The sequence below is a fragment of the Lethenteron reissneri genome, chromosome 69 (genome assembly GCF_015708825.2).
Source record: "Lethenteron reissneri isolate LAM-NWPU_2019-01 chromosome 69, ASM1570882v1, whole genome shotgun sequence".
Classification (NCBI taxonomy): domain Eukaryota; kingdom Metazoa; phylum Chordata; class Hyperoartia; order Petromyzontiformes; family Petromyzontidae; genus Lethenteron; species Lethenteron reissneri.
Genome location: NC_083847.1, coordinates 5488541 through 5559819, shown reverse-complemented (window position 1 = coordinate 5559819; position 71279 = coordinate 5488541). Strand labels below are relative to the sequence as shown.

Genomic DNA, 71279 nt, shown 5'->3' with positions numbered 1-71279 from the left:
TATTTTTCTGGGTTGGGACCCCCAGACACCCTGGAAGGTTTAGTCCCCGTTGACTCCATAGCTACGGCCTTGCATTGGAGGAGGAGGCAAGAACAGACAAAGATCAAACAAACACCGCACACGCAAAGGGTGTGCTTGGTGGTGGTGGTAGTCGATAAGATGCAGCAGGTTGACACAGTAGGGGGGTGGGCACAGCCGGTGGTGCATCTGCCGGTCATCTGAGTTCGGTCAACTCATGGCACCTGCCGGGTCTGTCCTGAGGCCGCCTGCCAGCGGGCGTTCGACGCTTCACGTGGCCTAAACGTGCACGTAGCCTGGCACAGGCGCAGTGGTGACAGATACACACACACACAGATGCACACACAGATGCACACACACAACAACAACCGCCATTCGCCACTAAGTGGCGGTGACGTCACCACGACGCTTGTGCCAGGCCACGTGCACCTTGAGGCCACGTGAAGTGTCGAACGCCCGCTGGCAGGAGGTCACGGGGCAGACCCAGCAGGTGCCACGGGTCGACTGAAATGACCGAGATGACTGGCTGATGCACCACCTGTGCCCCCTACTGTGCCAACTTGCTGCGCTTTAGCCACCCGGCGCTCCGCTCGTTGTTGTGAGCGTCGCTCCTCCGCCCTCCGTTGTTGCTGGAGGGCGACTGCCTCCAACTGCCCAGTAGCGTCCTTCACGAGCCTCCTCCACAGAGGCCGATCTTTATACCGCTGGTACCAGTCATCGGCACACACACGCACACAGAGACACATGTGCAGCAATATCTCCTGTCGGTCGCGAGCACTTCAACACTTCACGTGACAGCCTCAAAGTGCACCTGGCCTGGCACGGGCATTGACAAGTCGACAATGATGATAATACCATAATTTATAATAAACTCATTATTTTCCGATGTAAAGCTTTCGTGACTGCAGGGATTCATTTCTTGGTTCTTTCGGTAAAGTCACGTAGAAGGGAAATAATAAAATAAATAAAAATAAAACAATAAAATTCTCACGACGTTTCGGCCACAACGCAAGCAGCCGTCCTCAGGTGAAGTAACAGAACTGTCGGATAGACAGGACAGGACGCTGTCTTTCCGACAGTTATGTTACTTCACCTGAGGACGGCTGCTTGCGTTGTGGCCGAAACGTCGTGAGAATTGTATTATATTTTGATTTAAAACTTTCGTGACTGCAGGGATTCATATTCTTGGTTCTTGAATTATAGTTGTTTAATTATTTCCCTTCTACGAAATTCATTCTTCTTTGTTTTACTGCGTCAGCTTCAATACGGCGCAATTCTCACGGTGGGTGTCCCGGAACAACACGAATCGTGTTTGAAGGGCTACACGAGGAAGCGGCCATGCTCACCAGGTGAGTTGTAAAGCCGCGATTATTCGAAAATAAATTAAAAGAAATTGCCAACGGGACTCGAGATTTCTCCTTTTCTGCCGCCCTCTCCCATATAATGGACCCGGGGGAAGGATGAGGAGGTAGGAGCGATTGGGAAAATGTCACGATCGCAGAGGCCTGGGGCTTGGCTGCTGCAAGAAACACGTTCCTTCGGAGTGGGCAGGTAGGAGCTTGGTTGGACAGCGCATTCGTGCGCGACAGACAGACAAATAATCCCTGGTGGGCAGCAGTGTGGAACCTGTTGTTCCTACCTGTGTACAAGATAACTTGACTTGAGGTAGCCAGGCAGTCAGCCAGGTAGCCAGCCCCCTTCACTATCCCCTCCCTTAGGCCCCTCCCCTGACCCCCCCTCCCTTAGGAGGATATGGGACAGGCGCTGAGAACCTGCGCTGGTTTTAGATAGAAAGGTCAATAGGTCAGTGTCGGATTCTAGATTTGAAGCTTTCGTGACTGCAAGGATTCATATTCTTAGGTTCCACCTGAAGACGGAAGCTTGTGTTGCCTCCGAAACGTCGTGATTTTTATTTTCTATTTTATTTTACTTTTATTAATTTTAATGTTTTACCTGCGTGACTTTATCGAAAAAACCTAAGAATATGAATCAGTGTCGGATTATATTATCCTCGTAGCAACAGTAGCTGCAAATGCTATGGGGCCAACGCACTTTCAAGGGCTCCGCGCTAAACGCTTTCAAGCTTTCAATTCCGGTTTCAGCGATTCTGCACTTGCTCTATTAATACAGTACTATAACACCTTCAACGTTTATGAACGAGCGGGATGTTCGAGGTTAGCGATTTGTCGTATTATCCGGCCGTATAGCAAATGAAATAAGTATAACCCGTAAAAACAAAGTTTTTCACTCTAAATCCTTTATATGCGTGGCGGCTAGAGTCCTCTCGTCCTCTGGCTTGAGATGGCTGCCACCTATGGGTCAGATGATTGTCTGCCACCATTAAGCACTTGGTAATTAAATATTTAAAACATTTTCCCTAAACAGTGTAAAAATTTTTGAAAAAAATTTCACGAACATTAATTGTCTCGCACAACGAGTCTGTGTGCAAAATGTCAGCTCGATTGGATCACGGGAAGTGGGTTAAAAAACGACCGAAGGATTTGCACGGTCGTAAGCAAGCAAGCAAGCGAACCTAATATAAAGGATTTAAAAAGACAATACATTTACTACGCAAGTTAAAAATTTGTGTTTTAATATTTACGTCCTTTTACTTTTTAAATCCTTTATATTAAGTTCGCTTGCTTGCTTGCTTGCTTACGACCGTGCAAATCTTTCGGTCGTTTTTTAACCCACTTCCCGTGATCCAATCGAGCTGACATTTTCCACACAGACTCGTTGTGCGAGACAATTAATGTTCGTGAAAAAAAATTCCCAAAATTTTACACTTTTTAGGCAAAAAAAATATTTTACATATATTCAAATAGAACTCATTCTTGGCTTTGGCTGAACGTCACAGTATAAGAGCCCAGAGCGTAACCCCTCCACAGGCCGTGGCGGAGTAGCGCAGTTGGTAGCGCCCTCGCTTCCCATGCCAAAGGTCGCGGAGATCGATCCCCGCGTCCTCCACAGGCGAATATATTTTTAAATCCTTTATATTAAGTTCGCTTCCACGCATATAAAGGATTTAGAGTGAAAAACTTTGTTTTTACGGGTTATACTTTTTTTAGGGCCCCTTTAGAACAGCATCTGCTACAGGCCCCGCACTTAGCTTCATCCGGTACTTCTATAGGTGCCCAGAGTGGGCGTGGGCACACGCAGAAGTCACGTGGTTTACGGGAGGCTTGAGCTGGCGTGGAGAGAGAAGACACTCGATTTGAAAACAATGGAACGATGGGGCGACCGGTTTGTCTTGGGACAGAACCAAGGCCCTTGCACCTCACCCTCCCCCTCCCCTCCCCTACCTGCCCCGCCCCTTCCCTACTCCACCCACCTCTCACCTACCCCACCCACCCCACCCCTACACCACTCACCCCTCCCCTAAGCCACCCACCCCTCCCCTACCCGCCCCTCCCCTACCTGCCCCACCCCTCCCCTACCCACCCCTCCCCTACCCCACCCACCCCGCCCCTACCCCACCCACCTCTCACCTACCCCACCCACCCCGCCCCTACCCCACCCACCCCTCCCCTACCCACCCCGCCCCTACCCCACCCACCCTCCCCTACTCCACCCACCTCTCACCTACCCCACCCACCCCTCCCCTACCCCACCCCTCCCCTACCCCACCCACCCCTCCCCTACCCCACCCACCTCTCACCTGCCCCACCCACCCCGCCCCTACCCCACCCACCCACCCCTCCCCTACCTGCCCCACCCCTCCCCTAAGCCACCCACCCCTCCCCTACCCCACCCACCCCGCCCCTACCCCACCCACCTCTCACCTACCCCACCCACCCCTCCCCTACCCCACCCACCCTCACCTACCCTACCCACCCCTCCCCTACCCCACCCACCCACCCCACCCCTACCCCACCCCTCCCCTACCCCACCCACCCCTCCCCTACCCCACCCACCCCACCCCTACCCCACCCCTCCCCTACCCCACCCACCCCTCCCCTACCCCACCCACCTCTCACCTGCCCCACCCACCCCGCCCCTACCCTACTCCACCCACCTCTCCCCTCCCCTACTCCACCCACCCTCACCTACCCCACCCACCCCTCCCCTCCCCCACCCACCCCTCCCCTACCCCACCCACCCCTCCCCTCCCCTACTCCACCCACCTCTCACCTACCCCACCCACCCCACCCCTACCCCACCCACCCCTCACCTGCCCCACCCACCCCACCCCTACCCCACCCACCCCACCCCTACACCACTCACCCCGCCCCTATCCCACCCACCCTCACCTACCCCGCCGCAGAGGCGAGAGGTCGTGGGTTCGATCCCAACCCTGACGATGCCTGCTGCTGTAGATTTGGAGTCTGCGTCTCCCTCTCTCTCTCTCATCATCATCACGGTGGCTAGGAGATGTTAACTACCTCGCCTGGTATACAGGAGGTTGTGGGTTCGATCCCGACCCTGACGATGCCTGTTGCTGTAGATTTGGAGTCTGCGTCTCTCTCTCATCATCATCAGGGTCGCTAGGAGATGTTGACTACCTCGCCTGGTCTACAGGAGGTCGTGGGTTCGATCCCGACGCTGACGATGCCTGCTGCTGTAGATTTGGAGTCTGCGTCTCTCTCTCTCTCTCACCCCATGGTCGCGTGGATTTTCCCTCCACGTTTAGACTCGATGTCACCACGCGTTCAAAGTATTTGGTTGCTGCTATAAATGTCCACGTGATGATGACGACGATCCCACGTGATTGAGCTGCGATCATTTGTGATCGCGAGGGCCGCTTCTGCAAAACGAGCTGCTACACCAGGAAACAATTAAAATAGTTCAATCTTGATTTAAAGCTTTCGTGACTGCAGGAATCTTTACTCTCTGGCTTTTGCGGTGACTTTACCGGATGACCCAAAAATAGTTCAACTTCAGTTCCTTGTTTTCTGTTCATAATTGCAGGACCACACCCTTGCCCAACAAAGTTCAAACGATTTGTGCTTATTTCGGTAAAGTCACGTAGGTGTAAAAATAAAATGCATTAAAATCACGACAACCACAGCAATTGCTTTCTTGCTGTGGCTGTCCCACCTGATGACGGACGCTTGTGTTGCGCCCGAAACGTCGTGATTTAATTTTATTTTTCTACCCACGTGACTTTACCGAAAGAACCAAAGAGCATTATGGATCCAGGCAGTCAGGAAAACTTCAAATGTAGAAAGTCAAAAATTGATGTCTCAAAAATCCGCGCCCCGACGAGGCTTTCGAGACCACCGGCAGAACGGGGCTATTTATTAAAGAGTCGAAACGGAAGGAAAGAAACAAGTAAACCCGTAAAAACAAAGTTTTTCACTATAAATCCTTTATATGCGTGGCATCGGGGCGGCTAGAAGTCCTCTCGTCCTCTGGCTTGAGATGGCTGCCACCTATGGGTCAAATGATTGTCTGGCAGCATTAAACAATTGGTAATTAAATATTTAAAACATTTTCCCTAAACAGTGTAAAATTTTGGAAAAAAATGTTCACGAAAATAAATTGTCACGCACAAACGAGTCTGTGTGCAAAATGTCAGCTCGATTGGATCACGGGAAGTGGGTTAAAAAACGACCGAAAGATTTGCACGGTCGTAAGCACGCAAGCAAGCAAGCAAGTGAACTTAATATAAAGGATTTAAAAATAAAACGGGAGGCACGCTCGACTGAAATAGTTTGATCTGCCGCACGATTCAACTAAACATTCTTAATTTTAGAACTTTCGTGACTGCAGGAATTATTATTTGGTTCTTTCGGTTAAGTCACGTCTAAAGATAAAATAATAAATTAAATAATAGCATATTACTACGTTTCGATTGCAACACAAGCAATCATCATCAGGTATAATGAAATAGCGACATAAAATATAACCAGAAAACTATAGACAGACATATTAGTAGACAGATATCACCAAGATACATAGAGAGAGCAACACAGGTAACAGAGAGGGGTGATCGTCTCTGTGGGGTGGCCTTAAATAGACAGAGGGGGGCGGAGGCAGCGAAAGGGAGGGGTTAGAGAAAAAATTAGCATATCAATGAGTGGACAACAAACGTAATGCTGCAAGTGCGATGACACGGCAAGCAAGCCTGAAAAGCAGGAGAAGGACACACTACAATTAAATAACCTAGTAAAATATCGAAATGTAATGTAATACAACACAGAGCGTCGGTCAACACACAATTAACTAAACATATTTTTATTTGAAGCTTTCGTGACTGCTGGAATTACTCTTCGGTTATTTCGGTAAAGTGACGTGGAAAGAAAATAAACTTAATAATAGAGGACGACATTTCGATTGCAACACAAGCAGACGTCATCAGTTAGAACTACTTTTGAGAGAGAGACTCACACACAGACAGACACACAACAGAGAGAGACAACACAGAGACACACAGACAGAGACACACAGAGACACACAGAGAGAGACACACAGAGAGACTCACACAGAGACACACAGACAGAGACACACACAAAGAGAGACACACAGACAGACACACAAGCAGAGAGAGACAACACAGACACACAGAGAGAGACACAGAGAAAGACACACAACATAGACACACAGAGAGAGACACACAGCATAGACACACAGAGACACACAGACAGAGAGAAACATCACAGAGAGACACAGAGAGAGACACACAACATAGACACACAGAGAGAGACACACACAACATAGATACACAGAGAGAGACACAGACAGACACACAAGCAGAGAGACAACACAGAGACACACAGAGAGAGACAACACAGAGACACACAGAGAGAGACACAGAGAGACACATACGACACAGAGACACACCGAGAGAACACACACAGAGACACACAGAGAGAGAGAGACCCACAACATAGACACACAGACAGACACACAAGCAGAGAGAGACACACAGAGAGAGACACACAACAGAGACACACAGAGACCCAATGCCTCTGTGTCGAGGACTTAAATAGAGAGAGAGGGGGAGAGGTTGGGCAGAGAGAGAGGTGGGTCTGCTGGGTCAACTGCTGGAGCAGAGGAAACACATTGTCCTGCGGAGGGAGCTGGTAGGAACGTTGGGTTGCTCGGTCAATGGCCTGCAGGGTCAACGCGGCGTGGTGTATTCCGCAAATATGCCCGACTGTGAGGGCGGGCACAAGCCGGCGTGAGTAGGTGAAACGTTGAGTTTTATAAGGGCACCACGGGGTGACCAGCCCCTCCCCACCCAGCCCCACCCCTCCCACCCAGTCCCACCTTCCCCACCCAGCCCCTCCCCACCCAGCCCCTCCCCACCCTCCCCACCCAGCCCCTCCCCACCCTCCCCTCCCCACCCAGCCCCTCCCTCCCCACCCAGCCCCTCCCCACCCTCCCTCCCACCCAGTCCCTCCCCACCCAGCCCCTCCCCACCCAGCCCCTCCCTCCCCACCCTCCCCTCCCCACCCCCCCACCCAGCCCCTCCCCACCCTGCCCCACCCAGCCCCTCCCTCCCCACCCAGCCCCTCCCCACCCAGCCCCTCCCCACCCTCCCCTCCCCACCCAGCCCCTCCCTCCCCACCCAGCCCCTCCCCACCCTCCCCTCCCCACCCAGCCCCTCCCTCTCCACCCAGCCCCTCCCCACCCTCCCCTCCCCACCCAGTCCCTCCCCACCCAGCCCCTCCCCACCCAGCCCCACCCCCCCCCACCCAGCCCCTCCCCACCCTGCCCCTCCCCACCCTCCCCTCTCCACCCAGTCCCTCCCCACCCTCCCCCCCCACCCAGCCCCTCCCCACCCTCCCCACCCAGCCCCTCCCCACTCTCCCCTCCCCACCCTCCCCTCCCCACCCAGCCCCTCCCCACCCAGCCGCTCCCTCCCCACCCAGCCCCTCCCCACCCAACCCCTCCCCACCCTCCCTCCCCACCCAGCCCCTCCCCACTCTCCCCTCCCCACCCAGCCCCACCCTCCCACCCAGCCCCTCCCCACCCAGCCCCTCCCCACTCTCCCCTCCCCACCCAGCCCCTCCCCACCCTCCCCTCCCCACCGAGCCCCTCCCTCCCCACCCAGCCCCTCCCTGCACGACGGACGGACGGACACAATAATCCCCTGTGGGCTGGTGTAACCAGGAGGTTCCTACCAGTATAACCTTTGGTTGCAGTGGCTCTCTCGCTACATTTCCTCCTGCCTCAGCAGCCCGCCTGCCGCATTGTTTCGCAGTAAAAACGTTTCAGTTTGGTGTTTTAACAACTTAACACGACTGTGTCGTTGCCAGGAAAAAACGGGGAAAACCCCTATTATCATCTCCCTTCTGAATGATTGCTTTTCTTTGCCATATAGATCAATAAGCGGGCAGGGGGGAAGGGGGGGGGCTGCCTTACCTGGTAAAATAAAAGTGTTTTTGTTCAGTAGAATTTGTTTTGAGTTTTCTCAGCGGGCTGTGTGAGTCTCCTACGGAATGCCACCACCACCACACCCACTCTGACTCACGCAGCGAGACATTTTTTTTTCGCTTTTTTCATAAACCCGTTCCGTGTCATTCCCCCCCCTCTCTCCCCTCCCCCCATCTCCCCCCATCTCCCCCCCCCTCTCTCTCCCCATCTCTCTCTCTCCCCCCCTCTCTTCTTCCTCCCCATCTCCCCCCCCCTCTCTCTCTCCCCCCATCTCTCCCCCATCTCCCCCCCCTCTCTCTCTCCCCATCTCTCTCTCTCCCCCCATCTCCCCCCCATCTCCCCCCCCCTCTCTCTCTCTCTCCCCATCTCTCTCTCTCCCCCCATCTCTCTCTCTCCCCCCATCTCCCCCCATCTCTCTCTCCCCTCTCTCTCTCTCTCTCCCCCCATCTCCCCCCCCCTCTCTCTCTCCCCCCATCTCCCCCCCATCTCCCCCCCTCTCTCTCTCCCCATCTCTCTCTCTCCCCCCATCTCCCCCCCATCTCCCACTCCCCCCCCCCCTCTCTCTCTCTCTCCCCCATCTCTCTCTCTCCCCCCATCTCCCCCCCATCTCTCTCTCCCCTCTCTCTCTCTCTCCCCCCATCTCCCCCCCATCTCGCCTCCCCCCCTCTCCCCCCATCTCTCTCTTCCCTCCCCCCCTATCTCTCTCTTTTTTCCCCTTTTTTAATTATTTTTCTATTTATCAATTTTTTTCGTTAGTTAATTTTTCTCTTCTTTTTTTATTTTGCTTTTTTTATTTTGTCTTCTACATTTTTTCAGTTTTTTATTCTTTTTTTTCGTTCTTTTTTGTATCTTTCTTAATTTCTCACTTTTATTTATTTAATTATTCTTATTTTATAATCCTTCCCCCCATCTCTCTCCCCCTCTCTTCTCCCCCCCATCTCTCTCTCTCTCGATATTCTTGGGTCTATCGGTAAAGTCACGTGGATAGGTTCAAAAAAAGAACAACAAAAAACGACGTTTCGATCGCAACACAAGCGACCGTGTGGGGAGCGGTGGTGCAGTGGTTAGCGCACTGTGTGTGGGGAGTGGTGGTGCAGTGGTTAGCGCACTGTGTGTGTGTGTGCTTGGAGTGGTGGTGCAGTGGTTAGCGCACTGTGTGTGGGGAGCGGTGGTGCAGTGGTTAGCGCACTGTGTGTGTGTGTGGGGAGTGATGGTGCAGTGGTTAGCGCACTGTGTATGTGTGTATGGGGAGCGGTGGTGCAGTGGTTAGCGCACTGTGTGTGTGTGTGGCGAGCGGTGGTGCAGTGGTTAGCGCACTGTGTGTGTGTGTGTGTGGCGAGCGGTGGTGCAGTGGTTAGCGCACTGTGTGTGTGTGTGGGGAGCGGTGGTGCAGTGGTTAGCGCACTGTGTGTGTGTGGGGAGCGGTGGTGCAGTGGTTAGCGCGCTGTGTGTGTGTGGGGAGCGGTGGTGCAGTGGTTAGCGCACTGTGTGTGTGTGGGGAGCGGTGGTGCAGTGGTTAGCGCTACGCTGCGCTATAAACCTGGCGACCAGAGATCGAATCCCGCTCACGGCCACCAAGACCCAGTGACGATTCTCTGAATCGGTCCTGGGCCTCGCCTAGGTCGACTCAGCCTCAAATGAGCAACACGGCGCGGTTTTGTGTTCGAACAGCGCTCGCTGGGGAGACAAAGGCGGCCGGGCGCGGCGTGGCGCTGCGTCCACTCCCCACACCCCCCCAACACCCCCACACCCCCCCCACACCCCCCATACCCACCCTACCCCCCCATACCCACCCCCCACACACCCCCCCACACCCACCCCCCACACACCCCTCACCCTCACCCCCCCACACCCCCCCACACCCCCCCACACCCTCCCCCCACACCCCCCCACACACCCCCCCCGCACACCCCCCCCCACCCCCCCACACCCCCCCACACCCCCCCCCACCCCCCCACACCCCCCACACACCCCCCCCACACCCCCCCCCACACCCCCCCCCACACCCCCCCACACACCCCCAACCCCCCCCACACCCCCCCCCCCAAACCCCCCCACCCCCCCCACACCCCCCCCACCCCCCCCCCACATTCCTCGTGTTCCGCAGGTTCCGGCCTACAGAGGTCGCTGCCGCTGTGCTGCTCGCGAACAGCACTTGCCCCGACCAGCCTGCCCAGGCTACACGGGGGACCTTTGTCTGTGTTGCTATCGAGGAGGTGACGGCGCAGAGGGAGTTGGCTGTGACGAGGTTAGGGAGGAGCTTCATCATCATCGTCGTCATCATCGTCATCGTCGTCATTTGTTTCCGATCCCACACGGACTCACACAATGAATGAGTCAACCACTTTCCCCACTCCGCTGTGTTTGTCTTTCTCTGTGTGTGTCTGTGTGTATGTCTGTGTGTGTGTGTCTTTGTGTCTGTGTGTGTGTCTGTGTGTGTGTGTCTGTGTGTGTCTGTGTGTGTGTGTCTGTGTGTATGTCTGTGTGTGTGTCTGTGTGTGTCTCTGTGTGTGTCTATCTGTGTGTCTGTTTGTGTGTGTCTGTTTGTGTCTCTGTGTCTTTGTGTGTCTGTGTGTGTGTCTGTGTGTCTGTGTGTGTGTCTGTGTGTATGTCTGTGTCTGTGTGTTTCTGTGTGTGTTTCTGTGTGTGTCTCTATGTCTTTGTGTCTCTGTGTATGTCCGTGTGTGTCTGTGTCTTTATGTATCTGTGTGTGTCTGTGTCTGCGTGTGTGTGTCTCTGTGTCTGTGTGTGTGTCTGTGTGTATCTGTCTCTGTGTGTGTGTGTGTCTCTGTGGGTTTTCAGGTGCTGGCCACCCACCCCCTCGTGTGCCACAGCGCCGGTAGCTTTCATAGGTAGCGCTGCTGCTACTCGCTAGGAACAGCACTTGCCCCAAGGGTCTGTTGAAGGCTACACGGGGGATCTTTGTCTTTGTCTCGTTGCGTTCATCTCCCCTCTCACCACCCACCCCACCACTCCCTACCCCCTCCTCTCACCCCTCCCCTCGCCCCTCTCACCACACCCAGCCCACCACTCCCTCCCCCCGTATCCTCCCGTCACCTCCGAGGGTGAATGAATGTCTTTCCCCTCTGACCGAAAGAATGCGGCCACTCCTAGAGACGCCGTCTAAACAATCAGAGACACTGAGATGTTGACTACCTCGCCTGGTGTGCAGGAGGTCGTGGGTTCGATCCTAGACCATGACGCCATGGTGGCTATTAGATGTTGACTACCTCGCCTGGTACGCAGGAGGTCGTGGGTTCGATCATAGACCATGACGCCACGGTGGCTATGAGATGTTGACCACCTCGCCTGGTACGCAGGAGGTCGTCGGTTCGATCATAGACCATGACGCCATGGTGGCTATGAGATGTTGACCACCTCGCCTGGTACGCAGGAATTCGTGGGTTCGATCATAGACCATGACGCCACGGTGGCTATGAGATGTTGACCACCTCGCCTGGTACGTAGGAATTCGTGGGTTCGATCATAGACCATGACGCCATGGTGGCTATGAGATGTTGACCACCTCGCCTGGTACGCAGGAGGTCGTCGGTTCGATCATAGACCATGACGCCATGGTGGCTATGAGATGTTGACCACCTCGCCTGGTACGCAGGAATTCGTGGGTTCGATCATAGACCATGACGCCACGGTGGCTATGAGATGTTGACTACCTCGCCTGGTGTACAGGAGGTCGTGGGTTCGATCCCGACCCTGACGATGCCTGCTACTGTATACTTGGAGTCTGCGTCTCTCTCTCTCATCATCATCATCACGGTGGCTCGGAGATGTTAACTACCTCACCTGGTGTGCAGGAAGTCGTGGGTTCGATCCTAGACCATGACGCCTGCTGCTGTTTATTTGGAGTTTGCGTCTCTCTCTCATCATCATCATCATCACGGTGGCTAGGAGATGTTAACTACCTCACCTGGTGTGCAGGAAGTCGTGGGTTCGATCCTAGACCATGACGCTTGCTGTTGTTTATTTGGAGTTTGCGTCTTTCTTTCTCTCGCTCCCCGTGGTCGCGTGGATTTTTCTACGGGTCCTCCATGTTTTCCCCTCCACATCACGCATTTTTGATTATTCCTAATCTGGGTATCTGTGGATCTCCATGGTTCAATATAAGTCTCTGTATCTCTGCGGCTTTCTATGATAATTGGTGAGTATGGGTCTCTGTGAGCATCTGTGTATCTCTATGCGTCTCTACAAATCTCTACACCTTTCACGTATTTGGGTGCTGCAATCAATGTCCACGTGACGACAGCGATGATGGTGGTGGTGCCATCAGCCACTTTGTTGAGATGCTACCGCTTGTGATGGCCAGCGACGCTTGTGATTTGAGATTCACCGTCTGTTGTGATTGACATTCTTTCATCTTGTTTTTAAGCTTTCGTGACTGCAGGAATTCATACTATTTGGCTCTTTCGGTAAAGTCACGGAGATAAAAAAAACATAACTAATGAATCACGACGTTTCGATAGCAACACAAGCCATCGTCTTCAGGTGAAATAATGTAGCAGGCGGACTGCTGAGGATGAAATGTAGCGAGAGAGCCACTGCAACCAAAGGTTATACTGGTAGGAACCTCCTGGTTACACCAGCCCACAGGGGATTATTGTGTCCGTCCGTCCGTCGTGCATCCAAAAATGGGAGGGGTGGGGCTGGATGGAGAGGGGAGCGTGAGGAGGGGCTGGGTGGGGAGGGTGGGTAGGGGCTGGGTGGGGAGGAGAGGGTGGGGAGGGGCTGGGTGGGGAGGGAGGGTGAGGCTGGGTGGGGAGGATGGGGAGGGGCTGGGTGGGGAGGAGAGGGTGGGGAGGGGCTGGGTGGGGAGGGTGGGGCTGGGCGGGGAGGGGCTGGTCACCCCGTGGTGCCCTTATAAAACTCAACGTTTAACCTACTCACGCCGGCTTGTGCCCGCCCTCACAGTCGGGCATATTTGCGCAATACACCACGCCGCCGTTGACCCTGCAGGCCATTGACCGAGCAACCCAACGTTCCTACCAGCTCCCTCCGCAGGAATGTGTTTTACGTTTAGAACAGGGGTGGGGAACCTTTCTTCTGCCAAGTGTCATTTGGATATTTATAACATCATGTGCAGGCCATACAAAAGTATCAACTTAAACATTTGCCCGTTATATTTGGTCAAACATTTAATTAACTCGCCCCTAATGCGATGGGCTGGAACTGCTTCTCTTTGGAGAGGCGTGTGATGTTAGCTGCTGGTATCGATGATGTTGCTACTCGCAACTGCTTTTCCAGGTTTGCTCCTAGATTTATTAAATTCGAGTCCCGCCTGCGTTTGCTTTGGCAGGGCCAGACCCAAATGATTTCGCGGGCCACCCCTGGTTTAGAGTATGAATTACTGCAGTCACGAAAGCTTTGAATCAAGATTGAACCACATCTACGGGGAGGATTTCCACACAACTCAGGCATGGCTTCAACCGAGAAGATGGATGCAAAATGTAGCAATCTTTGGAAGGACGCTGATCAACCAGGTAGGGTGTTCGCTGTTGCGTTGGCCGACTCTCTGAGTTGCATTACATTTCTAAGTGTGCTAGGTTTCATATTTTTTTTCTTTTTTCTCTCCATCACCTTGTTCCCTCAGTAAATTTCACCCCCACCCTCTCGCCCGTTACGGCAGCCCCTCGCCCTCCCCTCCTCGGATTAGCCGAGGTCAACCACCCCCACCCTTCTAGATTTGAAGCTTTCGTGACTGCAAGGATTCAAATTCTTGGGTTTTTTCGGTAAAGTCACGTAGGTAAAACATTAAAATTAATAAAAGTAAATCAAAATAAAAATCATCTCTTGAGGAAGGCCAGCGTCTCGAGAAGCTGTGACTTCTTGTCTCGTTGTCTGTTAAAAACTCTAACATCTATCTCTCTGTTAAAAACTCTAACACCTATTTGTTAGAGTTTTTAACAGACAACGAGACAAGAAGTCACAGCTTCTCGAGACGCTGGCCTTCCTCAAGAGATGATTTTTATTTTGATTTACTTTTATTAATTTTAATGTTTTACCTACGTGACTTTACCGAAAAAACCCAAGAATATCACCCCCACCCTCTCTGCGATTACATTCACTTGCAAATTCCATCCCTAGCCCCGCCCACTTACCCTTGGGTTGTACCCACCACAAGCGTATAACACATTCCTGCGGAGGGAGCTGGTAGGAACGTTGGGTTGTTCGGTCAATGGCCTGCAGGGTCAACGGCGGCGTGGTGTATTCTGCAAATATGGCCGACTGTGAGGGCGGGCACAAGCCGGCGTGAGTAGGTTTAACGTACGGGGTGACCAGCCCCTCCCCACCTAGCCCCACCCCACCCACCCAGACCCTCCTCACCCAGCCCCTCCCTGCACGACGGACGGACGGACACAATAATCCCATGTGGGCTGGTGTAACCAGGAGGTTCCTACCAGTATAACCTTTGGTTGCAGTGGCTCTCTCGCTACATTTCCTCCTGCCTCAGCAGTCAGTCTGCTGCATTGTTTCACCTGAAGACGATGGCTTGTGTTGCTATCGAAACGTCGTGATCTATTAGTTATGTTTTCTCTCTACGTGACTTTACCAAAAGAACCAAAGAGTATGCCATCCTTTATTTAACCAGTTGAGACCCCATGGTTCTGATAAATAAATGTATGGATGAATGAACATCGATATTTTACCGTTAATTGTCCATTTTGTGAGGTATATCCCTAACTTAGCTGCTAGTAACCGCGAGCGGATAACAAAAAAACAAATCCTATGGACGCCCTGCGATGATATTTATCCACCGCTCGCCGGTAACTCTTTGGTAAACTTGCACCGTTTCACGATCAACGAGTTCAGTAAGGTACCTCATAGCGTTTGACGTTACCGTACAGATTAAAAAAATATATATTCCACCGAAGTTATTTTATATCAGCAGATTCACACAACCCCATTATTCACCAACGACTCTCTCCCGTACGATAATCGCGCACATTTATATAAATCAACTTTCGCGGCGTACCACCCCGCCGTGGGACATTGCCACGTGTACCCCCCCAGGGGTCCGTGTACCAGAGGTCGCAAACGGGTTTTGATTCCTTACCCGTACCCGGCCGCACCAGGGTCGCAAATGGGTACCCGTACCCTGTACCCGGCCGGGTACGGGTAGCCGTTCCCTACCCATACCCTACCCGAAATGAGTGACAAACGGCTACTCACCAGTGACTCACGGCCTACCCGTACCCGTACCCGGCCGCACCAGGGTCGCAAATGGGCTACCCGTACCCTGTCGGGTACGGGTAGCCGTTCCCTACCCGTACCCATACCCTACCCGAAATGAGTGACAAACGGCTACTCACCAGTGACTCACGGCCTACCCGTACCCGTACCCGGCCGCACCAGGGTCGCAAACGGCTACCCGGCTACCCGTATCCGGCCGGGTACGGGTAGCCGGGTATCGGGTAGGGTACGGGTATCAGGTACCCGGTTGTGACCTCTGCCGTGTACCCACCCCCGGTCAAGAACCCACTGCCAAAGAGGACTTGTCCCCGTTGCGTTCAGCGATGGGTTTTCTCCGGGATGGTCCGGGGTTATTCCTCACCGCTGGAGGAATCCGATTAGCCACGAAGCTTTTTTTGACAGATTTCATATTTGTCTAAAAAAAGAGGGTCTCGCCACGTACCCCCGACGTAGCAGACGAGACTTGAGGCTCGCTGAGGATCTGCTGGGTAAGTGAACCGAATACAGTTCCTAAAAAACTACAGCAATTTTTATTTTACCAGGTAAGGCCCCACCCACTGAGCTGATGTATAGCTAATTTTCAGAAGCGACCGGATTCTCACGAATGATAGTTTAACAAAGTGGACTTATCATCATCATCGTCGCGTAAAAATTTATAGCAGCAGCCAAATGCTCTGCACGCGTGAGACGTTGATTTTAAATGTGGAAGGGAAAAAACCCGAGAACCCGGAGAAAAACCCACGCGACCACGGGGAGAAAGACCCGCAAACTCCAAATGCACAGCAGGCATCAGCCACCGCACTCACGACCTCCTGAATACCAGGCGAGGGAGTTGAAATCTCGCCTGTGTCCACATCCACGGCACTAAAGCTGCCACTGCTGCCTGCCTGCTGCTGCACATGTTTGATTTCACGTGTCCATTACCTTCACTGAGCAAAGAAAGTTCAACTCCTGGTAGGACCCTGACCATTGCTCTCAATGCATCCCCACCCCTGACCCCTTCGGCCTGACACCTTTCCTGATCAAACCCCATCTTCTGTTCTTCTTTAGCCCCCCCTTCTTTTTTAGCCCCCGGCCCTTCCTCTCTATGCCCCGCCCCTTCCTCTCTATGCTCCGCCCCTTCCTGTCCAGGCTCCACCCTTTCCTCTTTAGCCCCCGCCCCTTCCTCTCTATGCCCCGCCCCTTCCTGGCCAGGCTCCGCCCATTTTTCTTTAGCCTCCACCTTTTCCGCTCTAGGCCACGCCCCCTTCATGTCCAGGCTCCGCCCATTCCTCTTTAGCCCCCGGCCCTTCCTCTCTATGCCCCACCCTTCCTCTCTATGCCCCGCCCCTTTCTGGATATGCCCCGCCCTTCCTATCTATGCTCCGCCCCTTCCGCTTCATGCCCCGTTCCTTCCTCTCTATGCCCCGCCCCTTCCTCTCTAGGCCCCGCCCTTTCCTGTCCAGGCTCCGCCCATTCCTCTTTAGGTTCCGCCCCTTCCCCCCGCCTGCAAGCGGGGTGTGTGGGGCTTAATGTGGATAGCGGTCAGAGGTCGCAAACGGATTTTGATTCCTTACCCGTACCCGGCTGCACCAGGGTCGAAAACGGGTACCCGTACCCTACCCGATACCCGGCTACCCTGTACCTGGCCGGGTATCGGGTAGGGTACGGGTACCTGATTGCGACCTCTGGGATGAAGCCATGTTGCAGGCGCGGATGGGTTGATTCTAGGAACTTGAATTGTGAGAAGAGACAAGACGTTGGGAAATGAGTGACAAACGGTGACTCACCAGTGACTCACGGCCTACCCGTACCCGTACCCGGCCGCACCAGGGTCGCAAACGGGTACCCGTACCCGGCCGGGTACGGGTAGCCGGGTATCGGGTACTCGGTTGCGACCTCTGGTAGCAGTGGTAGTTGTGGAAGGTGGCGGTGGTGGTGGGGAGTGCACGCACGGCAGTAGAGGTAGTGGTGGGTGGCGTCAGTAGGGGTCGATGTGGCGGTGGCGACTTTCACTACAACGACGAAACATTTCGCTTAGAGCAGCAATACAATAATATTTCGATTTAAAGCTTTCGTGACTGCAGGGATTCATCTTCTTGGTTCTTTCGGTAAAGTCACCACGTAGAAGGGAAGTAATAAAAGAATAAAAATAAAACATTATAAAATAATTATCACGACGTTACGGCCACAACGCAAGCAGCCGTCCTCAGGTGAAGACCAGGTCTGTCCATTCTACATGACTTTACCGAAAGAACCAAGAAGATGAATACAATAGTAGCTGGCAGTTTCTATCATCGACATCACCTCCGATTAGTACAATTGGCTAGGTATGGTGCAAAACAAGTTCAACATACAGACACACATCGAGTAATACAGTGAGAGGCATTCTGTATAGACATCACCCACGGTGACTGCAGTGGGAATCAACGTAACCATTAGCGTTACTTTGTTGCGATGGAGATTGTAAATTACAAAATAGATAAAACAAACCTCCTAAATTCTAGATTTGAAGTTTTCCTGACTGCAAGGGTCCATACTCTTTGATTTTTTCGGTAAAGTCACGTAGGTAAAAAAATAAAATAAAAATAAATTAAATCACGACGTTTCCACCTGAAGACGGAAGCTTGTGTTGCCTCCGAAACGTCGTGATTTAATTTACTTTGATTTTATTTTTTACCTGCGCGACTTTACCGAAAAAAACAACCTCCTGAACACACGCCCATCCCTCCACGTGAACATAAACAACAACATTATTTCCTCGACATCCCATCAGCCATGTGCACGGGCTTCTGGAAGTGCCTCGTTTCAGCAGCACCGATTCAAGACAAGCGACAACTCTGCTGAGCAGACACTCAACGCCGAGACTCTGACGAGACAGCGGATGTCGAAACCGGTTTCCAGCGGTTGCTCGTCTTGTAATCAATGCTGTTGAAATTGCACACTCCCAGTAGAACGTACGCGTGTGGCCGATGGGATTAGTCATAAATCCTTTAATATTTTATGTGTGGAAAGGTGTCTACGTGAAGGAGACACTGACCCGCTTGTCACGTTCAGTGGACGATTGCTCTGTGGCACTAAAACACCCCGCGTCTGGAATTTAGTGACTTGTGCTGGCAAGATCCGTCGCATGAAACGTCACATACTATATATATATTTCCTTTATAAGGTACCACGTGCTACCATCTGCTACGAAGGTCCGTCGCCCGAAACGTTGCCTATGTTATTGCTATGCTTGTGCACCACTGCCAACGCAGCAGCAGCATCACTGGGCGCCGCGGTGGTGAGATGCGTTTCTCTCTCATCATCATCATCATCACGGTGGCTAGGAGATGTTGACTACCTCGCCTGGTGTGCAGGAGGTCGTGGGTTAGATCCCGAACCTGATGATGCCTGCTGCTGTAGATTTGGAGTTTGCGTCTCTCTCTCTCAACATCATCATCATCATCATCACGGTGGCTAGGAGATGTTCACTACCTCGCCTGGTGTGCAGGAGGTCGTGGGTTCGATCCCGACCCTGACGATGCCTGCTGCTGTATATTTGGAGTTTGCGTCTCTCTCTCATCATCATCACGGTGGCTAAGATACGTTAACTACCTCGCATGGTAGAGGTCGTGGGTTCCATCCTGACCCTGACGCCTACTGCTGTACATTTGGAGTTTGCGCCACCCGAGGACAAACAAGCATTCGCCGCCGCACCTGGCTGATCGCCTAGAGTAGTTCTCCAGTGCCATGCAGAGCAAGGGTTAGTGGACCGCACACAGATGGGTTATGAAACTCCCTCTTATACCCGTGGGTGGGTGTGGTGGAGGAGCCGTACCCATCTCACTCCCTGCTAGAGCAGAGTGTGTGGACTAATCCCCATCTGTTCCATCTCACTCCCTCCTACAGCAGAGAGTGTGGAACGAATCCCCATCTGTTCCATCTCACTCCCTCCTACAGCAGAGTGTGTGGACTAATCCCCATCTGTTCCATCTCGCTCGCTCCTATAGCAGAGTGTGTGGACTAATTCCCATCTGTTCCATCTGGAATAGCAAAGTGTTGCCCCCGACCCTCCCACCCCGCGCGCACGTCTGCGGTTTTTGTTTTAGTCCGGGCGCTCCGGATTCCTCCCCAACACGAATATAAACGCTTATTTAATTGTCTGAAAACATCGGAATATAAAGAGGACTGTGAGAGCTTGGGGGGTTGTGGGGGGGACACAACCGTTGGTGTCGCCAGCTCCTCACTACCGCGGCTGCTACCACCGCTGCCTTCCCGCACCTCGTCCGAGCGGGTTCCCCATCGGCAATTGCGAAGAGAGAGAGAGACGCGCAGTTTGCACCGACCGACGACGAACGCCGCCTCTGCGCACGAAAACCGACACGTCGTCGTCATCGTCTCAACGTTGTCGCTCCCTGAGTAGTTCCATGGCTTCGTCTTCGCGCAGGCGGGAGAGAGATGAGCGAGAGCTTGTTACCCGCCAAGGCACGCCGATGCCCCAGTCTGGCACGCACCCGCGTAGATGCGGGCTGAATGATTACTTTTGCCAAACGTCAAGGGAACCAAGTAACAGAAGCAAGAACAAAAACAGAAAAATCCACGGAAACGGAGTTCCTCCTCTTCGTCGCCGCCGCCGCCATCGTCGTCGTCATCATCAGCATCGTCACTTCCCATCTCCCATGCTGCCCGCCCGCCTCTCCTTGCTCAAGGCGCCCTCTTTGCCACGGCCGCCCTTGCCCGCCCCTAGCAGCGCCCGCTCTCCCACTTCCTCCTCTTCCTCCTGCTCCTCCTCGTCGCCACCGTCCTCTGTCACCTCCTCGCCGCACGAGCGGCACTTCCCGTGCGTCGCCAGGTGCGGCGCCCGCGGTGACACCAGCAACGAAGCCGCCGGGGACACTGGGGGAGGAGAGCAACCTCCTCCTCCTCCACCTCCACCATCTCCACCATCGCCATCGCCCATCTCTATTGCCTGCATCCGTGTCACGCCCTTCTTCTTCCTGCCGGCCTTGTCCTGCGCCTCTAAAACCACGACGCACCGCCCCGGAAGCACTCCGTTTGGCCGCCCCGCGCAAGCCGAGCTCCGGCTGCCACCACCGCAGCCACCGCCACCGCCGGGACCGCCGCCGTCACCGTAGCTGCCGCCGCGGGTCAGTTCGGCCCTGCCGCGGGCCGGGTGGCACGAGCAGTCGCAGCGGCAGCTGCAGCAGGCTGCGGCCTTGTCGTCGGGGGCCGAGCGCGTTGAGTCGCTCCGCACCGCCGAGAGGGGCGGCTCGCGGAGGTTGACATTCCTTCGCGTGCTGCAGAATAACGGCCCCAGCCAGTACTTGATGGGGATGTAGAAGAGCTCAATGAGGTTGAGGAAGAGGCAGATCTGGGCAGGGGCGAGAGAGAGAGAGATGGTTACGTCGCGACTTAAGCAATGAGGAGCTCCTGATTGGTTGGTGAGAGAGACGGTGACGTCACGACTTTAGCACGTGGCTTTTACATTGAGACGCTCTGATAGGTTGGTGAGAGAGACGGTGACGTCACGACTTTAGCACGTGGCTTTTACATTGAGACGCTCTGATAGGTTGGTGAGAGAGATGGTGACGTCACGACTTTAGCACGTGGCTTTTAACATTGAGACGCTCTGATTGGTTGGTGAGAGAGACGGTGACGTCACGACTTTAGCACGTGGCTTTTAACATTGAGACGCTCTGATAGGTTGGTGAGAGTGACGGTGACGTCACGACTTTAGCACGTGGCTTTTAACATTGAGACGCTCTGATTGGTTGGTGAGAGAGACGGTGACGTCACGACTTTAGCACGTGGCTTTTAAAATCGAGACGTGGCTGAATACACAGAGTGGCCCAAAAGTCAGGGCAAGTAGGATTATTATACTGGGTGGCCCTAAATGAGGACAAGTAGGATTCTTGTTATACAGGATCGCCTAAAAGTGAGGACAAGATGGGTTATTGTTATACAAAATGGCCTAAAAGTGAGGACAAGATGGGTTCTTGTTATACAAAATGGCCTAAAAGTGAGGACAAGATGGGTTCTTGTTATACAAGATGGCCTAAAAGTGAGGACAAGTTGGGTTATTGTTATACAAGATGGCCTAAAAGTGGGGACAAGATGGGTTCTTGTTATACAAAATGGCCTAAAAGTGAGGACAAGATGGGTTATTGTTATACAAAATGGCCTAAAAGTGAGGACAAGATGGGTTATTGTTATACAAAATGGCCTAAAAGTGGGGACGAGATGGGTTATTGTTATACAAAATGGCCTAAAAGTGAGGACAAGATGGGTTATTGTTATACAAAATGGCCTAAAAGTGAGGACAAGATGGGTTATTGTTATACAAAATGGCCTAAAAGTGAGGACAAGATGGGTTATTGTTATACAAGATGGCCTAAAAGTGAGGACGAGATGGGTTATTGTTATACAGGATGGCCTAAAAGTGAGGACGAGATGGGTTATTGTTATACAGGATGGCCTAAAAGTGAGGACAAGATGGGTTATTATACAGGATGGCCTAAAAGTGAGGACAAGATGGGTTATTGTTATACAAAATGGCCTAAAAGTGAGGACAAGATGGGTTATTGTTATACAGGATGGCCTAAAAGTGAGGACAAGTAGGGTTATTGTTATTATTATACAGGATGGCCCAAATCTCAGAATTTTTTGAGGGCAAGTGCTCTTCACGAGTAGCAACACCTAAAAAGGCTGGCACGGCACACGAGGGGGTGGTTGGCCAGCACCACGCCCCAGCGGTGACGTCTACTACACACCACACCCAGGCACTCATAGGAATCGGGGGCCGAGATGACCTCTGGGGAGGCCCGGCAGCTCTGAGCGAATGCCCGAGTGTCGGCATCTTGTCACCTCTCATGCACTCAGCTACCCTCGCCGTCGTAGCCGTAAGCCGATGCGGCGGGTTACACAACGATCCCCTCCTGACCCTCCTCCCCCACCCCTGTGCCACCCCCCTGGGCGACTGGCACTGACTCTGCACAAATGGCTGCCAAGAAGTCGGAGGCCACCTAAAAGCTCGCTGAACCGGTTAAGGCAGCAGCCGCGTGACGATGACTTCACGGTGCCGGCTGTTGCGTTACCTGCATATGCATGGGCTTGTGTGTGTGAGTGTGTGTTTTTCTGTGTGTTTGTGTCTCTGTGTGTCTAAAGGGGAGCGGTTAGCGCGCTGCTGCGCTGTGAATCCAGCGGCCCAAGTTGGATTCATGGCAGTGACGATTATCTGAAGCGGTCCTGGGCTTCCCCTATGTCTATTCGGCCTCAAATGAGTATCTGGTGTGGTGTTGTAGTAAACATCGCCACTGTGGAGACAAAGGCAGCCGGGCGTGGTGCTGGCCACCCACCCACCCCCTAGTGTGCCACAGTGCCGGCCTTCATTGGTGCTACTCACTAACAGCACTTGCGCTAAAGAGTCTATTAAGGCTACACGGGGGGATCTTTATCTTTGCATGTCCGCGTGTTTCCCTGATGGCTGCTGATGATGGTTACCAAGGCTGCGTTGGCAGTGGGTTTAACGACACGACATTTATATATTTACACGATCTATCACAAAAAACATCTATTATGGATTAACAACAAACAAACTTGTAGGAAAAATATGCAAACAAACATGCTCTGATAATAGATGACATTGTCTTTGAAACCGATTGGCCTACACCAGAGACAGCAGCCTTCTTTATGGCCTTGTCTCACCACCATTGTCACACCAGAGAACAGTTCCAAAAGGCGAACAGCACATTATCAGAGCCTGCTGGTTTGCATGCTTTGCCACAAGTACGTGCGGTTACTGCGGGTGCCGCTCCGATGTTGGTGCCGAAAAGCGGAAATGTCCCAAGTACGAATGGACAAACAGGCGATCTGACGGTCCGACGGACGGACGATCGGCCAATCGGACACGCGAACGGAGAAAAAAAAGAGAAAATGGCCGATCGGAGACACACAAACGACAGCCGGTCAGACAGAGGCGGTGGCACGGATCCACCGGACGGCCGGACAGACGGACGGACGTCCGAGCACTCACCCCGGACACAGTGAGCATGAAGATGATGAAGACAGTCTTCTCGGAGGGGCGCGACACGAAGCAGTCGACCGAGTTGGGGCACGGGGCCACCGAGCACTGGGCCACCATGGGCAGGATGAGTCCCAGGGGCGAGCAGAACCTCCAGAAGAGGTAGGCGGAGCCCACCTCGACGACCACTCGGCATATCACGCTCAGCTGGTAGGTCCACACCAGGCCCCCCTCCATCTTGTCCAGGTCCTCACGACCTGCGGGTGGGGGTGGGGGACATTGAGAAGGGGAACACGAGAAGAAAGAAACGCGAGACAGAGAGAGGTGGGGAACACAAGAGAGAGAGAGATGGATACATTGAAGAGAGAGAGGTGGATACACTAGAGAGAGGTGGATACATGAGAGAGAGAGATGGGGAACAAGAGAGAGATTGACACACTAGAGAGATGGGGAACACGAGATAGATTGACACACTAGAGAGATGGATACACGAGAGAGAGAGAGAGATGGATACACGAGAGAGAGAGATGGGGAACACAAGACAAGAAAGACGACGCTGCCAACACTTGCCAAAGCTCTGCGGGCCTCTACGTGGTGGCAGTGCCGGATTATCCTAGTAGCAAGAGTAGCTACAAATGCTACGGGCCCCGCACTTTCAAGGGCCCTGCGCTAAATGCTTTCAAGCTATCAATTCCGGTTCAGTGATTCTGCACTTACTATAGTACTATACCGCCTTCAACTTTAATGAACGATTGGTTGTTTAAGTTTCGATTTCAAGCTTTCGTGACTGCAGGGATTCATCTTCTTGGTTCTTTCGGTAAAGTCACGTAGAAGGGAAATAATAAAATAATAAAAATAAAACATAATAAAATAATTCTCACGACGTTTCGGCCACAACGCAAGCAGCCGTCTTCAGGTGGAGAACAGGTCTGTCGGGGAGACAGAGTCTCATTCAGACCCATTCAGACGCTGTCTTCCCGACAGACCTGTTCTTCACCTGAGGACTGCTGCTTGCGTTGTGGCCGAAACGTCGTGAGAATTATTTTATTATGTTTTATTTTTATTATTTTATTATTTCCCTTCTACGTGACTTTACCAAAAAAACCAAGAAGATGGTTTCTTAAGGTTAGCGATTTGTCATATTATCTGGCTGTATAGCAAATGAAAAAATACAATCACTTTACTATGCAAGTAAAAAAATTATGTTTTAATATTTACGTGTTTTTTATTTTCTATTTAGGGCCCCTTATAAACAACATTTGCTACAGGCCCCACACAAGCTTCATCCGGCACTGCATGGTGGGAGTGAACCGGGTTGCCCGGATAGAACCTCAGGCGTCGCGAGCGGGTGACGGGTTGGCGAGTTGTAGAGGGGGTGGGGGGGGTCAGAGGGAGGGAGGAACGCTCGATCTCCCGCGGCCGTCACCTTTGAACTTGTTCCGGAATCGCCGCGCCGCCACGTGCATGAGCACGAGCATCGTGGGCGTGGACACGAGCACCAGCTGGATGGCCCAGAAGCGGATGTGCGACACAGGGAAGAAGTAGTCGTAGCACACGGTCCTAGGGTGGGGGCGGGGCAGGGGGTGACGACCAGAGGTCGCAAACGGGTTTTGATTCCTTACCCATACCCGTACCCGGCCGCACCAGGGTCGCAAATGGGTACCCGTACCCGGCCGGGTACGGGTAGCCGTTCCCTACCCGTACCCTACCCGAAATGAGTGACAAACAGCTACTCACCAGTGACTCACGGCCTACCCGTACCCGTACCCTGCCCGAAATGAGTGACAAACGGTGACTCACCAGTGACTCACGGCCTACCCGTGCCCGTACCCGGCCGCACCAGGGTCGCAAACGGCTACCCGGCTACCTGTATCCGGCCGGGTATGGGTAGCCGGGTATCGGGTAGGGTACGGGTATCGGGTACCCGGTTGCGACCTCTGGCGAGGACGTGAGGAGGGGCAGATGGACAGAGTTCAGGAGGAGGCGGGGTTGGGAGCGATGGTGGGCGACGGCTGTCTGGGTGTTGGGCGAGGCTACCTGAGGAGTTGGCTGGGCTAGCTCAGTGGTGGGCGGGGCAACCTGGGCAGTGGGCGGGGATAGTCCAGTGGTGGGCGGGTCTAACTGAGTGGTGGGCGGGGCCACCTGAGTGGTGGGCGGGTCTAACTGGGTGGTGGGCGGGGCCACCTGAGTGGTGGGCGGGTCTAACTGAGTGGTGGGCGGGGCCACCTGAGTGGTGGGCGGGTCTAACTGGGTGGTGCAGTAGCACAAATAACAACACTGGTTAATTGCGTGCCTATGCAGGTTACCATGTGTTGATTAACTGTGCCTAATCCCAAAGCTAAAACCCTCACACAAAGACCAAGATCCCCCGTACCAGGTACTCGTTTAAGGCTGAGTCGACCTAGTGGAGGCCCAGGACCGGTTCAAATAATCGTCACCGGTGTTGGCCGTGAGCAGGAATCGAACTCGGGTCGCCGGGATTGTAGCGCAATGTAGCGCTAACCACTACACTACCTTTCGATTTAAAGCTTTCGTGACTCCAGGGATTCATCTTCTTGGTTCTTTCGGTAAAGTCACGTAGAAGGGAAGTAATAAAATAATAAAAATAAAACATAATAAAATAATTCTCACGACGTTTCGGCCACAACGCAATCAGCCGTCCTCAGGTGAAGACCAGGTCTGTCAGGGAGACGCTGTCTCCCTTCTACGTGACTTTACCGAAAGAACCAAGAAGACACTACACTACCGCTCCCCACCAAACTGGGATGCCACACACAGCAGCAGCAGCAACAACAACATCGCCCCTCAACTGCAAAAAAAAATAAACTTAGCAGGACACTCGTAAATAACAAAACACAGTTTTGGGACTCATTGCCTACCTTTCATATACTTTACACTCTTATCGTGTTTGTGTTTTCTTTGTTATTTCTGACCCCGTGCCCCAACTGGGACATCTGTGACTAAAAACAAGAGTTTCATTGATCATCCGATTGCTCCAGGATGAATAAAAGATTAATCATTCGGATACATCTTCCCTGGACGAATAAGTAAATATAAACAGAGTCGTTTGTATACCACTATGAGTTGGCCATTAATGATGCACGCTGCCAGGGACGGCTGCCAACAATTGGCACAAGCGTCTGCGGTCCTCTACATTGTGGAAAGTATAAACCGGAGTACAGACAGTCCTCGACTTATGAACACCCATACTTACGAACGCCCGCTCTTACGAACGCCACCCGCATTTACGAACACCACCCGTATTTACAAACGCCACCAGTACTTACGAATACCTGCACTTACCAATGCCCGCACTTACGAACGCCACCCGTGCTTACGAACGCCAGACTTACAAACGCCCACACTTATGAACACCCGTATCTACGAACACCCGTACTTATGAACGCCACCCATACTTACGAACACCATCCGTACTTACGAACGCCCGTACTTATGAACACCCACACTTACGAATACCCGTACTTATGAATGCCACCCATACTTATGAACACCAGTACTTTTGAACACCACCCATACTTATGAACACCACCCATACTTACGAACACCATCCATACATACGAACGCCTGTACTTATGAACACCCGCACTTACGAATGCCAGACTTACGAATGCCCAGCACTTACAAACGCCCGCACTTACGAACACCCTGCACTTACTTACGAACCAATTTCCATGAAAAAAAAGAAAAGGCCAAAAAAACATCAACTAAAAAAAACCTCCTAATTGCGACAAATTAAAGGCGAACTATTTTGCTCAGAGGAGCAATCCTCCGCTAGATGCAGTGAGTCAGCCTCGTGGGGTTGGGGTCGTCGTGGGGGTCAGCTTGAGTGATGCTTGCTCTGTGTGCGCGTGTGTGTGTGGCGTGTGTGTGTGTGGCGTGTGTGTGTGGCGTGTGTGTGGGGCGTGTGTGTGGCACGTGTGTGTGTGGCGTGTATGTGTGTGGCGTGTATGTGTGTGACGTGTGTGTGTGTGCCGTGTATGTGTGTGACGTGTGTGTGTGGCGTGTGTGTGTGGCGTGTGTGTGTGGCGTGTGTATGTGTGGCGTGTGTGTGGCACGTGTGTGTGTGGCGTATGTGGCGTGTATGTGTGTGTGTGTGGCGTGTGTGTGTGTGTGGCGTGTATGTGTGTGTCGTGTGTGTGTGGCGTGTGTGTGGCACGTGTGTGTGTGGCGTATGTGGCGTGTGTGTGTGGCGTGTGTGTGTGGCGTGTGTGTGTGTGGCGTGTATGTGTGTGACGTGTGTGTGTGGCGTGTGTGTGGCACGTGTGTGTGTGTGGCGTGCATGTGTGTGTGGCGTGTGTGTGGCGTGTGTGTGTGGCGTGTGTGGGTGGCGTGTGTGGGTGGCGTGTGTGTGTGCCGTGTGTGTGTGTAGCGTGTGTGTGTGGCGTGTGTGTGGCACGTCTGTGTGTGGCGTATGTGGCGTGTATGTGTGTGGCGTGCATGTGTGTGTGGCGTGTGTGTGGCACGTGTGTGTGTGGCGTGTGTGTGTGGCGTGTGTGGGTGGCGTGTGTGTGTGCCGTGTGTGTGTGGCGTGTGTGTGTGGCGTGTGTGTGGCACGTCTGTGTGTGGCGTATGTGGCGTGTATGTGTGTGGCGTGTGTGTGGCGTGTGTGTGGCACGTGTGTGTGTGGCGTGTATGTGTGTGGCGTGTGTGTGGCGTGTGTGTGTGGCGTGTGTGTGCGCCGTGTATGTGTGGCGCATGTGGCGTGTATGTGTGTGGCGTGTGTGTGGCGTGTGTGTGTGGCGTGTGTGTGTACGCATGCTCCCGCTTGCGTACTTGCATCCCGGCTGCCGCGTGTTGCACTCGAACTCCTTCTGCTCGTCCGAGTAGACCTTGTCCGCCACGGCGACGAGCACCAGCAGCCGGAAGATGAGCAGCACCGACAGCCAGACCTGCGCAGCGCACGCGGCGGACAGCGACGTCGACGATTGCCCGTTGAACAACGCCGATAGAACGTGGTTGGGGACACCGACGATTCCCATTGGACAACGCCGATAGCACGTGGTTGGGAGACACGGGCGATGCCCATTGGACAACGCTGAGAGCACGTGGTTGGGGGTACATAGACGATGCCCATTGGACAACGCTGGTAGCACGTGGTTGGGGCTACATAGACGATGCCCATTGGACAACGCTGGTAGCACGTGGTTGGGGCTACATAGACGATGCCCATTGGACAACGCTGGTAGCACGTGGTTGGGGCTACATAGACGATGCCCATTGGACAACGCTGATAGCACGTGGTTGGGAGACACGGGGATACTTTAAACGAATTTTTTTATTTTTTATTTTACCAGGTGAGGCCAACTTGAGACTACGTAGCTCATTCTCAGAAGCGACCCTATCACAAATGATGACTCAACCAAGTGGGCTTATCATCGTCAGCATCATCATCACGTGGGAATGTATAGCAGCAGCCCAATACTCTTAGCGCGTGGTGACGTTGATTCCAAATGTGTAGGGAAATCCCGGAGGGACCCATAGAGAAATGCACGCGACCAGGGGTATAGAGAGAGACACTCAAACTCCAGGCATCGTCAGGGTCGGGATCGAACCCACGACCTCCTGTATACTAGGCGAGGTCGTTAACATCTCCTAGCCACCGTGATGATGATGAGAGAGACATACAAATTCCAAATATACAGCAGCAGGCATCAGGGTCGGCATCGAACCCACGACCTCCTGTATACCAGGCGAGGTCGTTAACATCTCCTAGCCACCGTGATGATGATGATGAGAGAGACATACAAATTCCACATATACAGCAGTAGGCATCAGGGTCTGAATCGAACCCACGACCTCCTGCATATCAGGCGAGGTCGTTAACATCTCCTAGCCACCGTGATGATGATGATGAGAGAGAGATGCAAACTCCAAATATACAGCAGCAGGCGTCATCGGGGTCGGGATCGAACCCACGACCTCCTGCATACCAGGCCAGGTCGTTAACATCTCCTAGCCACCGTGATGATGATGAGAGAGACATACAAATTCCAAATATACAGCAGCAGGCGTCATCGGGGTCGGGATCGAACCCACGACCTCCTGCACACCAGACGAGGTCGTTAACATCTCGACAAAAGGAACGAACCTTTCCGACTGCCGTTTCATACTTGGCCACGTTCTTAAGGACATCGTTGAGCAGGCTCCAACTCATGCTTGCGGCAGTCCGCGACGGGCAGGAATCTGCAACAGGAGGAGGAAGAATGGGCGTTCGCATCATCACCATCACCATTGGAATCATTTTTATCATCGGTAGAGTTCTGTCCACAATGGTGGTATCGTCATCGTTAGCGGGACACGTGTGGTAGTGGCGGTAGTAGTAGGGGTAGTGGTGGTGGTAATAGTAGCGGTGGTTGTAGTGGTGGTATTAGTAGTGGCGGAAGTAGTAGTTGTAGTAGGGATAGTAGTGGTGGTAGTAGTGGTGGTAGTAGTAGTAGTGTTGGTAATAGTAGTGGTAGTAGGGATAGTAGTAGTAGTGGTGGTAGTAGTATTGGTGGTAGTAGTAGTAGTGGTAATAGTAGTAGTAGTGGTAGTAGGGATAGTAGTGGTGGTAGTAGTGGTGGTAGTAGTAGTGGTAGTGGGTTCGTAGTGGTGGTAATAGTAGTGGTAGTAATAGTAGTGGTGGGAGTAGTAGTGGTGGGAGTAGTAGTGGTAGTTAGTTGTAGTAGTGCTGTGTGTGTGTAGTGCTGTGTGTGTGTAGGGCTGTGTGTGTAGTGCTGTGTGTGTAGTGCTGTGTGTGTGTATAGCGGTGTGTAAGTGTATTTTAGCCGTTCGGCGCTCTGCTCGTTGTTGTGAGCGTCGATCCTCTGTCCTTAGTTGTGTGGCGAGTCTTTGGATATCTGCTGATGAATCTATGGGTCTCTATGTGGTGAGTCTATGGGTCTCTGTGTGAAGAGTCTGTGGGACTTTGTGAGTCTATGGCTCTCTGTGTCTATGGCTCTCTGTGTGAGTCTATGGCTCTCTGTGTGAGTCTATGCCTCTTTGTGTGAGTCTATGGTTCTCTGGTGTGAGTCTATGGCTCTTTCCGTGAGTCTGTGGCTCTCTGTGTAAGTCTATGGCTCTCTGTGTGAGTCTATGTCTCTCTATGTGGTGAATCTATGGCTCTCTGTATGAGTCTATGACTCTCTGTGTGTCTATGACTCGCTGTGTGAGTCTATGGGTCTCTGTGTGAGTCTATGGTTCTCTGTATGAGTCTATGGCTCTCTGTGTGAGTCTATGGTTCTCTGTATGAGTCTATGGCTCTCCGCGTGAGTCTATGGCTCTCTGTGTGAGTCTGTGGCTCTCTGTGTGAGTCTATGGCTCTCCGCGTGAGTCTATGGCTCTCTGTGTGAGTCTATGGGGCTCTGTGTGATTATATGGCTCTCTGTGCGAGTCTATGGCTCTCTGTATGATTCTATGGCTCTCCGCGTGAGTCTATGGCTCTCTGTATGAGTCTATGGCTCTCCGCGTGAGTATATGGCTCTGTGAGTCAATGGCTCTCTGTGTGAGTCTATGGGTCTCTGTGTGAGTCTATGGCTCTCTGTGTGAGTCTATGTGTCTTTGTGTGAGTCTATGCCTCTCTGTGTGAGTCTATGAGTTTCTGTGCGAGTCTATGGGTTTCTGTGTGAGTCTATGGGTCTCTGTGTGAGTCTATGGCTCTCTGTGTGAGTCTATGTGTCTTTGTGTGAGTCTATGCCTCTCTGTGTGAGTCTATGAGTTTCTGTGTGAGTCTATGGGGCTCTGTGTGAGTCTATGGCTCTCTGTGTGAGTTTATGGCTCTCTATGTGAGTCTATGGCTCTCTGTGCGAGTCTATGGGTTTCTGTGTGAGTCTATGGTGCTCTGTTTGAGTCTATGGCTCTCTGTGTGAGTCTATGACTCTCTGCGTGAGTCTATGGCTCTGTGAGTCTATGGCTCTTTCTATGAGTCTATGGCTCTCTGTGTGAGTCTATGTCTCTCTGCGTGAGTCTATGGCTCTCTGTGTGAGTCTATGGGTCTCTGTGTGAGTCTATGGCTCTCTGTGTGAGTCTATGACTCTCTATGTGAGTCTATGGCTCTGTGAGTCTATGGCTCTTTCTATGAGTCTATGGCTTTCTGTGTGAGTCTATGTTTCTTTGCGTGAGTCTATGGCTCTCTGTGTGAGTCTATGGGTCTCTGTGTGAGTCTATGGCTCTCTGTGTGAGTGTATCGCTCTCTCTATGTGAGTCTATAACTCTCTGTGTGAGTCCCATAGACTCACACAGAGAGCCATGAGTCTATGGCTCTCTGCGTGAGTCTATGGCTCTCTATGAGTCTATGGCTCTCTGTGTGAGTCTATGGCTCTCTGTGTGAGTCTATGGCTCTCCGCGCGAGTCTATGGCTCTCCGCGTGAGTCTAGATATGACACTCGAGAACCCGGTTTGAACTCAGGTGGGTCCAGTCTGAACCCGCCACCGCATTGTCTACGGCACGGCCACCGTGACAAAGCAGTCTCGTCTCTGGCATCGTTGTTTCTCGTCTTATATTAAATCCTTCATATTAAGTTCACTTGCTTGCTTTCTTGCGCGCTTACGACCGTGCAAATCTTTCGGTCGTTTTTTAACCCACTTCCCGTGATCCAATCGAGCTGACATTTTGCACACAGACTCGTTGTGCGTGACACTTAATTTTCGTGAAAATGTTTTCCTAAATTTTACACTTTTTAGGAGAAAATAAATAATATTTAATTACCAATTGCTTAATGGTGGCAGGCAATCATCTGACCCATAGGTGGCAGCCATCTCAAGCCAGAGGACGAGAGGACTCTAGCCGCCACGCATATAAAGGATTTATAGTGAAAAACTTTGTTTTTACGGGTTTACTTTTTTTCTCTTCTCAACCAACAGCTCCGAGTCGACCGTTCCCACAATTCCCCTCACTTCCCACTACGGGAAATGGGCGGTCCGTGACGCCATTTGCAAGAAGGCCGCTGCTGCTGTTGTTGTTAGCTGTTGTTAGTTGTTGTTGTTAGCTGTTGTTGTTAGCTGTTGTTGTTAGCTGTTGTTAGCTGTTGTTGTTAGCTGTTGTTAGCTGTTGTTGGCTGTTGTTGCTAGCTGTTGTTGGTTGTTGTTGTTAGTTGTTGTTGGCTATTGTTGTTAGCTGTTGTTAGTTGTTGTTGGCTGTTGTTGTTAGCTGTTGTTAGCTGTTGTTGTTAGCTGTTGTTAGCTGTTGTTGGCTGTTGTTGGCTGTTGTTGTTAGCTGTTGTTAGCTGTTGTTGGCTGTTGTTGTTAGCTGTTGTTGTTGGCTGTTGTTGGCTGTTGTTGTTAGCTGTTGTTAGCTGTTGTTGTTAGCTGTTGTTGTTAGCTGTTGTTGTTAGCTGTTGTTAGCTGTTGTTGTTAGCTGTTGTTAGCTGTTGTTGTTAGCTGTTGTTAGCTGTTGTTGTTAGTTGTTGTTGTTAGCTGTTGTTGGCTGTTGTTAGCTGTTGTTAGTTGTTGTTGTTAGCTGTTGTTGGCTGTTGTTGTTAGCTATTGTTAGCTGTTGTTGTTAGCTGTTGTTGTTAGCTGTTGTTGTTAGCTGTTGTTGGTTGTTGTTGGCTGTTGTTAGCAGCGGCAGCGCTAGCGCCACTGGTCTCAAATTACACATTTCTATGGCCGGGGAAATTCCATCCATAATTAATGCGACCTGATTTGACTGTTGCTGCTCGGGCACATGGCCAACACATTCCATGTTCTCGTCACCATGGAGACCGTTCATCACCATGGAGACCGGGCATCGCCATTGAGACCGGTCATCACCATGGAGACCGGTCATCACCATGGAGACCGGGCATCGCCATGGAGACCGGTCATCACCATGGAGACCGGTCATCGCCATGGAGACCGGTCATCACCATGGAGACCGTTCATCACCATGGAGACCGGTCATCACCATGGAGACCGTTCATCACCATGGAGACCGATCATCACCATGGAGACCGGGCATCACCATGGAGACCGATCATCACCATGGAGACCGGTCATCACCATGGAGACCGATCATCACCATGGAGACCGGTCATCGCCATGGAGACCGGGCATCACCGTGGAGACCGATCATCACCATGGAGACCGGTCATCACCATGGAGACCGGGCATCGCCATGGAGACCGGTCATCACCATGGTGACCGGTCATCACCATGGAGACCAGTCATCACCATGGAGACCGGTCATCACCGTGCTAACCGCTGCACCACCGCTCACCAAAGGTCCCCTGTGTAGCCTCTAGCAGGCGGTAGGGGCAAGTGCTGTGAGCGAGTAGCGAGCTATGAAGGCCGGTACGGCACACCAGGGGGTGGGTGGCCAGCACCACGCCCGGCCGCCTTTGTCTCCCTATACGCACGCAGACAACACGCACACACAGAGACTATAGATACAGACAGAGAGAGACACACACTCACACACAGACTTAGAGAGAGACACTCACATATACTTAGAGAGACACACACACTCACACAGACTTAGAGACACACTCACACAGACTTAGAGACACACTCACACAGACTATATACACACAGACAACACATACACACAGAGACTATAGATACAGACAGAGAGAGACACACACTCACACACAGACTTAGAGAGAGACACTCACATATACTTAGAGAGACACACACACTCACACAGACTTAGACACACACTCACACAGACTATATACACACAGACAACACACTCACACATACTATAGATACAGACAGAGAGAGACACACACTCACACACAGACTTAGAGAGACACACACTCACACACTCACACAGACAACACACTCACATAGACAATATACACAGACAGACTTAGAGAGACACACATTCTCACACATACTTAGAGACACACACACTCACACAAACTATACATACACACACACAGCGACTGCATACATACACAAAGTTAGAAAGACACAAGACAAAGATCCCCCGTGTAGCCTTAACAGACTGTTGGGGCAAGTGCTGTTAGCGAGTAGCACCTATGAAGGCCGGAACGGTGGCACACGAGGGGGTGGGTGGCCAGCACCACGCCCGGCCGCCTTTGTCTCCCTAGTGGCGATGTTCACTACACACCGCACCAGGTACTCATTTGAAGCTGAGTCGACACACACAGACACACACACAATAAGGGCAATGAGTGTACACGTGTGCGTGTGTGATCACTCAGGGTGTGGTTATATCTCGTATTACACTCGGTGTATGTGTTGTGTGTTTAGTGTGTGTGTTTAGTGTGTGTGTGTAGTGTGTGTAGTGTGTGTGTGTGTGTGAGTGCTGTGTGCGAGTGCTGTGTGTGTGTAGTTTTGTGTGAGTGTAGTGTGTGTGTGAGTAGTGTTGTGTGTGTAGTGTGTGTAGTTTTGTGTGTGTAGTTTTGTGTGAGTGTAGTGCTGTGTGTGTAGTGTCTGTGTGTAGTGTGTGTGAGTGTGTGTAGTGTTGTGTGTGTGTGTAGTGTTGTGTGTGTAGTTTTGTGTGAGTGTAGTGCTGTGTGTAGTGTTGTCTGTGTGTAGTGTTGTGTGTGTGTGTAGTATTGTGTGTGTGTAGTGTTGTCTGTGTGTAGTGTTGTGTGTGTGTGTAGTGCTGTGTGTGTGTAGTGCTGTGTGTGTGTAGTGTTGTGTGTGTGTGTAGTGCTGTGTGTGTGTAGTGCTGTGTGTGTGTAGTGCTGTGTGTCTGTGTGTAGTGTGTGTGAGTGTAGTGTTGTGTGTGTGTAGTGTTGTTTGTGTGTAGTGTTGTGTGTGTGTGTAGTGTTGTGTGTGTAGTGTTGTATGTCTGTGTGTAGTGTTGTGTGTGTAGTTTTGTGTGAGTGTAGTGCTATGTGTGTAGTGTCTGTGTGTCTGTGTGTAGTGTGTGAGTGTAGTGTAGTGGTGTGTGCGTGTGTAGTGTTGTGTGTGTGTAGTGTTGTGTGTGTGTAGTGTTGTGTGTGTAGTGTGTGTGTAGTGTTGTGTGTGTGTGTAGTGTTGTGCGTGTGTAGTGTGTGTGTAGTGTTGTCTGTGTGTGTAGTGTTGTGTGTGTGTGTAGTGGTGTGTGTGTAGTAGTGTTGTGTGTGTGTAGTGTTGTGTGTGTGTAGTGTTGTGTGTGTAGTGCTGTGTGTGTGTAGTGTTGTGTGTGTAGTGTTGTGTGTGTGTAGTGCTGTGTGTGTAGTGTCTGTGTGTAGTGCTGTGTGTTAGTGTCTGTGTGTTGTGTGTGTAGTGCTGTGTGTGTGTAGTGTGTGTCTCTCTCTAAATCTGTGTGAGAGTGTCTCTGTGTGTTTGTATACAGTCTGTGTGAGTGTGTGTGTAGTCTGTGTGAGTGTGTGGACATATAAACACTCACAATTTGTGTGTAGTCTGTGTGTATATACTGTGTGTGTGTGTAGTCTGTGTGTGTATATACACTGAGTGAGTGTGTGTGTAGTCTGTGTGTATATACTGTGTGTGTGTGTAGTCTGTGTGTGTATATACACTGAGTGTGTGTGTAGTCTGTGTGTATGTATACTGTGTGTGTGTAGTCTGTGTGAGTGTGTGGACATATAAACACTCACAGTTTGTGTGTAGTCTGTGTGTATATACTGTGTGTGTGTAGTCTGTGTGTGTATATACACTGAGTGAGTGTGTGTGTAGTCTGTGTGTGTATACTGTGTGTGTGTGTAGTCTGTGTGAGTGTGTATACTGTGTGTGTGTAGTCTGTGTGTAGTTTGTGTGTATATATACACTGAGTGTGTGTAGTCTGTGTGTATATATACTGAGTGTGTGTGTGTAGTCTGTGTCAGTGTGTGGACATATCAACACTCACAGTTTGTGTGTAGTCTGTGTGTGTATACTGTGTGTGTGTAGTCTGTGTGTGTATATACACTGAGTGAGTGTGTGTGTAGTCTGTGTGTGTACTGAGTCTGTGTGTGTGTAGTCTGTGTGTGTACTGAGTCTGTGTGTATACACTGAGTGAGTGTGTGGACATATAAACACTCACAGTCCAATTCACGTTTGCGACTCTTCAACACAGACCGGACCGGGCTCATCCATACCTCAGCTGCCTCTCGCTTCGTCTCCCCCCCCACTCCCCCCCCACTCTACCCCCCCACTCTACCCCCCCCCCCTCACTCTACCCCACCCACTCTGCCCCTCCCACTCTACCCCCCCCCCCACTCTGCCCCTCCCACTCTACCCCCCCCCCCACTCTACCCCCCCCACTCTACCCACCCACTCTACCCACCCACTCTACCCCCCCCCCCACTCTACCCCCCCCCCCCACTCTACCCACCCACTCTACCCACCCCCCACTCTACCCCCCCCCCCATTCTACCCCTCCCACTCTGCCCCCCCCCCTCCTCTCTACCCCCCACTCTACCCCCCCTCCTCTCTACCCCCCCCCCCCCACTCTGCCCCTCCCCTACCCTCCTCCTCCTTCAAGCTCAGAGGCACCAGCAGCAGCTCCGCCCCACCCACTCCTGTGACGACTCACTGGGGGTGTGACCGCCGTGACGGTGATTACGCACGTGGACGTGTCTATGTGTGTACCTGTGTGTGTGCGTGTGTGTCTGTGTGTGTGTGTGTATGTGCGTGTGTGTCTATGTGCGTGTGTGTCTATGTGCGTGTGTGTGTATGTGCGTGTGTGTCTATGTGCGTGTGTGTCTATGTGTGTGTGTATGTGCGTGTGTGTCTATGTGTGTGTATGTGCGTGTGTGTCTATGTGCGTGTGTGTCTATGTGCGTGTGTGTCTGTGTGTGCGTATGTGTATGTGCGTGTGTGTCTATGTGTGTGCGTGTGTCTATGTGTGTGTGTGTATGTGCGTGTGTGTCTATGTGTGTGCGTGTGTCTATTGTGTGTGTCTATGTGTGTGTGTCTATGTGCGTGTGTGTGTATGTGCGTGTGTCTATGTGCGTGTGTCTATGTGTGTGGGCCTGTCTCTGCGTGTACCTGTGTGTGTGTGCGTGTGTGTGTGTGCGTGTGGGTCTATGTGTGTGTGTGTATGTGCGTGTGTGTCTATGTCTATGTGCGTGTGTGTCTATGTGTGTGTGTGTCTATGTGCGTGTGTGTGTATGTGCGTGTGTGTCTATGTGTGTGCGTGCGTGTACGTGTGTGTGTATGTGTGCGTGTGTCTATGTGCGTGTGTGTGTATGTGCGTGTGTGTCTATGTGCGTGTGTCTATGTGTGTGTGTATGTGTGCGTGTGTCTATGTGTGTGTGTGTATGTGCGTGTGTGTGTGTGAGTGTGTATGTATGTGCGTGTGTGTCTATGTGTGTGTGTGTGTGTGTATGTATGTGCGTGTGTGTCTATGTGCGTGTGTCTATGTGTGTGGGCGTATCTCTGCGTGTACCTGTGTGTGTGCGTGTGTGTGCGTGTGTGTCTATGTGTGTGTGTGTGCGTGTGTGTCTGTGTGTGTGTGTGTCTATATGTGTGTGTGCGTGTGTGTCTATGTGTGTAGGCGTGTCTCTGCGTGTACCTGTGTGTGTGCGTGTGTGTGCGTGTATGTGTGTGTGTAGGCGTGTCTCTACGTGTACCTGTGTGTGTGTGCGGGTCGCCGGGTTCGATTCCCGCTCACGGCCAACTGAACGATTATCTGAACCGGTCCTGGGCCTCCCCTAGGTCGACTCAGCCTCAAATTAGTACCTGGTGCGGTGTGTAGCGAACATCCGCACTAGGGAGACAAAGGCGGCCGGGCGTGGTGTTGGCCACCCACCCCCTCGTGTGCCGTTCCGGCCTTTATAGGTGCTCGCTAACAGCACTTGCCCCTACAGTCTGTTGAGGCTATATGGGGGATCTTTATCTTTGTTTGTGTGTGCATGTGTGTCTGTGTGTGTATGTCTCTGTGTGTGCACGTGTGTATATATGTGTGTGTGTGTCTGTCTGTGTGTGTGGACGTGTGTCTGCGTGTGTCTGTGTGTGTCTGTGTGTGTACGAGTGGGTGTGTCTGTGTGTGTACGAGTGTGTGTGTCTGTGTGTGTCTGTGTGTGTCTGTGTGTGTACGAGTGTGTGTGTCTGTGTGTGTACGAGTGTGTGTGTCTGTGTGTGTACGAGTGTGTGTGTCTGTGTGTGTCTGTGTGTGTGGACATGTGTCTGCGTGTGTCTGTGTGTGTCTGTGTGTGTACGAGTGGGTGTGTCTGTGTGTGTACGAGTGTGTGTGTCTGTGTGTGTCTGTGTGTATATGTGTGTGTGTCTGTGTGTGTCTGTGTGTGTACGTGTGTGTGTGTCTGTGTGTGTACGAGTGTGTGTGTCTGTGTGTGTCTGTGTGTGTACGAGTGTGTGTGTCTGTGTGTGTACGAGTGTGTGTGTCTGTGTGTGTACTTGTGGGTTTGTCTGTGTGTCTGGCAACATATCGCCATACCTCCTCATTGGTGCCGGACGGTAACGCTGTGGTGAGCAGTGCCGTGGGGGGAGGGCCAATTGCAATTGGCCATTTCCCTCATGGCGTTTGTAGCCACCACAGCGGCCAAATTAGGCTCTGGACGGGTGCAAGGGACTGGTAACCCCTCCACCTTCAATCCATGTACCAGTAAACCACGTAATAAAAATCTAATTAAGCTTGTGCCGGAGGCCATGGTGGTATTTATGACGTCTCCAAGGCCAAACCCCATTTGGCGGAGCGAGGAGACTGTATCCTTACCCTCGAGGCTCCTCCAGAAACAACAAAAGCCACTTCGGATGGCCACGTGGAATGTTCGAATGCTCACTGCGGAGGAGAGGCTGCCACTCCTTTGTCGGGAGCTGGACCGGTACCGCCTGGATCTATGTAGCTTTCAGGAGGTCCGGTAGACTGGCTCTGGCTCCTGCCAACATGAGGGGTGGACAGTCCTCTTCTCGGGGAAGGAAACTGCCAAACAACAGGAAGTGGCTCTTCTGAACAAAGCGTGGCAATGAGGTGTGGGAAGCCATAAGCCCCAGGCTACTTTGGGCTCGCCTTCCCATCAACCAGAGGTGGGGAGTGGTGGTCGTGGTTACTTATGCCCCCACCGAAGATGAACATCCGTGGAGGGATGCAGACAAGGCTGATGAGTCAGATCCCTTCTATGACCTGTCACAGGTGCTGGCTAAAGTGGCCCCTCGGGACAGAGTCATCTTGTTGGGTGACTTCAATGCCCGACTTGGTCATGATGCTGGCACCTGGTCTGGAGTGATTGGAAGGCATGGGCCAGATCAGCTCAAGAACAACGGTAGGCGGCGGCTAGATTTTTGTGCAGCCCATGGGCTTGTAATTACCAACACGCTGTTCTGGCATCGGCGCATCCACACAACAACATGGATGCATGCTGGGTCCAAGCAAAAATATCTGCTGGACTACATAGTGACGGAACAGCGGATGGGGGCCTATGTCCTTGACACCAGGACCTACCGTGGAGCTGATCTGTCCACTGACCATCGACTCGTTATCTGTAAGATGCGCCAGCCATTCATCCACTTCGGTGGTGGGTGTCCACCCAGGACCCCATTCAAAGCCAAAGTGGCCTGGTCTCAGCTAGTTGATGAAAGTTGCAAGCGAGAATTTCATCATCGCTTGCGGCTGGGGTTGGCATCGTCTCCCACTCTTCCTGATGTCGAGGGGAAATGGGCGAGATTTAGGACTGTGGCTCATCCTGCTGTAATGGCTGCTTTCGGTAGACGGTCCAGACCTCCCCAGAGACCCTGGCTGACAGAGGAGGTGTTCAGACACTACGCACCGGGCAGAGATGATCTCCCTAGCGAATGCTGAGGGTGGCGTTTGTGCACAAACTGCCCTACATGACATCATAACAACAGCCTGGACCACTGGACAGGTTTAGCAGGATTGGATGGATGCCCTGGTGGTCCCCCTCTTTAAGAAGGGGGACTACACAGACTGTAATAACTGCATCTCACTCCTTAGTGTGACGGGAAAGGTCCTGGCAAGGATTATTCAACATCGCCATGCCAGGCACGCTGAGGAGAGGCTTGTGGAGCCCCAATGCAGCTTCAGGAATCAAGAAAGGGTGGTCCTGCACAGATACCATATTTTCTGTCCGTCTGCTACAGCAGAGGTATAGGGATATTCCAACAAGACCTACATCTCTGCTTTATTGACCTGGTCAAGGCCTATGATACCACCAGTAGGCCTGGGCTCTGGGTTGTTCTTCGTGCTTTCGGGGTCCCTGACCCTCTGCTCACGATCATTAAGTACCTTCATGATGGTGAGCGGGTCCGGATAAAACTACATGGCCGGGAGTCGGAGCCATTCCCTGTTCATCTTGGGGTGCAACGTAGTGTGTATTGTAGTGTATATTGTAGAGTGTAGAGTGTCGTGTAGTGTATGTATGTAGAACTTCTTTCGCAACGTTCCCAGAGGCGACTGCGAGGAAGGTGATGCCTCGCCTCAGGTGCGATCCTAAAGTGGTCATAACTCGTGCTACACCCAGAATAACTCGATAAACACACTCGTGAAGACAAAGATCCCCCGTGTAGCCTCAACAGGCTGCTGGGGCAAAGTGCTGCCAGCAAGCAGCATCAACGACACACGAGGGGGGGGGGTGGGGTGGCCGGCACCACGCCCGGTCACCTTTGTCTCCCTCTACACACATACACACACAGACAATAGAAACAGACAGCGAGAGACACACACACACACAGACTTAGAGACACACACACACCTCGCTCACACAGCGACTGCATACATACACAGAGTTAGAGAGACACAAGACAAAGATTCCCCGTGTAGCCTGTAGGGGCAAGTGCTGTTAGCGAGCACCTATGAAGGCCGGAACGGTACACGACCGAGGGGATGTAGATGCAATATTAGCGCAGTGACGCTAACCATTGCGCCACCACTCCCCCTAAAAACGTCCACACGACCACGGCAATAGCGACCCCTTGCGTCTTCTGACATCGGCGAAAAAAATTAACCCGTAAAAACAAAGTTTTTCATTATAAATCCTTTATATGCGTGGCGGCTAGAGTCCTCTCGTCCTCTGGCTTGAGATGGCTGCCACCTATGGGTCAGATGATTGCATTGCACCATTAAGCAATTGGTAATTAAATATAATATTTTTGTCCTAAAAAGTGTAACATTTTTGAAAAAAATTTCACGAACAATAATTGTCACGCACAACGAGTCTGTGTGGAAAATGTCAGCTCGATTGGATCACGGGAAGTGGGTTAAAAAACGACCGAAAGATTTGCACGGTCGTAAGCAAACAAGCGAACTTAATATAAAGGATTTAAAAAAGCGTCCCTTAGAATTTCGTGCCTCTCAACCGGGGTTGGGGAACATTAACCCGTTGGTGTGCGTGACAATGTTCCAGAGCGAAGGGGGGGGGGGGGGTGTGAGATTAGTTTATATACAGTAGTAAACGTGTTGAACTTATATCACACATGTCCGATGTGGGTTTCCGTTACACGTTCATCACACTTCTTACTGACTATACACTACACTACTATATATATTGCACTGTACACTACACTATACACTACACTACTATATACATTACACTGTACACTACACTATACACTACACTACTATATATATTGCACTGTACACTACACTATACACTACACTGCTATACACTACACTAATATACACTACACTCATAATATAGGTTTTTGGGTTAGATCGCGTAAATATATAAATGTGTCGTTAAAACCCGCCACCACCCGACACAGCCAACTAGTAAGGGTCGTCACGTAAACAGAACGTGGCCAATTCGTCACTAGTACAACACTAGTGTGTAGTGTAGTGTATAGTGCAGTATACTAGTACAGCACTAGTGTATAGTTTAGTGTGTAGTGTATAGTGTAGTGTATAGTGTAGTATACTAGTACAGCACTAGTGTATAGTGTAGTGTATCGTGTAGTGTATAGTAGTGTATAGTGTAGTGTATAGTGTAGTGTGTAGTGTAGTGTATAGTGTAGTGTATAGTGTAGTGTATGGTGTAGTGTACAGTGTAGTGTATAGTGTAGTATACTAGTACAGCACACCGGTTGTGTGTTGGAGAGCCAAGCCACAACATTTACAATATGAGTACGACGTTTCGCCAGTAATTACAACTAGCTTCATCAGGCAACAGCCAAATTTGTGAAGTCCACCTGTTTCGTTCCTTATATAGAGGCATAGATGTGGTTACCACTCTTTTGCGCTCTTGCACAAAGTGGGGGGAGGGGATTACTGAGTCAACGTACATTCTGCGTGTGCATTATGCGAACCATTTGATCTTGTCTTTCCTGTCTATTGTGTTGATTAAAATAGCCCTACCAATGGTAATACCTATTGAAGTACGCTGCCCTTTGTAGGCAAGCATTTAAAGAATGTATTATTTGATGATTCGCTTCCACGCAGCACTCAGACAGTAGTTATCCGAATTGGTTAAAGTTATTTTGATTTGATAATAGGTTTTTCCCCTTTTTTCTGGCAACAAAACAGCTGTGTTAAGATGTTATTTTGATTTCTTTCAATTTCGATAGATTATCTAATTAGTCTTGGCCAGTAGTAGCTAGTTTTGCACAGAACTTCAACATTAACACATTCCTGCGGAGGGAGCTGGTAGGAACGTTGGGTTGCTCGGTCAATGGCCTGCAGGGTCAACCGCGGCGTGGTGTATTCAGCAAATATGGCCGACTGTAAGGGCGGGCACAAGCCGGCGTGAGTAGGTTAAACGTTGAGTTTTATAAGGGCACCACGGGGTGACCAGCCCCTCCACACCCAGCCCCACCCTCCCCACCCAGCCCCTCCCCACCCTCCCCTCCCCACCCAGCCCCACCCTCCCCACCTAGCCCCTCCCCTCCCCACCCAGCCCCTCCCTTACCACCCAGCCCCTCCCTTCACGATGGACGGACGGACACAATAATCCCCTGTGGGCTGGTGTAACCAGGAGGTTCCTACCAGTATCAAAGTCAATTGAGTGCCCTTGTTGGCACGCGTGTTCTGCTACTGCTGACAGTTGCATTTGGGAGTATTTCATATTTCAATTTCAAGCTTTCGTGCCTGCAGGAATCCATACTCATTGGTTCTTTCGGTAAAAGTCACGTGGGTAGAAAAAAAAATGAATTTTTAAAAAATATACATTAAAAAATATATATAAAATACAAAATCACGACGTTTCGATTGCAACACAAGCCGTCGTCCTCAGATGGAAAAAAATAACAATTTATTATTTTTCGATTTAAAGCTTTCGTGACTGCAGGGATCCATCTTCTTGGTTCTTTCGATAAAGTCACGTAGAATGGAAATAATAAAATAATAAAAAGAAAACATAATAAAATAATTCTCACGACGTTTCGGCCACAACGCAAGCAGCCGTCCTCAGGTGCTGACAGACCTGTTCTTCACCTGAGGACGGCTGCTTGCGTTGTGGCCGAAACGTCGTGAGAATTATTTTATTGTTTTATTATTTTATTATTTCCATTCTACGTGACTTTACCGAAAGAACCAAGAAGAATTTATTATTTTTCTACCCACGTGACTTTACCGAAAGAATCAAAGAGTATAATCTAATATTTCTCTGATGTTCTTTTATTCTCGTGCTGATCCATTCATCCTGTTTGCCCAACCTAACATTTGCCACACGTGCAGTTAATCCCGTACATGCACCTTCTGTTGATAGCTTCGGTAATACATCTTTTGTACCAGATATACAGATCCTGTATATATTCCCGACAGCTGTGACGGTTCCACCTGAAGACGGAAGCTTGTGTTGCCTCCGAAACGTCGTGATTTTTATTTTATTTTACTTTTATTAATTTAAATTTTTTACCTACGTGACTTTACCGAAAAAACCTAAGAATATGAATCCTTGCAGTCACGAAAGCTTCAAATCTAGAATTGGTAGTACCGTGCCAAATCTGGATCGGAACCGCCACGTTAATTTATGTTAATCGCATGTCTAATTTATGTTGATATATGTTAATATATGTTAATTTATGTTACTTTATGCACATTACCGCCTACTTTATGTTAATGAGTGCACGTGACGAACCAAGCCCGCCCCTCCCCGCCCACCCCACCCCCCAAAAGCGCGCGCTGCATTGTGGGTTGCCCGCGCCTCCATCTGCAATCGGTAGGCTTCACTCGCTCGGTCTCCCGTTCTCTCTTCTTATCCTCTTCCCTCCCGTCCGTGTTTGTCTCCCAGGGTGGTCCTCTAGGTCCCCTCCTATCCCCAAGGTTCTCTCGGAGTCCGAGGGGACCAGCAGAGAGACCGGCGAGGGAGAGTTCCCCGAACATTTCCCCGAGCCCGACTTACCCCTCACCCCCGTCGGCCTTGTTTTCCCTGCCCGCGCGAGTGCGGCGTTTCCCGCAGGGTGGTCAGGCGAGGGGGGGGGGTGGGTGTTTTAGTGGCGGCGTTCTGTTTATAAACAGCATTGTTGCTTACATCATTTGGACCTCCCTTGCCAGTATATCAAAAGATAAGAATAGGTTTTACTGGCCATAATAAAGCAGGAGTTGTGTTAAGGTGTTCTAAACACCAAACTGAAACCTTTTCCAAGGAATCGCGTCTGCATATTTAGACACTAGATTTGAATTCTAGATTTGAAGCTTTCGTGACTGCAAGGATTCATATTCTTAGGTTTTTTCGGTAAAGTCACGTAGGTAAAAACATTAAAAAGTATTTTATTTAACTTTTTAAAGTTTTTACCTACATGACTTTACCGAAAAAACCTAAGAATACTAGATTTGAAGTTTTCGTGACGGCAAGGATTCATACGTAGGTCAACAAAATTAAGCGGTTGTGCTTTCGCTAAGTTGTCCCCACCTGAAGAAGGACGCTTGTGTTGCGCCCGAAACGTCGTGATTTAATTTATTTGAATTGTTTTACCTACGTGACTTTACCGAAAAAAAACAGAGTATTTTGATACCGGCAAGGGGAGGTTTCATGGTGAAGCTGCTTCTCACCCCCAGCTCTCAATGTCCTGTGACAGTGGAATTGCCCTGGTGCTGGTCACATTTAGGCGTTGACCTCTGGTCTAACGCCGTTTGAGACTCGGCTCTAAAGAAAGCCGTCTCTGGTGTGGACCAATCTGTTTCAATGCTAATATATTTACCAGAGCATGCTCTTTGGTTCTTTAGGTAAAGTCACGTACGGTATGAAATAAATCACGACGTTTCGGGCGCAACGCATGTGTCTGTCATCGAATAAAAAAGCATGGTCTGCTGCTGAGGCAGATTGTTTTTAAAAGGTTTGAAATGGGTGTAGCCCAAGGGTCATAAAGAAGTGGCCGGGGCTATTGGAGAGCAAAGCCACAACATTTACAATCTGAGTACGACTTTTCACCAGTAATTACAATCGGCATCAAAACAATAGTTACTGGCGAAACGTCGTACTCGGATGTGTAAATGTTGTGGTGGATTTACTCTCCAACGCAGCGGTGTGTGCTGTGCTCGTAACGAATTGGCCACGTTCTGTTTACGTGACACTGAACCTCACTAATTGGCTGCGTCGTGTGTTGGCGTGTTTAACGACACATTTATGCGCGGCGCTTCAAAAAAATGTAAACACTTACGTGGGACTATCGTTTTTAATGGAAAAGTAACGGATAATAATACCCTGTAATACGATAACAAATGTTTATGTTAATAGCTTCAAAAAGTCAAAGAGTTTCTCCCACTTGCTCGCCATCGTTGTCAACGCGTTGCCCGGAATCTTCTCCAGGTGGTCTCCAGAGCCCGGACAGAAGCATCGTTGTTGTTGCAAAGTCTCAGAAGCGTTTACAATTTTTTTGAAGCACCCCCTCTACATTTACGCAATCTAACCCAACAAAAACCCAATGTATTATGGATTGAGATAATGTGGGCTTATTGCTACTTAGTGCGACTCTTTGGCTTTCTCCCCCCCCCCTGGCAACTCTTCGTCTTAACCGTAACATAGGTTTTTTTCTTGGGGTGAGATCACATAAATGGTCATGTGTTGATTGTCTCTCCGCAGCTCTGGTGATCGTGTTATTGTGTAGCCATGGCAACGCTTCCCCTCTCAAACCCCATGCCCGTGGCCGATGTCATCAGAGACCTGGACACCCAGATAGCGGTGAGAGTCCATCGCTGCCGCCACCATCACTGCCGCCACCATCTCCGCTACCTTCTCCGCTACCACCATCACCACCGTTGCCACGATCGCCGCGACCTTTGCCGCCTCCACCGTCGCCACCAACGTCGCCAACATCACCACCATCAACACTATCACAGCTATAACCACTATTACCATCATCACCATCATTGCCACCACCATCACCACTACTATAACAGCTATAACCGCCATGACCACTGCTATCACCACCACTATCACCACCGCTATCACCACCGCTATCACCACCACTATAACCACCATCACCGCCACTATCACCACCACCATCACCACTATTACAGCCATCACGACAACCACCATCACCACTATCACAGCTATAACCACCATCACCAACAACACCACCAATACCAAAATCCAGCATTCGCCACTAAGTGATGATGATGGCACCACGGCGCCTGTGCCAGGCCAGGTTCAATTTGAGGCCACGTGAAGTGTCGAAGGTTCGTTGAAAGAAGGTCTCTGGACAGACCCAGCAGGTGCCATGGGTTTGCTGACTGAGATGACCATCACCGCGATGATCACCATCACTACCATCACCACCATCACCACTATTACAGCCATCACTACTGTCACCGTCACTACCACCACTATCATCACCATCACCACCGTCACCACTATCACAGCGCCGCTATCACCATCGCACACACACCCACACACCCACCCACACACATACTCACACACCCACTCACACACACATACCCACACACATACTCACACACCCACCCACACACACATACCCACACACCCACACCCACCCACACACCCACACACCCACACACATACTCACACACCCACTCACACACACATACCCACACACATACTCACACACCCACCCACACACACACATACCCACACACCCACACACCCACCCACACACCCACCCACACACCCACCCACACCCTGCGACTTGCCAGACGTCATTGGAACAGGGAAAAAGAGTGAACGGTGGTTTTAGTGGTGGTGGTGGTTGATGATCGCTCTGTTTTTTCTCTCCTGTCTCTCTCCCACCTCTCTCCTCCATTCTCTCCATGTCCATTTCCCCTTTTCTCGACTCCTCCCTGTGTTGCCCTTTCACCTCACTTCTCTCCAATCTCTTCCCTTGCTGCAATCTCTCCTCCCGCTCTCCCCTCTCTCTTTCTCCCCCTTCTGTCTCCTTGCCACTCCACACTTTGTTCCATCACTACCCCCACCATCTCCCCTCTCTCTCTCCCCCCACTCTCTCGGTGTCTCTCCTCTTTCACTATGCCCCCTCTCTTTCCCCTCTCCACCATCAGCTCATCGGACCTGGACCTCACAATCCTAAACAGAAGCAGGATCTGGAGCGTCTCAAAGACCTCAAGACGAAGGCAGTGCAGGTGCGACGAACGGTCTACAATTGTCCATAATACAGGTTTTTTTGCATTCGATCGCGTAAATATATAAATGTGTCGTTAAACCCGCCCGCCACCACCTGACAGCCAATTACTAATGTTTGTCACGTCGCCTGATGAAGCTGGTTGTAATTACTGGCGAAAAGTCGTACTCAGATTGTAAATGTTGTTGTGGCTTTGCTCTACAACACACAACCGGTTAGTGCTGTACTAGTAACGAATTCATCTTCTTGGTTCTTTCGGTAAAGTCACGTAGAAGGGAAGTAATAAAATAATAAAAAAATTATAAAAAACAAAACGTAATAAAATAATATTACTTCCCTTCTACGTGACTTTACCGAAAGAACCAAGAAGATGAATCCCTGCAGTCACGAAAGCTTTAAATCGAAATAGTAACGAATTGGCCACGTTCTGTTTACGTGACAAACCTCTTACTAGTCGGTTGGCTGTGTCGGGTGGTGGCGGGTTTAACGACACAACACTTATATATTTACGCGATCTTACCCGACAAACCCACCCCCCCCCCTCTATTATGGATAAATTAAACCTGATTTCCGATTTCACCCGCTAAGGTCCTCGCCAACATGGGCCCCACGGCTCTGCTCAACGTGTCCAGCCTCGCCACCGCGTCGGCCCTCAAGCCCAACGCGGACACCTCGCCCGCCAACGTCGTCGCCGCCGGTCCGACGTCCGTCACGACCGCCGCGGGCATCTCCTGCTCCCCGTCCTCCACCGCTTCTTCCGTTGCCGGTGGCGCGGCCGCCGCCGCCGTGGTTACGGGGGCCGCGGGCGGTGGTGCCGTCACCGTGAAGCGAGAGTCTCCGTCGGGGACGCCGGCCGGCGGGGTCGCCGGTGGCCCGCGCTGCGTTGTGGACGGCACGCAGGTGGGAGGAGATGGCCGGGGATCGACCCACCCCACCAGCCCACGGTCTTCACAGGTGCTGCTGCTGCTACTCCCTAACACCTCCACCGCCCCTCTCGTCACCAGGTGCTGAGCAGGAAGAGGCTGCAGGACCTGGTGCGGGAAGTTGACCCCAACGAGCAACTGGACGATGATGTGGAGGAGGTAACGCGGGGTCACGGGGTCACGCGCGTGTGTGTCCAGGGCTTAACGCACGTCGCTGCGAAATCCTCTCGCTCGGTGGTGGCCAATCCATCGTGGGCGAGGAGATGTCAACTACCTCGCCTGGTGTACAGGAGGTCGTGGGTTCGATCCCGACCCTGACGATGCCTGCTGCTGTAGATTTGGAGTCTGCGTATATCTCTCTTCATCATCACGATGGCTAGGAGATGTTAACTACCTCGCCTGGTGTGCAGGAGGTCGTGGGTTCGATACCGACCCTGACGATAGCTGCTGTATATTCGGAGTTTGTGCATCTCTATCTCCTTGTGGTCGCGTGGATTTTTTCACCAGATCTCTCTATCATATGCTACCAGAGCCTGTTTTGTGTTTGCATGTTCACCACAAGTTTATGTGGGGGGGGGGGGGGGGGGGGGCGGGGTGTGTTTGCGCGTGTCAATGCGTGAAGAGTTTGAAAAACAAATTCGAAAAATTGTTGTTTTATCAGGGCAGGAGGCACTGGGGGTAGTAACCATTGTACATAATTCATAATTTGTAATAATTCAGCAAGGCCAGAGCCCAATATGCGTCGAATGAACAAGGATTAGCTGTACGGCCATTGATGTAAAGATTTGGCAACTCCTGTTGTGTAGTGGCGATCGCGTGGATTTCGGATTAACCGGGGCAACGTATCTGCCCGGATTGAGCGCGCGCGTGCGACTTGCGATAAACATTTCACGAGAATAACAACGTTGTACGAATGCTTTCTCGGTGATTAATTTGGGCTTGAGGGGAAAATCCACGCGATTTATTAATTCACGGTTTATTCGCAAATCGAGGTCAACCGCATACATAGGTAATCGTTGAAGTCGACTGTAGTTTAGTGAAGTATATCAGGCGAGGGAGTTGGCATCTCTGAGCTGCTGTGGTTCTGACAGACCAATCCATCCCTCTCCCTCCATGCCCTCCCGCCCTCCCCCCCGCCTTCCTCTCCCTCCCCTCCCTCCCCCCAGATGCTGCTGCAGATTGCCGACGACTTCATTGAGAACGTGGTGTCCGCCGCCTGCAAGCTGGCACGCCATCGCAAGTCCTCGTCGCTCGAAGTCCGCGACCTGCAGTTGCACCTGGGTACGCTCGCGACTAACGCTCACGCACGGTGCGAGAGAAGGTCACCGTACATACAGACACGGTCAAGGGTTGGCTACGTACGGTCCAACACCAATGGAGACTAGGCTCTAAGAAAAGCTGTCTCGGGTGTGGACCAATCAATTTCAAGGACAGTGCATATCATTATCACCATCAGAGTTGTTTCTTTTTGTTTGCATTTTGACTGCTTGTGTTGCGGTTATTGCAAACACGATCCCTTGTATAAAGGTGTCAGTTTTTGTACCAGTTGAAAGGGTAAAAACCTATTACTACATGGTGCCAAAAAATGTCACCGTACATACAGACACGGTCAAGGGTTGGCTACGTACGGTGCCAAAGAAGTCCACCGTACATACAGACACGAGCCCCTTCCCACGAACCCCTCCCCCCATCGTCGTCCGCGCCACCCACGGTGGTGGGGTGAGGGGGGTGGAAGCTGGGAGGAGAAAATAAAAGTCTCCGTGTTGAGCGCGACATGATGCGTCGCTGCGTCGCCCGTGTCTTTCGCGCAGAGAGGCAGTGGAACATGCGCATACCAGGCTTCGGCTCGGAGGAGATCAGGCCCTACAAGAAGTCCTGCACAACGGAGGCTCACAAGCAGGTGAGGGCGGCGAGCGATCGCGCGGGGACCTCCTCGCGAAGGGGACGTCCGCTATCGTGCGGCGCCGGGCTGGGTTGCAGCCCCCACCACCGCCGCCGCTTAACCAGGGGCTAAGCAGAGGTCGCAACCGGGTACCCGATACCCGTACCCTACCCGATACCCGGCTACCCGTACCCGGCCGGGTGCGGGTAGCCGTTTGCGAGCCTGGTGCGGCCGGGTACGGGTAGGCCGTGAGTCACTGGTGAGTCACCGTTTGTCACTCATTTCCCAACGTCTTGTCTCTTCTCACAATTCAAGTTCCTAGAATCAACCCACCCGCGCCTGCAACATGGCTTCATCCCAGAGGTCGCAATCGGGTATCCAATACCCGTACCCTACCCGATACCCGGCCGGGTACGGGTAGCCGGGTATCGAGTAGGGTACAGGTACCCGTTTTCGACCCTGGTGCGGCCGGGTACGGGTAAGGAATCAAAACCCGTTTGCGACCTCTGGGGCTAAGTCGGGAGGCAGTCGCGGCCCTCCCCCCGACGACAGAGGAGCGTGCGACGCTCGCGACAACGAGCGGAGGTGGGGCGGGGTGGGGGGGGCATGGCCGGTGGTGCATCTGCCGATCGTCTCATTCGGTCAACCCGTGGCGTCCCCCCTAGGTTTATCCCGTAAGCTCCTGTCAGCAGCGAGCTTTCGACGCTTCACGTGACTGCTTAAGAGTGCACCTAGCCTGGCACAAGCGCCGTGGTTGACATCACCGCCACTTGGTAGCGAATGGCGGTTGTTGTGTAATAGTGTGTCTGTGTGTATAGTGGGGGGGAGCAGTGGTGTAGCGGTTAGCGCGCTGTTCTACGAACACTGCGACCCAAGCCACCACCAGTGACGATTATCTGAACTGGTCCTGGGCCTCCCCTAGATCGACTGAGCCTCAAATGAGTACCTGTGGTGGTATGTTAAGGAGACTACTGGACGCCCACCCCCTCGTGTGCCGTGACGGCCTTCATAGGCGCTGTTACTCGCTAAGCACTTACCCCAACAGTCTGTTAAGGCTACATGTTTACAATGTCTGCATACACACGTGCGCCTCTTCCGTTTCTTTCTTTCCACAGAGGCTGGCTCTGATCCGCAAAACCACCAAGAAGTAAGGGGATGGTGGTCCCTCCTCACCTGCCCAGGGTAAAACTTTCTTTTTTCCCAAATGTAATTTCTCGAGTCAGCCGGATGGGTTCAGAGGGCTCACAACGGCCTTGCTGGAGACACTGCAGCGGGCACCACGGTGGCCAGGAGATGTTGACTACCTCGCCTGGTGTGCAGGAGGTCGTGGCTTCGATCTCGACCCTGACGATGCCTGCTGCTGTAGATTTGGAGTTTGCGTGTTCTCCCCGTGGTCGCGTGGATTTTTCTCCGGGGCCTCCGTTTTTTTCCCTACCACATTTAGAATCAACATCGCGCATTTTAGAGTATTTGGCTACTGCTATAAATGTCCACGTGATGATGATAGGCCACTTCATTGGGCTATCATTTGTGATAGCCAGTTCACTTCTGAAAAGAGCTAAATAGTAGCTCAGTGGGGCCTTGCCTGGTAACAATAAATAGAAAGAGTTTTCATAGTTTTGCCATTTGGTCACTGGGCGCGTTACGTGTTACAGCAAGTCCTCTGTTTACGTAGAGTGCGTCCGTCGGAAGCGCAACGTTGTGCCAAACGATGCAAATCTATTGACCGTTGATTTTCACGATGTGAATTTAGGATGCGTTCTCGGGAGTTGTGGGTTTTTTTTTGGGTCAACATTTGCAGAAAGAAAAAAAAATGAAACCTTTCCGATTTACGCACGCACGCGGAAGGGAAAAAAAATGTAACTTTATCGTTACACTGAGGCTCCCACAAGGCCGTGCGGGAGTCCGTGTGGCTCGAGTTGTTTGGTGCCCAGCTCACGTCGAGTTGCGGCGATCGTGTTCGCTGCGTTTCTCCGCGTTGACGACGTCTTCATAAAAACAACGGCACTGCTGCCGCCGCTGCTACGCCTCTCTCTAAATACAACGAACGCTGAGCCGCTCGCGATGTTCTGAGATTCGGCGGTGAATGGGGAGCACCCACACCCCACACCACCCCTGCGACTTGCAGCCGTCTCGGAACGGGGAAAGGAGTTAAAGAAATACCTAAAAAGATGTTGTGTAACAAGTCTCAATAAGTCATATAATACATGAAGAGAGGGTAGTACAGTACACAGCATGGCAATGTTGCACAGTATGCAGTACAGCGATATTGTACAGTATGGCGGTGTCTGTACAGCATCACGATGCACGGCGGCGTAGCCACGCTGCACAGTATACAGTGCGGCAATGTACAATTTTCAGTGTTGTGCGGTATACAGTGTGGCAGCGTTGTACAGTGCGGCGATGTTGCATGGTATGGTGATGCCTCGCTGCAGGGTGATGCATAGTATGGCGTCGTCGTACAGTACACAGCGTGACGATGCACGGTGCACAGGGCAATGCTGTGCTGTATACAGTGTGGCATACAGTGTGGCATACAGTGTGGTGTGCGGTGCTGCGTGCGGTGTGGTGCTGGTGTACGGTGTACAGTGCGCTGGTGTTATGAACACTTGAGGCTTAGGCGCCTCCCCTGGGAACGCCGTGGTGGAGTCTGCTGCCCGTGCCGCGTTTCAAAGTTTTTTGACGCAGCGTCGCAGCGAGCCAACTTTCACTCGATTTGGAATTGACGCTGGCCACCCCCGACTTTGTCGTTGTTAGTGTCAACGACAACGGGTCGTTTACGTTTGCTGAGCTTCTTTGGCAACCGTGCGTTAGTGAAACCGCGCTAATCGGCGGTGCGGGGGGGTGGAAGGACTACAAAACTAAACGCAGCGACGACAAGCGGTTCTAAAGAAACGAGTTTGTCTGAATGGTGATCATTTGAAAGTGCGTCCGTAGCTCCCAGCGGCTTCCTAATTATCGGAAAGGAAGAGCATTCCAGACGGCCGCAGAAGCGCACCCGAAAGCGCCCCCCCCCCCCCCCAATAGCTAAGTCGAGATCCAGTGGCTTGCATAGTAGACCGACATATTTACATAGAGATGCGCCGACTGACTTTCGTAGACCGAACTGTGATTAAACCTTGTTTTTCAAGTAGCGTAGCGAGTTGAAGATCCCAGTCCGCTCCACCGGTGACTTGTAGAGAGAGCGAGAGACCCAAGAAGTCCCACATAGAAGACCCCTCGTGGACTCGCATAGACAAGAGTTGTGGTGGAGACCCCAGTGGTCTGGATAGTGACCCCATAGACACTAGCAGAGACCCATAGAGTTTTTTTGTGGTTTTTAGTTTCACTTCACCTGACCCTCTAGGCCTGTATATATTTCCCTTGAGCTCAAGGGGATTCGTAATCGGCCGGTGGGAATTTTGTTGTCGTCGTCGTTGTGATGATCATTATTAATGTAACCTTTCACGTGCACCTGCGTTTCTTTTGTAAGTCATTGCTGCAAGGGAGTTCAATAAAAGTGCTCAGTGCGATGATGATCTGCTCGTGTGTGTGTGTGTGTGCGTGTGTACGTTGAACTTCTTTCGCACAGTGCGTAGCCAACCATGATAATCGGAGATGCAGGGGAAGGACAACAAAATGAACATATCAAGCAGTTCCAAAGAAAGTTCACGATGTTGTATAGTGGTGTTGCATATAGAGCCGTGTAGTGTGTAATAGTAGTGGATAGTGTAGTATGTTGAACTTCTTTCGCACCGCACGTAACCAACCGTGCTCATCGGTGATGCGAGGGAAGGACAACAATCTAAACGCAACCTCAAGCAGTTCCTCAAACCGGTGGACATGCCCTCCTCTGAGTAGGCAGCCCTGGCAACAACTGGGGGCGTCTGATCCATCACGGCTGCTGAAGTCGCTGCAGCGGTCGACGGCATTCGTAGCGGCAAAGCTGCCGGGGTGGACGAGATTGGCCCAGAGTTGTTGAAAGCTCTGGACAGTGTAGGAGTGTCGTGGTTAACACGCCTCTTCAATGTTGCATGTGTAGTGACATAGAACGGTCACTACTGTGTCGGCCCATACGAGGGCTGGGGGCCCCAAGGGGGTGCCTAGGGGGTCACGTGCTGGAGGGATCCGGACCTTCCCAGAGGTGGGGGAAGTGAGGCGTGTCCTGGGAATGGAGGCGTGGCCTGGAGAGAGCCAGCCACGCCTGGGCGGAGCCGGCCACGCCAAAGCAGATATAAGCGTGGTGTGAACGCAGAGCAAGGCTGTTGTACTGTACTCCAAAGAAAAGACATCATCGGTCGTCAAGTCCCGAGTCGTCGTCCTGGGCCAGGCAGGCCGTTGCCTGCCTGGTCCAGTCTGTGTCGCGTTCCAGAGTGTTAGTGAGTTGAGGAAGGTGGTCACCACCTTATGTACAGTGTTATATTACTTACCGTTTAATAAATAGTGTTGCCTCCAAGCTGCGTGTGTGTGCACCTAATTCGAACCTACTACACATGGAAGGCAGGTACAGTACCACTGGACTGGCAAACTGGGGTCGTGATTCCCATTTAACGTGACGTCATCGCACTGGACGGCACACATGACGTCACGCCCCCATTTTACTCCTCTACACTAAGAAAGCAACGGGTAAACCACAGCTCGTTCAGAATGCTGCAGCACGAGCGCTGACCAAGACCAGACGGAGAGCCGCGCACATTACACCGGTTTTAAAGTCTCTACACTGGCTGCCTGTCAACTTGAGAATTGATTTCAAGATTTGTTTTTGCTATCGGTTTCTAAGTCGCGAAATGGACTGGGCGCCTGAATACATGTGAAATGGTTCGAGAGGTGCGCACACAGTGTTCTGGGAAGGCAACACTATTTATTTATTAGTGAGCACAACGTTAACTCAGTGGACACACCAACTACTACTTGGGGGCTATCTGCCCATGGATCGTGGTGATGATGATGCTGCACTACATTATACACTACACTATTATCCACTACACTATATACTACACTATATACTACGCTATACAGTACACTATACGCTATACTATAAACTACACAATACACGATGATAATGTGCACGACTTGAGACATACTGGCACGACAAGACAGAAGAGGAAAGTGGAAACAACAAATGATGAAATGTAGCAGTCGACACACCTCCTACTACTCGGGGGCAGAGGTCGCAAACGGGTTTTGATTCCTTACCCGTACCCGTACCCGGCCGCACCAGGGTCGCAAACGGGTACCCGTACCCTACCCGATACCCGGCTACCCGTACCCGGCCGGGTATCGGGTAGGGTATGGGTACCCGATTGCGACCTCTGGGATGAAGCCATGTTGCAGGCGCGGGTGGTTTGATTCTAGGAACTTGAATTGTGAGAAGAGACAAGACGTTGGAAAATGAGTGACGAACGGTTACTCACCAGTGACTCACGGCCTACCGGTACCCGACCGCGCCAGGGTCGCAAACGGATACCCGTACCCGTACCCGGCCGGGTACGGGTAGCCAGGTATCGGGTAGGGTACGGGTATCGGGTACCCGATTGCAACCTCTGCTAGGGGGCTGTCTGCCCATGGATTGTGATGTTGATGATTATGTACATCATGAGTACGGCGACTCGCTGTTTGCATCGCGACCTGTGTAACCTCGATCTGTACCATGTAGCAACACCTGCACCGTACGCCAATGAACTCGTAGAGCCGAAAAGCTCATTGGGCGCGTCCCGCTGAAATAAAATCCCTCGATGGGTCTGGCTCACCCAAGAGCCACCAATAGATGTTCTACACAGGGTGGCCTCAGTGTCTGACTTACTTGGCTCACACATTAGACAACTGATGAGCTACTGACAACTGTGATTCACCTGGGGGAGCCTCGCAAAAGTATGGACGGGTCTGGCTCATCGGAGCTACCACCAAACCCAAACCACCACTTACCACACCACCACTCACCGACCCCTATACAGGCCTCACAACCACATTCTAGCCTGCACACCAAACCCACACCACCACTCACCGACCCCTATACAGGCCTCACAACCACATTATCGCCTGCACACCAACCCATACCACCACTCACCTTCACATCACACCACCACACACCACACCACCACTCACCTACCCCTGATACAGGCATCATAATCACACACCCCCAATGCCACACACCAATCCACACCACCAAGGCCGTACACTTTAACTGTGTTAATCTCGTCATAGTTTAAACTTTTCTTAACCTTTGATTTGTTTAAACTCCACTCGCACGCATCCCCGAGTCTCGATATCCCCATGGTTATTGTGACGTCACTTTTTTCTTATTTGGAGCTACCACGTGCTGCCCCCTATCGGCCGCAGCACGGGATGGCTCCAAATGACAATGGACGTCACAAAACCCAATTTAATTTAGTATTTGTTTACCCAATGGCACCTCCACGCTGTGTTATACTGGTAGGAATCTCCTGGTTACACCAGCCCACAGGGGATTATTGTGTCCGTCCGTCGTGCATCAAAAAATGGGAGGGGTGGGGCTGGGTGGAGAGGGGAGGGTGGGGAGGGTAGGGAGGGGCTGGGTGGGGAGGGTAGGGAGGGGCTGGGTGGGGAGGGTGGGGGAGAGGCTGGGTGGGGAAGGGCTGGGTCGGGAGGGAGGGGTGGGGCTGGGTGGGGAGGGGCTGGTCACCCCGTGGTGCCCTTATAAAACTCAACGTTTAACCTACTCACGCCGGCTTGTGCCCGCCCTCACAGTCGGGCATATTTGCGGAATACACCACGCCGCCGTTGACCCTGCAGGCCATTGACCGAGCAACCCGACGTTCCTACCAGCTCCCTCCGCAGGAATGTGTTTAACCGTGATATTATTCACTGGCGAACCCGGGGAAACGCGCCAGCGGCTCAGCGTTAATGTTGCGTTGCAGAGGGAGACGCAGTCGTAGCAGCAGCAGTAGCAGCAGCGGCGGCAGCAGCTCCCGTCGTTTTCATCAAGACGTCGTTACTCACCGCGGAGAACCGCAAGCGGCACGACCGACGCCGCCGCCACTCTACCGATAGCCGGCACCAAAAAAGCTGTGCCGCATGCCCGCTGCCTCCCTCCCTCCCCCGCCCATCGTGGTGGGAGCCTCAGCGTTGCTGCTGCTGCTTCCGGCGTGCCGTTTTACGTCATCCGAACGGAATCGGAAGGAAAGCTGACGATGTACGCGTGCAGGTGCGTGCGGCGTCGTAACCGCAGAAAGGGGTTCGATGCGGTATCGGTGATTTAAACTTTTATTGACGCTGCGATGCTCTTCATTGGCTTCAGGGTCCACTTTTCGCGTCGCGAATAAGCCACGGCGTGACACTAAAGCGTGGTGGTGTTTCATTCAGACGCTGTCTTCCCGACAGACCTGGTCTTCACCTGAGGACGGCTGCTTGCGTTGTGGCCGAAACGTCGTGAGAATTATTTTATTATGTTTTATTTTTGTTATTTTATTACTTCCCTTCTACGTGACTTAAATCGAAATTTGAACTAAAACCCCCGCATGGGTTTCATTCTTTGCGACCGATTACGGTTCCTGCTGCTGCTGCTGCCGCGAGCGAAAAAGCACAAAGCCACAACGGGCACGGAGCCTCGGCGGCCAAGCCGGGCGACGAACGCAAACGGACGACGCGGACACCGTCAAATCCCTTCTCCCGAAAAACCAAAAGAGACGCGAGATTCCTGCCATGTGGCCGCAAATCATCGCGTCTCCACAACCACCCACACAACCACCCACACAACCACCCACACAACCACCCACACAACCACCCACACAACCACCCACACAACCACCCACACAACCACCCACACAACCACCCCCATCGTGCCGTACGAAAGAAGAGGAAGGCAACCAGACATTGTGGAAACATTTAGCAGCGATTGTAGTGAAGGTCATCGTCAATCGGCGAGTTCCAATTAAATGACAACTCGCTGTTGCTGACGGCGACGATGACGATGATACCGGGTTGACGATGATGATGACAATGACGATACCGAGGGTGGCGATGATGATGTCGATGATGATGACGATGATGATGATGACGATAGCGAGGGTGGCGATGATGACGATGATGTCGATGATGACGATACCGAGGGTAATGATGATGATGACGATGATGATGTCGATGATGATGATGTCGATGATGATGATACCGAGGGTGGCGATGATGACGATGATGACGATTCTGAAGATGGCGATGATAACGATGATGATGACGACGATGATGACGATGACGACGATGACGAAGTCGTCCTTCCAATGAATCGCAATCGGACGTTTTGTTTCCCGACTAAAGCCCAAAGAGCTAAAAAACTCTTTAGTTTTCGGGGTGGGGGGTGGGGGCAGTGTTGATTGGGGGGGGTGGGGGCGACTCGGCTGGCAGGCGACGTCAAAGTATTCCACAATTACAGATTTAACCTAGAAAAAATTAACCCGTAAAAACAAAGTTTTTCATTATAAATCCTTTATATGCGTGGTGGCTCGAGTCCTCTCGTCCTCTGTCTTGAGATGGCTGCCACCTATGGGTCAGATGATTGTCTGCCACCATTAAGCAATTGGTAATTAAATATTTTTAAAAAATTCCCTAAACAGTGTCAAATTTTGGAATTTTTTTTCACGAAAATTAATTGTCTCGCACAACGAGTCTGTGTGCAAAATGTCAGCTCGATTGGATCACGGGAAGGGGGTTAAAAAACGACCGAAAGATTTGCACGGTCGTAAGCAAGCAAGCACTCAAGCAAGCAAGCAAGCAAGTGAACTTAATATAAAGGATTTAATAAATTAACCCGTAAAAACAAAGTTTTTCACTCTAAATCCTTTATATGCGTGGTGGCTAGAGTCCTCTCGTCCTCTGGCTTGAGATGGCTGCCACCTATGGGTCAGATGATTGTCTGCCACCATTAAGCAATTGGTAATTAAATATTAAAAAATTTCCCTAAACAGTGTAAAGTTGTGGAAAAAAATTTTCACGAACATTAATTGTCTCGCACAACGAGTCTGTGTGCAAAATGTCAGCTCGATTGGATCACGGGAAGTGGGTTAAAAAACGACCGAAAGATTTGCACGGTCGTAAGCGTGCAAGCAAGCAAGCAAGTGAACTTAATATAAAGGATTTAAAAATGCAAACAAAAAGAAACAACTCTGATAACGATATGCCTAGTCTCCATTGGTGTTGAACACCAATGGAGACTAGGCTCTAAGAAAAGCTGTCTCGGGTGTGGACCAATCAACTTCAAGGACAGTGCATATCGTTATCAGAGTTGTTTCTTTTTGTTTGCATTTTGACTGCTTGTGTTGTGGTTATTGCAAACATGATGCCTTGTATAAAGGTATCACTTTTTGTACCAGTTTAAAGGGTAAAAACCTACTACTATATTTTGCCACTGGTAAAAGAGGTCTCATAGTGACGATGATTTAGTTTGGTCTCTACATGACGATGATGATGTTTGGTCTCTACATGACGATGATGATGTTTGGTCTCTACATGACGATGATTTAGTTTGGTCTCTACATGACGATGATGATGTTTGGTCTCTACATGACGATGATTTAGTTTGGTCTCTACATGACGATGATTTAGTTTGGTCTCTACATGACGATGATGATGTTTGGTCTCTACATGACGATGATGATGTTTGGTCTCTACATGACGATGATTTAGTTTGGTCTCTACATGACGATGATGATGTTTGGTCTCTACATGACGATGATTTAGTTTGGTCTCTACATGACGATGATGATGTTTGGTCTCTACATGACGATGATGATGTTTGGTCTCTACATGACGATGATTTAGTTTGGTCTCTACATGACGATGATGATGTTTGGTCTCTACATGACGATGATGATGTTTGGTCTCTACATGACGATGATTTAGTTTGGTCTCTACATGACGATGATGATGTTTGGTCTCTACATGACGATGATTTAGTTTGGTCTCTACATGACGATGATGATGTTTGGTCTCTACATGACGATGATTTAGTTTGGTCTCTACATGACGATGATTTAGTTTGGTCTCTACATGACGATGATGATGTTTGGTCTCTACATGACGATGATGATGTTTGGTCTCTACATGACGATGATTTAGTTTGGTCTCTACATGACGATGATGATGTTTGGTCTCTACATGACGATGATGATGTTTGGTCCAAACAACAAGGGAAGACGAGGTGTGTTTACTGACCCTCATCCTGCTACCCCCCCCCCCCTCACTCGGCTCTCTCCTTCACAACTTATTGACTCATTCCTTCTCCACCAAATTCTACTCATTCCCTTTCTCCATCCATCCCTCGCTCCCTCCCTCCCTCCCTACTCTCCTATCCCCACTCCTTACCCTCACCTTCCCTGTCCTGCCTCCCTCCCCCCTCCCACCCCCCTCCCCTCCCTCCCACCCTTCCCCTCTCCCCCCCCCCCTCTCCCCTCCCACCCCCCCTTACCCCTCTCCCACCTCCCCACCCGCCTCCCTCCCCCCCTTACCCCCCTACCCCCCTCCTTACCTCCCCCCCCTCCCTCCCCTCTTTTCCCCCTACCCCCCTCTCTCCCCCCCTTCCCCTCTCCCTCCCCTCCCACCCCCCTTACCCCCTCCCTCCACCCCTACCCCCTTCCTCCCCCTCCCTCCCCCTCCCTCCCCCCCCCTTCCCACCCCCTTCCCACCCCCCCTCCCCTCGCTCCCACCCCCCCTCACACCTCCTCGCCGTGTATGAACCTCACCCGCTGCCAACCCTCATTCTCCCCCCCCCTCCCCCCACCCCTCCCCCACCCCACCCAGCCCCCCCCACCCCACCCAGCCCCCTCTCAGGAGGTTTTTGTCTTGAGGCGACCCCCAGTGGCCACCGGCTCCTTGGGCTTGAGCAGCAGCAGCAGCAGGAGGAGGAGGCAGACGGTGGCGGGGAGACACTGAACCAGGGGGAGCCCCAGGGACAGGAGGCTGTAGATGGCGCCTACCACACGGGGCGGACAGGCGGACACACTTGTAGACACCGTTACAACGCAGAACAGGCACCGTTATAACGAGCCCCCCCGTTATAACGCAGGACAGCGTTATAACGAGAGTCCCCGTTATAACGCAGAACAGGCAGCGTTATAACGAGCGCCCCCGTTATAACGCAGAACAGCGTTATAACGAGCGCCCCCGTTATAACGCAGAACAGGCAGCGTTATAACGAGCTCCCCCGTTACAACGCAGAACAGACAGCGTTATAACGAGCGTCCCCGTTATAACGCAGAACAGCGTTATAACGAGCGTCCCCGTTATAACGCAGAACAGCGTTATAACGAGCGCCCCCGTTATAACGCTAGAACAGGCAGCGTTATAACGAGCTCCCCCGTTACAACGCAGAACAGACAGCGTTATAACGAGCGCCCCCGTTACAACGCAGAACAGACAGCGTTATAACGAGCTCCCCCGTTACAACACAGAACAGACAGCGTTATAACGAGCCCTCCCGTTACAACGCAGAACAGACAGCGTTATAACGAGCGCCCCCGTTACAACGCAGAACAGACAGCGTTATAACGAGCCCTCCCGTTACAACGCAGAACAGACAGCGTTATAACGAGCGCCCCCGTTACAACGCAGAACAGACAGCGTTATAACGAGCTCCCCCGTTACAACACAGAACAGACAGCGTTATAACGAGCCCCCCTCCCCCCTTTATAACGCAGAACAGTGTTATAACGCGTGCCTCCATTATAACGCAGAATAAATAGTGTTATAACGTGGAACGAGCACAATTAGAACGCGGTTTATGAGCGGTCAACGATTAACCACTTTGTTGAACTTGCGTGGCTGAGTAGGATATACAGTAAAACCTCTGGTCACGACCATAATTCGTTCCATAACGTTGGTCGCAACCCGATTTGGTCGTGACGCGAACCTAATTTCCCCATTGGATTGTATGTAAATACGATGAATCCGTTTCAGACTCCTACGAACTGTATATAAATATTGTTTTTTTAAAAAGATTTAAGCACAAAAAGAGTTAATTATGCCATAGAATTCATAGTGTAATAGTAAACTAAATGTAAAAACATTGAATAACACTGAGACAACCTTGAACAACAGAGAAAACTTAAATTGCCGCGTCAAGATTTAGAATTGTTCAACAAGATGATTGTTTCGTCTGCTACATCAGTCGGTCGATTCTGAGAGAGAGAGAATAATCGTACGAGCAATTCATGTTTCTATTGAAAGTAAGTTAACAGTAATATTTGGGTACAGTATTGTTTTTGGAAGCATTCACCGTAATATCGTATGAACGTTTACTTCACCGCATCATCGTATGAATTTTCTGCAATATTTTGCTGTCTTTTCTTGGATTTTCTGTTTGCACTTAGTCACATATTCACTTTAAGATGTTTTTTGTTCATGTTTTTTGTTTGTTGCGGTTGCACCCGATTCAAGAGCCGAATGGCTCACAGGGCTACACCTAATACATGAACTTGAACTTGATGCAAAATTAATGCAAAAATACACAAAATACTGCGCAGAGTTCACAGCGAATGAGCGCACGTCTGACCGAGACCGATTACTAAGCAAGACTGACTGAGCAAGCGGCCACACGTGGGTCGCTGTTGTTTGTTGTAAACAAACAACAGGAAATTTGGCGCTTACAAAAAAAATGGCGCGGAAGGGCAAATCGGCCGCGGCCATGTTTGATCGCCACCCGAGTTTGTGTTCGTGACCAGATTGAAAATTTTTTAAATTTTTTTTGGTCGGAACCCGATTTGGTCGTGGTCAGAAGCGTTCGTGACCAGAGGTTCTACTGTAGTACTGAGAACGGTACAGTACGGTACAGTACAGGGAACGGTAGTTTGCGGAATTATACATAGTACAGTTTGCGGAATTATACAGTTCGGTACAGTTTGTGGGATGGTACAGTATTATACCGTTTGTGGGATGGTACAGTATGGTACAGTTTGCTGAACGATACAGTATGGTACAGTTTGTGGGATGGTACAGTATGATACAATTTGTGTGATGGTACAGTATGATACAGTTTGTGGGATGGTACAGTATGGTACAGTTTGTGGAATGATACAGTATGGTACAGTTTGCTGAACGATACAGTATGGTACAGTTTGTGGGATGGTACAGTATGATACAGTTTGTGGGATGGTACAGTATGGTACAGTTTGTGGGATGGTACAGTGTGATACAGTTTGCAGAACGATACAGTATGATACAGTTTGTGGGATGGTACAGTATGGTACAGTTTGTGGGATGATACAGTATGATACAGTTTGTGGGATGGTACAGTATGGTACAGTTTGCGGGATTATACAGTATGATACAGTTTGCGGAATGAAACAGTATGATACAGTTTGCGGAATGGTACAGCGTACCCTCTATCACTTGTCCCGCCATCTCAGCAGCAATAGCAGACGTAGCAGCAACATCAACAGCAGCAGAAGCAACAGCAGCAACAAAAGCAGCAGCAACAGCAATAGCAGCAGCAATAGAAGCAGTTGCAGCAGTAGCGGCAGCAGTAGCAGCAGCAGTAGCAGCAATAGCAGCAGCAGCAACAGCAGCAGAAATAGCAGCAGTAGTAGCAACAGCAGCAATAGCAGCAGTAGCAACAGCAGAAGTAGCAGCAGCAACAACAACAGCAGCAATAGCAGCAGTAGCAACATCAACAGCAGCAGAAGCAACAGCAGCAATAGCAGCAGCAGTAGCAGCAGCAGAAGCAACAGCAGCAGTAGCAGCAGTATCAGCAGCAGCAACAGCAGCAGTATCCGCAATAGCAGCAACAGCAGCAGTAGCAACAGCAGCAATAGCAGCAGCAATAGCAGCAGTAGCAGCAATAGCAGCAGCAGTAGCAACAGAAGCAACAGCAGCAGTAGTAGCAGCAATAACAGCAGCAGTAGCAGCAATATCAGCAGCAGCAGTAGCATCAGCAGCAGCAGAAGCAGCAGCAGTAGTAGCAGCAGCAGTAGCAGCAGCAGCAATAGCAGCAGTAGCAACATCAACAGCAGCAGAAGCAACAACAGTAGCAACAGCAGCAATAGCAGCAATAGCAGCAGCAGTAGCAGTAGCAATATCAGCAGCAGTAGTAGCAGCAGTAGCAACAGCAGCAATAGCAGCAGCAATAGCAGCAGCAGTAGCAGCAGCAATAGAGCAGCAGCAATAGCAGCAGTAGCAACATCAACAGCAGCAGAAGCAACAGCAGCAATAGCAGCAGCAGTAGCAGCAGCAGAAGCAACAGCAGCAACAACAGCAGCAGTCGCAGCAATAGCAGCAGCAGCAGTAGCAGCAGCAGTATCAGCAACAACAGCAGCAGCAGCGGCTACCGATCATGATGACGAGCAGCACGACGCCGCTCGCCGTCTGCAGGGGAGTGGGCCCCAGCACGAGGAGGATCCCGGGAAGGAGCTCCATCCAGCCGACGGTGGCCATGTAGAGGTCGGGCGGAGGTCGCCAGCCCAGCGGGGCAAGCGGGAAGACGGCAGAGAACTTGGAGAACTCCTCTTTCTGCGTCTCGCCACGCGACCGGAGGGGGACACGAGACAAGACACGAGACCAGACACAAGACGCACGGCACATGGGGGTTGATGGCGACGGCGGTGGAGGAGGTTCGTGAAGGACAGCGACAACAGCGGAGGGCGGAGGAACGACGCCGGTTCACAACAACGAGCGGAGCGCTGGGTGGCTAAAGCACAGCAAGTTGGCACAGTAGGGGGCACAGGTGGTGCATCAGCCAGTCATCTCGGTAATCTCAGTCAGTCGACCCATGGCACCTGCTGGGTCTGTCCCGTGACCTCCTGCACCTAGCCTGGCACAGCAGGGGGGTACAGCTGGTGGTGGTGCATCTACAGGTCATCTCAGTCGGTCGACCCATGGCACCTGCTGGGTCTGTCCCGTGACATCCTGCACCTAGCCTGGCACAGCAGGGGGGTACAGCTGGTGGTGGTGCATCTACAGGTCATCTCAGTCGGTCGACCCATGGGACCTGCTGGGTCTGTCCTGTGACCTCTTGCACCTAGCCTGGCACAGCAGGGGGGTACAGCTGGTGGTGGTGCATCTACCGGTCATCTCAGTCGGTCGACTCATGTCACCTGCTGGGTCTGTCCCGTGCACCTAGCCTGGCACAGAAGTCAACTCAGAGGACCGGATGGGTCTGTCCCGTGACCTCCTGCACCTAGCCTGGCACAGCAGTCAACCCATGGCACCTGCTGGGTCTGTCCCGTGACCTCCTGCACCTAGCCTGGCACAGCAGTCAACCCATGGCACCTGCGGGGTCTGTCCAGTAACCTCCTCCTGCACCTAGCCTGGCACAGCAGTCAACCCATGGCACCTGCTGGGTCTGTCCCGTGACATCATGCACCTAGCCTGGCACAGCAGTCAACCCATGGCACCTGCTGGGTCTGTCCCGTGACCTCCTGCAAGCAGGAGTGAGACAGAATTACACACTGGATGTATGTTGAACTTCTTTCGCACCGTACGTAGCCAACCGTGCTAACCTGTGGGTCTCTAGGTTGCTATGGGTAGTCTATGTAGTTCTCTATGGTTCTGGGTGTCTCTACGGGTCTCTGTGCGTGTATGTGGAACTTCGTTCGCACCGTACGTAGCCAACCGTGCCAATCAGTACACTTCACGCGACGGCCTTCCAAAGTGCACCTAGCCTGGCACGAATCGCCACGTCGTTGCCGTTGTCGTTGTTTGTCGTGCGAGCACTCGCGCGTGTTTACCATGTGCTGATGGACGTCTGGCGACACGAGGTCGGTGACCTTGACGAGCCCGGCCAGAGCGAAGAACGCCCCCAGGAGGCACCTCACCACGGTCAGCACGCGTGGAGCCATTGCCACCTTGACCACCCTATAGAGACATTGCCACCTTGAGTTCCCTACAGAGACATTGCCACCTTGAGTTCCCTAGGGAGACATTGCCACCTTGACCACCCTACAGAGCCATTGCCACCTTGACCACCCTACGGAGAAATTGACACCTTGAGTTCCCTACAGACACGTTGCCACCTCGAGTTCCCTACAGAGAAATTGCCACCTCGAGTTCCCTACAGAGACATTGCCACCTTGACCACCCTACAGAGACGTTGCCACCTCGAGTTCCCTACAGAGACATTGCCACCTTGAGTTCCCTACAGAGACGTTGCCACCTTGAGTTCCCTACAGAGACGTTGCCACCTCTAGTTCCCTACAGAGACATTGCCACCTCGAGTTCCCTACAGAGACATTGCCACCTTGACCACCCTACAGAGACGTTGCCACCTCGAGTTCCCTACAGAGACATTGCCACCTTGAGTTCCCTACAGAGACGTTGCCACCTTGAGTTCCCTACAGAGACGTTGCCACCTCGAGTTCCCTACAGAGACATTGCCACCTCGAGTTCCCTACAGAGACATTGCCACCTTGACCACCCTACAGAGACGTTGCCACCTCGAGTTCCCTACAGAGACATTGCCACCTTGAGTTCCCTACAGAGACGTTGCCACCTTGAGTTCCCTACAGAGACGTTGCCACCTCGAGTTCCCTACAGAGACATTGCCACCTCGAGTTCCCTACAGAGACATTGCCACCTTGACCACCCTACAGAGACGTTGCCACCTCGAGTTCCCTACAGAGACGTTGCCACCTTGAGTTCCCTACAGAGACGTTGCCACCTGGAGTTCCCTACAGAGACGTTGCCACCTTGAGTTCCCTACAGAGACGTTGCCACCTCGAGTTCCCTACAGAGACATTGCCTCCTTGAGTTCCCTACAGAGACATTGCCACCTTGAGTTCCCTACAGAGACATTGCCACCTCGAGTTCCCTACAGAGACATTGCCACCTTGAGTTCCCTACAGAGACATTGCCTCCTTGAGTCCCCTACAGAGACGTTGCCACCTCGAGTTCCCTACAGAGACATTGCCACCTCGAGTTCCCTACAGAGACGTTGCCACCTCGAGTTCCCTACAGAGACGTTGCCACCTTGAGTTCCCTACAGAGACGTTGCCACCTTGACCACCCTACAGACACGTTGCCACCTTGAGTTCCCTACAGCGACGTTGCCACCTTGAGTTTCCTACAGCGACGTTGCCACCTCGAGTTCCCTACAGAGACGTTGCCACCTTGAGTTCCCTACAGAGACGTTGCCACCTTGAGTTCCCTACAGCGACGTTGCCACCTCGAGTTCCTACAGAGACGTTGCCACCTTGAGTTCCCTACAGAGACATTGCCACCTTGAGATCCCTACAGAGACGTTGCCACCTTGAGTTCCCTACAGAGACATTGCCACCTTGAGTGCCCTACAGAGACGTTGCCACCTTGACCACCCTACAGAGACATTGCCACCTTGAGTTCCCTACAGAGACATTGCCACCTTGAGTTCCCTACAGAGACGTTGCCACCTCGAGTTCCCTACAGAGACATTGCCACCTCGAGTTCCCTACAGAGACGTTGCCACCTTGAGTTCCCTACAGATACGTTGCCACCTTGAGTTCCCTACAGAGACGTTGCCACCTTGAGTTCCCTACAGAGACATTGCCACCTTGAGTTCCCTACAGAGACGTTGCCACCTTGAGTTCCCTACAGAGACGTTGCCACCTTGAGTTCCTTACAGAGACGTTGCCACCTTGAGTTCCCTACAGAGACGTTGCCACCTTGAGTTCCCTACAGAGAAGTTGCCACCTCGAGTTCCCTACAGAGACGTTGCCTCAGCAGACAAGTGCACCCTACACACACGTGTACCCCATACACACACACACGTGTACCCCACACACACACACGTGTACCCCACACACACACATGTCCCCCCCACACACAAACGTGTACCACACACACCACACACACAGACACACGCGTACTCCACACACACACATGTCCCTCACACACGTGTACCACACACACACACGTGTACCACACACACACACGTGTAGAACATACACACACTTGCCCCCACACACACACGTGTACCACACGCACACACGTGTACCACACACACACATGTCCCCCACACACCACACACACACGTGTAACACACACACCACACACACACAGTGTACCACACACACGTGTACCCTAGACACACACACACGTGTACCCTAGACACATACACACGTGTACCCTACACACACACACGTGTACCCTAGACACACACACACACACACGTGTACCCTAGACACACACACACGTGTACCACACACACCACACACACACACAGTGTACACATACACACATGTCCCCCACACACCACACACACACGTGTGTACCCGAGACACACACACACGTGTACCCTAGACACACACACACACAGACGTGTACCCTAGACACACACACACCACGTGTACAACACACACACCACACACACACGTGTAACACACACACACGTGTACAACACACACACCACACACACACGTGTAACACACACACACGTGTACAACACACACTCACCACTCACTGCAGACTGGAATCGCGACTGTCACTTTCGAGGAATCACGGACGTCCGGTCTGTGGAATCGATTCCCTCCTTCAATCACCTCCCCAATAAAACGAATCCCGATTTCGATTCAGCGTTAAACGAATCGAGTGCGCGGGGAATCGACGTGTGAACTCGGGTGCTGGTGGTGCCTCGTTTGGTTGGTTCAACCTTGAACCGGTGGACATTGAACGTTGACCCAACGTTCAATGTTCAATGGCCCAACGTTGTTTGGCAAAAGTCTGTTTGTTGTTGTTGCGTAGCTGTCAAACCCTTAGGGGCCGTCCATAAATGACGTCACGCACCTAGGGGTGGGGAGGTGGGTCAGACATTTGTGACGATGTGTGACGAGGGGTTTGAGAAATGTGACGTCACATCAAAATGCTGCAACTTTAAACTATTGTCATTGTAGTGCGTATTTATTGTGGCGCTGCACTCTGATGTTGTAGGAGAAAACATTTATCGAAAAGTCAATTTAATTAAGTAGAACGTGTTGTCTATATTTAAAGTTGCGCATTTTGATGTGACGTCACATTTCTCAACCCCCCCCCCCCCTCGTCACACATCGTCACAAATATCTGACGCCCCCCCCCCCCCCCCAGGTGCGTGACGTCATTTATGGACGACCCCTTAGTTCCTGCAAGCAATGTGGGGTGAGCCCTTTTTAAAGCCTTCTAGTCAATAGCAGTATCTTAAAATCTACTCGGAATTTGACCGGCAGCCAATGAAGAGATAAGAGGACCTGGGTGTAATGTGCTCACGGAATTGGAATCAACTGACGTTGGCTGTAATTGGCCACGGTCCCACTTGAGTCGTGGAGTTCTGCCATTACTAGTACGGTACATTTCATAAAAGCGTGTTTTTTTTTTAAATATTACTTATTAAATGGAGGCCACGGACTGTACCGTATTTACCGGGTAATACTTCGCGCTACCTTTACCCTACCGGGTAATTCTTCCGAGCTACCTTTACCCTTTAACCCTTTACCTTACCCCTTTACCTTTACCCTTTAACCCTTTACCCTTTTACCCGGTAACAATAGTAAATTACCTTACCTTGCCGAGACCTAGTACGTGGTGTAAGCACTCTAGCAGCTGCATTCTGAACAAGTTGGAGGCTGCCCAGCACTTAAAGCGTTTCTGGGACTCAAACTCAAATGCAGGTACGGTTATTTGGGGCGCCACGGCGGCTAGGAGATGTTAACTACCTCGCCTGGGACGCTGGAGGTCGTGGGTTCGATCCTGACCCTGACGACTGCCGTGTATTTAGAGTTTGCGTGTCTCTATCTCTCCCCGGAGTCGCGTGGATTTGTCTCCGAGTCCCCCGGGATTTCCCCTCCACATTCAGAATGAAGGTCGCGCGTTTAGAGTATTCGGCTGCTATAAATGTCCACGTGATAAGATGGCCGCTTCGTTGAGCTGCCATCATTTGCGATGGCCAGGGTCGCGTTTTCCAAAAGAGCCACATGGCAACTCAGCGAGGCCTTAGCTAGTAAACCCAAAATTGTGGAATAGTTTGAAAAAGTAATTTCAACTGCATTCAGACATTGACACGAGTCGTCTCTTTCAGTTAGCGAACTTTATTTAACCAGTAACACAAAACACGTCTGCGGTAACACAACATGCGTCACAAAGAAAATGTCACGTGCTCTCTCCAAGCCGTTCGCCCCTCCTCCTTCTCTTCTCCACCAATCACCTGCTTCGTCTACACACCCCCCACCCACCCCTCCTACCCGTCCTCTAACCTCGCAATCCACCCGGGCCAATCGCACGGCCCGATTCCCATTCGTTAACAAATCAACACAATGTCGCCCTTCCATGACCCTTAGAATTGCGTAGAACCGCCGGAGTTTTAGAATCGTAAAACATTCACGTTCAGCAACGGCAAGAAGTGTCGACCACCGGTCAACGGTGACATGTATTGCTCAATACGTCACTGCGTGACGTAGGTTGACTCAGCCTCAAGCGAGTACCGGGTGCGATGTGCAAACATCGCGAAAGGGGCCGTCCATAAATGACGTCACACGATTTTGGACGATTTTTGACCCCCCCTTCGTCACACGACGTCACAAAAAGTCAGACCTCCCCTCAAATATGATGTCACAAAGCTCTGCCCCTCCCACCCCCCCCCCCCCCCCAAAAAAAATATGAAACATGCTTCAAATCGCTTTAAACTATTAAAGCGTGGCGAAGCGGGGTCACTGTGGGAACGCGTAGAGTAAGAAGGGTGAAGAGGGAACCAGGG

At 51.6% G+C, this 71279-nt stretch overlaps 3 protein-coding genes across 4 annotated transcripts; 1 reads left to right on the top strand and 2 right to left on the bottom strand.

Moving 5' to 3' along the window:
• Positions 1-16769: 16769 nt before the first annotated feature.
• On the bottom strand, positions 16770-36532 carry LOC133360517 (gap junction beta-5 protein-like). The gene is made up of 6 exons (XM_061579298.1): positions 36444-36532; positions 29637-29731; positions 28322-28437; positions 24954-25087; positions 23540-23784; positions 16770-20878 (listed from the first exon to the last, which is right to left on the bottom strand). The coding sequence occupies exons 1-6, from the start codon at positions 36490-36492 to the stop codon at positions 20171-20173; spliced, it is 1347 nt and encodes a 448-aa protein (XP_061435282.1). The 5' UTR covers positions 36493-36532; the 3' UTR covers positions 16770-20170.
• A 7877-nt stretch (positions 36533-44409) lies between these two features.
• On the top strand, positions 44410-54160 carry TAF12 (TATA-box binding protein associated factor 12). The gene is made up of 8 exons (XM_061579360.1): positions 44410-44469; positions 46333-46431; positions 47763-47843; positions 48431-48742; positions 48847-48924; positions 49932-50046; positions 50577-50665; positions 51763-54160. Exons 2-8 carry the CDS (start codon positions 46360-46362, stop codon positions 51796-51798), a joined length of 783 nt encoding a protein of 260 aa, XP_061435344.1. The 5' UTR covers positions 44410-44469; positions 46333-46359; the 3' UTR covers positions 51799-54160.
• Positions 54161-61418: 7258 nt separating this feature from the next.
• On the bottom strand, positions 61419-69084 carry TMEM35B (transmembrane protein 35B). 2 transcript variants are annotated; one of them, XM_061579381.1, is made up of 4 exons: positions 69011-69084; positions 66313-66439; positions 64915-65095; positions 61419-61565 (listed from the first exon to the last, which is right to left on the bottom strand). In XM_061579381.1, the coding sequence occupies exons 2-4, from the start codon at positions 66421-66423 to the stop codon at positions 61420-61422; spliced, it is 438 nt and encodes a 145-aa protein (XP_061435365.1). In that variant the 5' UTR covers positions 66424-66439; positions 69011-69084; the 3' UTR covers position 61419. The 2 variants fall into 2 exon arrangements, with proteins under 2 accessions (XP_061435365.1, XP_061435366.1); XM_061579382.1 differs by having other exon boundaries at positions 69018-69037.
• Between the last annotated feature and the right edge of the window lie 2195 nt (positions 69085-71279).

Coding starts and splice junctions, on each gene's coding strand:
- TAF12 (XM_061579360.1), top strand. CDS start 46,360: ATGGCAACGCTTCCCCTCTCAAACCCCATGCCCGTGGCCGATGTCATC. Junction 46,432..47,762: donor ACCTGGACACCCAGATAGCG/GTGAGAGTCCAT, acceptor CTCCACCATCAG/CTCATCGGACCTGGACCTCA. Junction 50,047..50,576: donor CGACCTGCAGTTGCACCTGG/GTACGCTCGCGA, acceptor TCTTTCGCGCAG/AGAGGCAGTGGAACATGCGC.
- TMEM35B (XM_061579381.1), bottom strand. CDS start 66,423: ATGGCTCCACGCGTGCTGACCGTGGTGAGGTGCCTCCTGGGGGCGTTC. Junction 65,096..66,312: donor CAGACGTCCATCAGCACATG/GTAAACACGCGC, acceptor GGCGAGACGCAG/AAAGAGGAGTTCTCCAAGTT. Junction 61,566..64,914: donor GCTGCTCGTCATCATGATCG/GTAGCCGCTGCT, acceptor CCCGTGTGGTAG/GCGCCATCTACAGCCTCCTG.
- LOC133360517 (XM_061579298.1), bottom strand. CDS start 36,492: ATGAGCCCGGTCCGGTCTGTGTTGAAGAGTCGCAAACGTGAATTGGAC. Junction 25,088..28,321: donor ACGCGGCAGCCGGGATGCAA/GTACGCAAGCGG, acceptor CCCCCACCCTAG/GACCGTGTGCTACGACTACT. Junction 23,785..24,953: donor ATTCCGGAACAAGTTCAAAG/GTGACGGCCGCG, acceptor CCCCACCCGCAG/GTCGTGAGGACCTGGACAAG.